We start from the raw sequence: 72,089 nt of genomic DNA, 5'->3' as shown, positions 1-72,089 counted from the left end.
ACACAGTGTAAGTGCACTCTGGGTAAACCTCCGGACTAACGCAATAGCCTGCAAACTACGCTACATAATAGCCTGCAAACTACGCTAGTCAAGTAAACCACACTGAGCAAACCCTATATGCTAGTCCAAGAGTTCAACTCCTCCACCAACTTGGACACCCCTTGAAAGCTCGGGTCAACTTTTTTTTTTTTTTTAATAAAGATAATGAGTGTATTCATTATCAACTTTTAAATACTTTAAATAACTTTTTAAAAGTGATGGACTTTTGTTATACGCTTGTCGACTTTTTTGGAAGATTTTTTGTAGTCTTATGTATACTTTTTTCATATATTTTTCTTGATTTTTTATGCCTAACATTTTTTATATAAAATTTTTATTGTAAATTTTTAAGTTTATAATTTTTTTTAATAATTTCCAAAAATAATTAATCAACCACTGATTTAAATTCATAATTTTTGTCATGTCAATTCCAAATATATAGTGAGTAATATTTGTTCATTAATATATAATAACACTTTTATCAATAATCAATACTAGATAAATAATTTTTTAAAAAAATTGTAGATAAATGATCAATCAAAATATCGAAAAATTATGATATTTAAATTTTAGTAGTCGTTTATTGAAAAAACTCTAATCAACGAATACAAATCCGTGAGACATGACAACACACGTCATCTCCACAATGATTAATAATTATTAAAAATAATCAATTCAACTACAAATTACATCAATGCGAATAATTGCATGCGTCAATGGCTAGTATTCAATGCATCAACGAGAGTAATACACTACGTACAACCTTCAAAAAAAATAAAGACACTATGTACATGAATTTAATTTCACAAATGTCTTATTACTATAGGTTTTCGAGGCTTTTGTTTAGTAAAAGGTTTCAGAGGTAGTTCTGAAGCTTCGATGCTACCCATGGTAGCGTGGAGGATTTTGATTGGCCCAAATCAGTGAGCCTCACATAAAAGCGTGTGGGGCCCATTGATTTGGGTCAATCATGGAGGGTCATGTTGCCCGTGGGGTACTACCCCATAAGCAGCATATACAAAACCAAGGAAAATTTCATCCTACCCCATGAGTTTTATCCCATGTGATAGGTGGAAGCACATAATTGATCAAATTATGCAGGCCCCACATGATTAATATGGGCCCCTCATGATTAGAACTCATGGGGTAGGATCGAAACATCCCAAAACCAGGTAGTTCTCTAGTTGCATTGTGTAAATACTCAACCCACAACATATTTCATAGCCTACATTTAGTAAGATTTTGAATATTTGGGTGATTTGGTTACATATATATGCAAAAATTGATTGGATTTCAATTATTCCACAACTGGATACGATTACATTCGACAATTGGCAGTACAAATACAAGCAACATAAGGCTCACAATTTGGCGAATCTTTTGAGATTTTCAGCAGCAACTGTGGCGGATTCCGGCACCGGTAAGTTACAAAGAAGAGTAACTCTTGATGATGCTATCAATGTTTTAACTTCAGTCTTGGAAGGATCACATTTCCACAAGTTAACCTCCCATACCTGCTCAAAAATACCTCCATAGCTTAGTTACATACATTTATTTACATAACAAATTGTTCTAAGACGCCCACGTATGTACATGTACTCTACCGCGTGACTCTTTGATCAGTGAGATCAAAGGCACAAGATCTCAACAATACTGCTTGGTACCCGAAAGCAAATCTTGACTTAGGTGAAACACAATACCAACAAGAAAGGGGAGTCTACCTGAATGGTTTTACCAACATTCACTGGAGCAGCCTCAGCAATGACAAAGTCGCCTAAGTTTGCGCTTTTTAAATGATTGATGCTAAGATGAAGACCTGCTACTCTTTGAAGTCCCGAGGCGACGTGAGCTCCCATGCTAGCCAGTGACTCTGCTATCAAAGCAGACACCCCTCCATGAAGCACCTTGAATGGCTGCATACCCACATCCCAAATTCTCAATCACAATTCTCAGTTCACCAATCATGTACTTAATGTCATATAAATCAGGGACTACGCCATCTATTACTACATATTACAAAAAAAAAAAAGCATCTTAGATCAGCCATCTCTAGCTTCTTGGCGTGCCATTTTCTGAATTTACAAGAAGACATTTAACTAATGAAGAACAGTCCATTCGAACTTATACTGTCCGCACACTGCTGACTTAAAAAAGACCAAAGCGTAGGATTATCACCTGACAACATTTCGAGTTGATCCGAAGATGGCCTGAGACTTTTTTAGCTGAAATTTCGTCAAGCTCGAAGCCGATTGTATGTAGTGCCATATCCAGAACCTCTGTCTTTGACGACCCCGGTGGCTTAGGCGACTCCATTATATAATTCCTAGACTCTTGATGAATTCTCTTCTTGGCAGGGAGGAATGACTTCTCTCGCTCTTTACCAAGTTAGATCAATCGGTATTCAGTTTCCCACATATATATAATATTATTGAGGTGTGAATTTCTCTGAGATTAAGTGACACGAAAACTTTGTCAAAGTAGGCAACTCGATGAAAATAAAAAAAAAAAAGAATCGAGGTTTGAATTCAATATCATATACAACAGCCAATTTCAATACAACTAAATTTTGCATAGCAACCAGTAAAATTAGGCGGCCAGGTAGTTGGAGAGAAATATATTAAAGATTCCCATTTCCCATTTTGTCAAAACTCTGAAATATACCCATTTGGGAAGAAATCCTTCATCTGATACTTAAAGGCTTCGTTCTATGTCGAGTCTACTGTATCCTATATATATCGGGAACAGATGGATCAGATCCAGACCCAACAACAATGATTTTAGTAATAAAACTTCAATTGGCGAATCAAGAAAGGAAATTTGAACAATCCAGTTGACTAGAAATCCCAAAGCGTCAGAAATTCATCACCCAAATCCAAATCCCAGATCAAATTGTATTGGAAGAGTTGCGATTCAGATACAGTAGGAGTAAGAGTCAAATCAAAGCTCGCCAATGAAGAACTAAAAATGAACAGAAAAGTGAAACCACCTGGCTAGATAAGGCAAACGAAGCTGCGAGAAATCAATCAGAGGCTCCGGGCGGGCATGGCTAGAAGAAAAACTTCAGAGGGGACGGAATCTACTGGTCTCCATTGCACAAAAATTGATCTTTGAGAAGAAGAAAGGATGTTGCAGGCCATTGAATGGAATAGTGGTTGTAGAATTTGTACTTTACAGCTTTGAAAAGTTTGTGTGAATGGCCCACAATTTTTGTTGAAAAATGAATACAATTTGCCATGTTTATCATGTGTATCGCAGCATCAACTCATAATATTATGTTAGCATGTTCAACAATAACAATTAGAAAGTTGTTAGAATTAGAACGTTGTTAGCGTGAAGTTGATAATTCGATCGTATTGATAATTTCATTGTATGTTATAGTGGTGCGGTGATTTTTTTAGTAATAATATTGAAATATTATTTTTTAAAATTTTATTTAACTAATTTTTTAAAAACATAATAATAACAAATTTAAAATACACACAATTAAAATTTATAATTACACATAATTTTAAAAACATAACAAAATTATACAAAAAAACACAAATAAAAAAAGACACATAAAAATCATTTTATGTTTTATAAAAAAAATATACATAAATAAAAAAGATACATAAAATCACACATAATTTTATATTATTTATTATTAATTTTTATTTTACAATTTTTTTTAATTTTTTAAATAAAAATATCAATTTTAAAAATTAAAATAATGGTTGAGATCATCTGACAATTGATTTTAAGGGTTAGATCATCTCAACCCTTTTTTATTTTATTTTTTTAAAAAATAAAAATATAAGTGGATTTCACGGTGCGAAGGATCTCCGCGCGAAGCCCGTCACTTCCTTGCACGTGCGAGATCCTCGCCCTTTGGAGGGGTGGGTGAGGAATTGGGCTGAGGATGTCGGGCTTCCTCGCTCAACATCCTCGACCCCTGTACATGCTTTTAATATTATGGTAAGTTTTCTATTACAAGATTTATCGCTAATGGGAAAAAAAATTCTCATCCTTTCAAACAAATTAAATATTGAGATAGAAAAGAAATAATCAAATAACAAAACAAGTAATCGAACGTGTAATCGCATTCGACATTTGTCGAAGATATTCCACTTTGAGAATTTAGTTATTCTAGCACAGGCTAATAAGATTTTTTAAAAAAAAAATATATATATATATATAGCTTTCTTTTGTTAAAGATTATTCAATATACGATTTCTTTATCATTTTTTCTCATCTCAATAAATTATTATAACTTAGTAGTTAGTAACACTAATTAATTTTTCAAAATAATTAAAATAAACTCATTTCGTTATGCATTATTTATTTTCTTAATAAATATTTGATAATAATAATATGTGTTAGGTAACGTGCATAGTAAGAGTGGTACTGGGATGAATGACCTCATAGGAAGCTTTTGTGCGTCAAACTGCTGACGTTGTGTTGTTTGATCTAGTTGGTTAGTTGAGCTGTAAAAAAGAGACACAAAATCTTAACAGATAATAGTACTGTACCTTTCGGGGACAGGGATATGAGACAACACCAGCAGTAAGACACGCTTCTCCCTGGACTCGTCAGCTTAACAACTCAACTCATCAGCGCTGCACAAATGTAAGAAAATAAAGTTGTGCATTGACTAACAAATATAGTTTTTGGTCTAGTGACAAACACCTGATCCTAACAACTGGAATCATAGCAAAATCGTGTGTTTGAATCTTTCAAGAAGCATATTTTATATGCTTCTTGGGTTATATATGTTGGGTTAAGCATGCAGATCGAAGTGAGAGTTTAGTGTTTGGTTGACTAGGCGTGATGTAAGACGGACAAAAGACGGACACCAGTTATTAACGTGTAATAAATATTGTTAACAACTATAGCTTTTGACCTAATGAAAAACGCGGATCCTAATTATAACATAATATTAATACAAATAATAATGAAAAAATTAATACCATTATTGATAATGAGAATGTCAAAATAGTTGTATTATGCTGAAAACTGAAATAGATAATAATTATATATTTCGTAAAATAAAAAATTAAGAGAACTAAATTTTTAATTAAAAAAATAATTAAAAAATTATATTAAAGAATCTATCGAATAATATGAAATTATAATTAATAAGCTAGTTTTTTTGACAAGAATTAATGAGCATGTTATATAAATATATATATATATATATATACGTATTTACCAATATTGTTAGTAATTTGAAATGAGGGTGTTTAACGTATTTATATCGCAGTCAAATTAGTTAAATATTTTTTTGCTATCATTGTCGGCAACTATCATTAATATTAATTTGTAAAACTTACATGAAAAAAAACCAAAATGATTTCAACAATTTTATTTGTCAAAATACAATAATTACACATGTAGAGAATGCCATTTACTTATTTTTTTTTAAAAAAATAAAAATCTTACACACTAATTCAAATTTAAAATTGATAATTTTTTTTTAAATTTTTAATATTAATATAAATTAAATAAAGAGCAAATAAATATGCATGTAAAATATAATAGAAGGATTTTTTTAAAAAACGGCCTACAATATATAATAAGTATTCAACATAATTAAAGGCTAAATTTTAAAATTAACCCAACTAAATACCAAATTTCACTATAGGCATTTATAAAAGCCATTTTAAAAAATTCTCCCTATAAATGATGGCAGCAACCAAGTGAGTTCATGATTTTTGCCGCAATCACTCCGATATAGCTAAAGTCCTTTTTTGGGCTAGTGATGACTACAGCTTGCACTGCTACAGAGAATTGGTGGCGACTTCTTGTATCTCAATGATAAATGTTTCATCAATTTTTTTCGAATGATAATATATATTTTCGTGTATTTATTCATGTTATTTTTTATTTTTTAATGTTATTATTATTCTTATTATTATTATTCTTATTATTATTATTATTATTATTATTCTTATTATTATTATTACGGATTAAAGTTTTTTTTTATAATAGGCATGAAAAAAAATAATTACGGATTAATGACTAGAATATCTAATTTTTAATGCGTTGACGAAATTTTTTGTATAATCCAAAATTTCCCTCTAATAAACCAAATCCATATATCCTATACTTTTCTTTCATAATTTTTCCTGTCATTTCATTTTCAAAAATATTGTTAGGTTTTGGAACACAAGCAATCCTGATTTTGATAATAAAAAAACTTGTTATTGTGTTTTTAACATATTTACTCTAAGTGTGAAGTTGATAACTCCAGATGGAAGCCAAAACTCAAAGTTAGCAAAACTGAATCTCTGGCGAGCTCTACTATTTTGATGATATCTCATAGATCAGAGATGCAAATGATTATCCGCCAAAACAAATACAAATAAAACTCAATTTGAAACATATTTTATTTCATGTCATTTGAGCAAAAACGGATGTTATCTTGGTCAAACTGATGTAGCAATACCAAACTGAATTGCACCATTTTAGCAGAAAATACACCATCAATTTACCTCGAGCAGTTCTGATATATTAGCCATATCTTGCAGCTCAATTATTCGAATGGAACAATTCACCATGCGTTGGAAATATAAGACAATGATCTACAAGTCATATTCACAAGTCAAAGACTGAATCGGATCCTAAGAAGATGCTAAACTGCGTTGAAGTTACTGGTTTAGAAAATAAATTCTGCAGAGCAGAATTTTTGGCACAGTCTGGTGTATTAAGCATAACGTTCGCATATGAACTCCGAATTGAGTGATTTATGATTCCATGGAAATATAAGAGAAAGGGCTTTACAACTTTCATGTTTATCACGTTGCTAAAAAATCAATGAATCAAGAGATATAACACTAAACTGATCATATGCACTCAACTGATTCTGTGTTAAACTGATTTTGAGCAGCTATGATATTTCGAGCATAACCTTTGCATATGAACTCTGAATTGATTGATTCTGGTGGCGTTGGAAAGCTGAGATCAAGGGATACAATTGTTGTATTCATCATTTACCCAAATATCAATGTATGATGCAGAGATATTTGATCAGTTGATCTTCAAGCTATTTGATCATTCTCGCTCCTATATTGAAGTTTTTCAAGAGTAGTTTACTTAACCAAATTGAAGCTTTCCAAGATCAGTCTATCTACTAAACTGAAGGCGCGCTCAACTGATACCAAACTAATTAAGGTTTGCTCAACTGATACCAAACCAAAGTTTACTCAACTGCTATAGTGCCGAAACTACTACTACAGTACTCCAAGTTCAGTTTAGTTCCTGGAATAGTACAAAATATTCTAACGACTCTATTTATGTGTCTAACGGCTATATTATTCTTGGAGCCTATAAATACAACATCTTGGAGTTAATTCAAACACAAGTCTTGCAAAGAGATTCAAAGCATGAGCAGCCTACTTGAAGAAATCAGCTAGTTGAGAGCAAAGCTAGGGATGACAATTTTCCCCGCGGGTTTGGGTACTCGCGGGAAAAACCCGAAGCGGGACGGGTTTGAGTATTTTCGGGTTTGAGTTCGGGTTCGAGGATTTTTAAAAATCCCCGAAATATATTGGGGCGGGTATGGGGATGTTATCCCCATCCCCGAACCCGCCCCGATAATAATAATAATAGTAATAATAATAATAATAATAATAATAATAATAAATAATATTTTAATTATCAAATTTTATTAAATCTAAAATATTATTAAAAAATTAAAATTAAAAGTATTATTATTTCGTTTATATATGTATTTTTATACATTATATATAATACATCCGTTTATGATAGCGTAGTTTTTTTATAATATAAAAATATTATTTGAATTTTATTCATGTTACATACACATATAAAATATTTATATTAGTCTACATATATATATTATTTATTTTGATAAATTTAGAAACAATATATAATCTTAATAAATTTTTGATACATAGTATTTTATTTAAAATAATAATTTTGATTTATAGAAATATATATATATATATTATAATAAAATTCATTTATAATATATATATATATATATATATATATATATATATATATATATATATTCGGGGATGGGTATGGGGATGAGGAGTTGGTCCTGCGGGGATGGGTATGGGGAATCCCCGATAAGAATTAATGGGAATCGGGGCGGGTATGGGGATCGGTTTTAAATTCGGGGATGGGGATGGGGGAGGCATCCCCGTCCCCGAACCGTCCCGCCCCATTGTCATCCCTAAGCAAAGCCCAAAGGTGTGAAGAACACATCAGAATTCTTGAGCGTAAAAAGTCAAGTTCTTCACACCCAACTCACTCACATATAAAAGAGAGATGTATTTTATTGATTAGTTGAGTGAGAATCTTTACACAAAGACGTTAAAGATTGTGTTTGTAGTCTTGGCATAAAGACGTACGTAAAACTATATGCGAATTGTGAGGTTGCGGCCTACAATCGAGTAGTGGCTGGGAGTTCTAAGATAGGCAGTGGGTAAGTCCTAGTCTTGGAGTGAGTTTGTACAAATGAGTTGTATAAATCAAAGTCTTCTAGTTTTATCCTTCCGGAAAGGAAGATGGGGTGACGTAGGAGTATTTGAAATCTCCGAACATCCATAAACAAATCATTGTCTCTTTATTTCTTGAATTTGTTTATTGCTATTGTTTTAGATTGCATTGTTGAAGCATTTTATGCGTTAAATGTTGAATTCAAAGTGTTTGATAAAATACTTCAATCAAATCGTTTTCATTATTTCAACTTGCATCCTTTTAAAATGATTTATAAAATGTTAAAATAGTTTCTACGAAGGATTATTTCGGGTGTATTCCGCTTGGTTTGAAAACCAAATTCGATTTAATTCATCGGTGCTCAATATTTTAAGAACCGAGCTATTGTAGCTCAAATTGTTTTAAAAGTGTGTATTCACCCCATCTACACACCGTTTTTGATCCTATCAAATACTTTCTTTTTTAAAAAAAAATTCATTCATTTTAAAAGTATTTTTTGAAAAACAACATTGCTATATATTATTGTTTGAATGACCTAAAGTGACATCGGCAAAATACAGATTATTTTTATTTATGTTTTTTTAGAAAAATAAAATTTTTATACGAACTAACTGTTTATTATTAACAAAAAAACTAGATCTTAATTTGTTGGGTTCTCACCACCAGATGATCATTAAACTATTTTGTTACGTACATTCTTGGTTCATGCAGATGGATGAAAATTATTAATATATGATATTTTGATTCTTATAAATCATGTGACTCATGAGTACTTAAAATATTTAAATTAATATGTAGCAAATCAATTCGCATGAAACTCAATTTGTAATCGATCCTCAAGCTTTGGTCATCTGTTGGTATGCTTATAATATTGTTTATTAGAGCAAGTCACACACGTAGGCATCACTACGTATACGTACGTATTATCTTTCTTTTTTTTTTTTTTTATAATTTAAATTTAATATAAATATAGTATAATATTTATCTGGTCTCGATGGCCAATATATATAATATATATTATTACAGGAACCAGTAGTAATACTCAGAGAGTATAATATGGTTCCTCATATAAACAAATAGACAAGACAGAATGACTCCCTTCCTGTGGACTACATAGTGTGTTCCATCCCCATTCTTTTGCGCATCCCACAATATATGACTCTACAAACCTCAACTGGTCTTGTGCTCGATACACACCGTACAACCAGTGTTTCATGGCGTCTTCATTGGGGTAATCCCTTCCCCCCTCACCACAAACTAAATATTGATTCATCCACACATATAAGCCCTTAACAGTGTTAGGTCCATCAAATGGTCTTTGGGACGACGCCGAAATTTCTTTGGCAGCGCTGAGTGCTCTGCTAGCTAGGTCACGATCCCACCTCAACGGGGGAAGATAAAATTTTGCTCGCATTTTGTTGTGTATTTGTAGCCAATCTTGTTTATTCTTTTGGTTCGGAGTTAATTCACGGGAGAATAAGGTGTGGCATGATGCCAAAAATATTAGGGTTATTACTAGTACTACTACTGTTCTTGTCATTTCTAATATTAATTGTGTTACTATATATCCAATGTGTGAATGCATGTCTTATATATATACACATTTTAGATGTACGGTTTCGTCTTCTAAGTTCATAAATAATGCGATCGAATTCATTAATATATTGCTTTAATGAAACAAGCTTAGAGTCGTCACAATAAATGCATTGTGAATTTAATCGATCAGGAGCATGCGATATACATTGCACGTGATTGGAGCATGACACTTTTCAGTGTCATATTTATCAGCACAATGGTACCCGACTTGCGTATTTGTATAGTTGATTAATTATTTATCTAAAATTGAATATTTTTATTATTTTCAAAATTAATGAGTTTCTTATATTTTTTTAATTAAGAGTGATGAAATATCTAACAAAATATAAATATAAAATTTAATTTTAAAATATAAATAAAGATAAAATTGATTAATATTTTTTTTAAAAAAAATTCTATTTTAGGAGAATCAAAAATTTAATCAATAAAGTTTTATAATATGTTATAATTATAATTTCAAATATGACTTCACAAGAGTTGGTTATCACATAGAGTCATAGAGTACTGTCAAGTTTAATTAAATATTAGTAAACATATGCACACGATGCGTACACATAAATTAAATTTTTATTTAAACTATAGTTTTATATTTATGCATAACAAACTTTTATAGAAAATATAATAAACTTTGAGTAATTTATATTTCATGTTATGTTTTTTTTATTAATTTATTTTTATTTAAAAATAATTATTGTAGTTATGGGGTAAGATAATTTTGGAGATAAAACTTTTTATGACATTATTATTATTAATTATTATTAATTAATTAACTATCTAAAGTGTGAATAAAAAGGATAAAGTTTTACAATTGTGAATCTACAACTTTGTCATTTTACTCTACACAAATTTATATGAAAAAAAAATACATATAAAGATATAAATGTAAAATTTAAATATTGGCTAAGACATAAAAGTAATATATTATATTACTTATCTATATCTATACCAATTATAAAATTGTGAATCAATATCAAAGTTTTTCATTTTTGTATTTTCAACTTTGTCCTTAGTAAGTACACACTTGATAAATTCTATGAGAATATTTTTGTAAAAATCAATTATTATGATAAAGTGAAAATTGACAATGTGTGCATATTAGATAAGGTTTCAGTTTTCAAAAAGATTAATGAAATATCAAAATACTTTAGTATATATTTGTTTGTAGATGACATGACATATTTTTTCAACAAAAAATCTTATGTATTTTAATTTGCGTAAGGACCTATTGAACTAAATAATTATATCACGAGTTCATAAATATAGCAAAATATCAAATTTTTAAACATTATATATATATATAGAGTTTCTTTCAGCTGCCCACCTACCATGCCCACCAATGATGTGACACTATTCTATTGGATATGATAAAGATGTGATAAATTGTAGGTCCAATAGAATAATGTCACATAATTGGTGGGCATGGTAGGTAGGCAGCTGAAAGAAACTATATATATATATATATATATATATTAAATTACACATCGATGTTTAAATAAATCAATTCGTGTGGAAGCAAGTTTTAATCGAAAATAATAAATAAAAAACAAACCAACACACAAATATCATATATGTAAAAGTTGAAATTTAAAAAATTGACTACTTTTTCTCCTCAAAAAATCTGAAAACTATAAATAATTATTTTATGAAATGATATTACAATTAACGAAATAATATTTTTACAAGAGTTGGAGATAAATATCTTCAATTGTTTTTACAAAAACTATAAGATTGATATTATTTAAATATTATTGAAGTCTGTAAATATATTGTGGGGACCTCGGGTGCTAAACTCAATTCTTATTGGGCAATCAATCTTAATTACATCCGGACAATGAATTAATCAAGTTACATTTTTTTTTTTCTAAAAGGCCTCTCTCGAGCGCATTATTGTGCCGCTCGAGCGAGATGTGCTCAGGTTCGAGCCATCAATGGCCTCGTTCGAGCGCATAAAGGGCCGCTCGAGCGAGCCCTTTGCTGCTCGAAGATTTGCAGTATGCTCTTGTGATATTGTTTTTTTTTTTTTTAGTACAACGCTTGTGATATTGTTGTAGATAAGTTTGAGAGGAAAATGAAGATTTGAGGGTATTTCTCTAAATTAATTAAAGGTTCACTAATTCTTTTTGGAAATTAGTTACTAAATTAAAATCGAAATACATATAAATAAAATATTTATCTAATAATGATACATTTTTGTCATTTTCAATTTAATTATTATTTTTCATATATATATATATATATATATATATATTACTAAGAGTGATACATTGTCTAATACTAGTATAATTGCACACACGCGTTGCGTGTGTGTAAAATCATATAATATATTTAATATTGTATGTTATGTATAAATATTATTTTTTCGATAATATTAAAATTTATTTTTTTCATTTATAAAATAAAATAAAATAAAATTTAAAATTTATTTATCAATTTATCTTATCTATAATGTTTAGTTGAGAAAAATATGAAAATTTGAAATATCAAAATTTCAAAAAATAAATAAAAATAAAAGTGTAATATTTATATCACATAAGAGGCAAATGAAAAGATGATGTCTAAGGGGGAGATTATTTATATATAGGGTGAAATAAAAATTAAAACATAGATATATATATGATTAAAATTTTAAAATGTAGATAAAGTTAATAATATTTTTTTATTAGGATCGATGTATATATCGATTAAAATGCTCTTTTTTCATATTGTTTTTAGTTTCTTATCAAAATCTCATTATTTTTACACCCTTTATTTTCAAGCATGTGTTGGGATACAATAATTGTCACTATTAGTAGAACGATCAAACTATGACGTTTGAACTGTTGTGTAATTTAAAAGATTTGAGTTGCATCAATACCACAAATTATAACTTTTGATAAAACGACAAACACGTGGTCCTACAATTGGTATCGAGTCACGAGTTGGATTCTCATTGATTGCAAGCAGTGCAATTGCTGGGAGTATAGATTGTTGAGGTGCAATAATTTTTCTTGCTGATAGATCGATTGAATCATAACGTTTGGGCTGATTTTAAAATATTTGAGTTGGACCACTATCACCAGCTATATATAACTTTTGATAAATCGACAAGCGTTTGGTCCTACAATTAATATCAAAACCAATGTCGCGAGTTTGATTCTCATTGATTGCAAATAGTACAATTATTAAGAGAAAGATTGTTATAGTTCAACAATTGTTTTTGCCAAGGTCACGGTTGGACTGGCAGCTGTGCAACTCCTCGAAAGTAAATTCATAAAATTATACAAAAATCTTTTACAACTCTGCGGATTTTATTAAAGTCAATAAGAATTTATCAAATCCACAAAATAAGTCTATTATTTTGGAAAAGCCAATAAATTTCTGTAATGAATACACATATGTTAATTAATTATTTCTCGATACTTGTTTTGTGTTATATCTATTCTATTTTATTAAATTTGGGGGCTGGGGTTTATATGTTAATTTGTACGCAAGGCCAAATCCTATTTATTTTACCCTTTAATATATATTTAATTATCAAAATACTATATTTTTATTTTGTCCATTAATAATTACTCATTTACGAAAATGTCACGTTTATAAAATTAATTTATGTATTTACAAAAACACTTTGTTCACTAATTTTTTGGTTTTTATTTTTATTTTTTAAAATATATTGCATAAGTACTCCCAAGTACCTGTTTTGTCTATGCTGCCCCAAGTGCCTGAATGGGGATCCAACGACCAATTATTATTATTTTATTTCAGATGTTCATGTGAAATTTTAAATGCAAAAAAATGGGTCATTGAATCTAGTACATGAGCAGTGATGTTCAGCTCACGTGCCAGAATAGACAATATTCCCCCAGTACCTATATATATTGTTCTTTCTCCAATTTTTATCTTTTGAAATGTAAAAAATTATAATCCGCCTATTTCGACGTATATATTATAATTAATAAATTAGGTGCAGGTGTCGGGTATGAAAAATCGGGTAAATTGATTGATGGTTTGTTAATTTGTATAGCGTTTTTATAATTTTATTTATTAGTCTGATAATTTTTTTGAATGTGCAGATATCTATAGACATTACCATTAGGATGTACGGAAAAATCAATCAAAATGTTAAATTTAGAAACTCATATTTATGGGTATTTTTTTTTCAAATAATAGAAATAAATTAATAATGTTGTTATCAACATTTTTTGGAGTTTAATATTATAATATATATGTATATCTTATTATGATATATTGGACATATTTTTCTTAAATCCAAATAATATATAACCATATTATGATATATTGGGTATATATTTTGTTAACCCAAAAAATATATGAAATCATTGGAATAGGTATACATAATCATATTATGATATAGTGAATATATATTTTTTAATCCAAAAAAATATGATGATTATTTTCCAATTTAAACCGTCAAATTCTACTATATAAACCTGTACTGCCTGTACCAGCACACACTATTGTGAATAGAGAATATAAAAATGGCTAACTTTAAGATTTTGCAATTACTTCTCATCGTCTTTGTCGCCATGTTTTCAGTAGGTACATTTTTTCCCCCCGATTTTATAAAATTCACACATCATTCTGAATATTTTCATGCAAACTATTTTTCTTAAATTATTCTTTTTTTAAAAAAATTTTACTCAGATGCCTTATAAACACAACAAATTCAATGAACATACAAAACATAATCACAACAATTAATCTTCGATGAGAAAATTTTTGTCCACACAAATTTATATGTATTATTGGGGCACAATTAAATATTGTCCCAGACCAGTCGGGTAGGACAATTGAAACAACATAGTACTTAAATTTTTGTGCATATCAAAACGTTCTATGTATACCTTTAATTTTCATAAAAAAAAAAATCCGTCCTTCTAGGCTCTAGCTAGTCGATCTTCCAAAGTTTTCACAAATGTTTTTTCCCCTATTATATTTATGAGATTTATATGACATTAGCCAAAAATATTGAATAAGATTAGATTTAACTTTAATATTATTTTTATTTGAATTCTTTGTTTGCAGGTGTTGATCATCACATTTACGTAGAAGGGAAGGTTACTCTCTGCAACTTTGGGACTTATTACCTTGGCAGCCCTTGCCATGGAGATGCTTGTTATAATTTATGTCGTCGGATCGATTGTGCAACTGGACATTGCCTTGCCCCCCCGAGTGATCTTTGTGCATGCTCGAATTAATTTGTGATTTAATCATATATAGTTTGAGCTAGGAATTTAATGTTTATAGTACTATAATAATTATGGGGTGCTAGGAGAATATATAACTGAATTTGTATGAAATAATCTCTTTTGAGAAGGCGTGAATGAAAACATTTGACATGCTTGACTAATTTCTATGATTGTGTAATTTAGTCATTATTTCATTATAAATTCGGTAGTTGTAATACCCCAAGATAGATCCAATAGTCAAAAAGGGGTTATCTTATTTTTTTCACGATGCATATATAGTTCACGTGAGAATATAGAAGTGAATAGTGATCACCTCTTTTGAGCCATTGAATCAATACTCGGTCATCGAATAAATCCAGAAATTCAAAGAGATCGTGTACTCATGCGAATATGCGGGGAAAAAAAGTTATTTTCCTCTTATTTTTCATCTAATCCATACATCAAGTACTTAAGGTGAACATTATATAATTAGAAAAATGTTAATTATGTGTAGAGAGTTAAATGTAGGGATACTGAAGAAATACCAAATGAAATAATATCGCATCCAAATATATATATATGACAAAAACTGATCTTATGAGACGATCTCATTGGTTAATTTTGTGAAATAGATCTCCTCTTTGATCCGACACTTGAAACAATATTCTTCTACAACTTGTCGGAACACCATATTTGAAAATTGAAATACTGTCTTCAGGCTTTGGTCATATGCTGAGATGCTTATAATATTTTAATTTTAATAGTTTAGAATATCATATTTCAGCTACCATGAAGATTAATCTTGTGAAAATATTTAGAAATTCTTTCTCAATGGACAATCTAATTTTTTTTTAAAAAAATTCTAGAAATCACAACAATATAACACTATTTGCAAAAGTATCGATCGATCTGATCTCGATGTTAAGATTATCGATTTGGACTAATTAAGTTGACTCAACCCAAAAAATTAGCTCAGAACGAGGAAGATTATATCCAAGTTTCATACATACAAATCCCAATGACTTAATCCAACCGACGACATGTCAAATGAGATATCTAACAGTACTCATAGGGCGGGTTGAACGTGGGTCTGGAATATAATAATATACATTATGCATTAATTATTTTATGACGATATTCCAAATCACAAAAATAATTTGTTTATTTCATACAATCCATGTATGTTTAATTATTAAAACTATATATGTATGATTGCATAGCTATATATACCTTATTATAATTAGATTAAGAATTCCAGAGATAGAGACAAACAGAGACCACAGAATGACTCCCTCTAAATTCACTACACAGTGTGTTCCATCCCCATGCCTTTGCGCATCCCAGGCTAACTGAATACAAGTAAAACAATGGTGTTGTTGTTGATCGCGTGTTTCCGGATAACCAGGCTTTCATGGCATCTTCGTTGGGGTAATCCCTTCCCCCCTCACCACAAACATAATAATGATTAATAAACTTTCTGCTCCCCGGCGGATAACCACCCACGTATGGTGTTTCGCCGGACGCCGAAATTTCTTTCGCGATACTGAGTGCCGAGCTAGCCAGATCACGATCCCAGATCATCGGGGGGACTTTATGTTCTATTCGCACTTTGTTGTGTATTCGTAGCCATTCTCGTTTGCTCTTTTGGTTGGGACCTAATTCGTCGACGTTGGAGAATAAGGTGTGGCATGAGGCCAGTAATATTAATAGGGTTACTAGTGTAGTACTACTTCTTGTCATTTCTATTTCTCTATTTTTTGTGTTTTGATGATTTGCATTTCCAATGTGCATGTGTACGTGTGTGTGTGTATTTTATACTACACTTTTTTAGATGTACGTAGTTTGGTTTCGTCTTCTCGATTCATTATAAACAATTAATTAATGGGAATTAAATATTCATTAATGTTAATTGCGCCTTTAATGAAATTAATTGATCAGTGATATATAATAAATGGTGAACTTTATTAATGGCATGCATGTGATAATATTTATTAATGCATGATGCACGTGTGAGGTGACTGGATTTCATTATCCACAGCCTAGCTCGTATAGATATCTTATTTTCGATTCGAATAAATGTCATATATCACAAGATAATGTGCATTAAATAGTATTTTGTAATTCATATCACAAGATTAAATAAATAAATAATTAATTAATAACACACCTGAAATATTAAAATTATGCTCATTTCAATGCATAGTATCCTATGTTGTTTCTCTCTCCACAGCAGATGATCTTTTTCCCTAATTATATTAGTACCACTATTTTTTTAAAAAAATTTTTTATAATGACTATGATTCTATTAACATGCTTAAACTCTTGGAAGATGTATGTCTGCATGTAATGATATAGTGATATTTACTATATATATATATTTCATAAATAAAAATTTTGGATAACTTGTATGATATATCATATTAAAAGAATGTTAGGCCAAATCATTTAGTGTATATATATCAAAACATAGAAACCAGGGTTAAAGATAATAAATATATCTTTTTTCCTAAAATGACTCATACTATAATTTAACTTTAAACTACTCATCTATTACTATATATTATGTAAAAAACCCTTAGTGCGGTCTCTTGGTATAATGCCCATTAAAATAATACATAAATTAAAAAAAAGACACACACATAACCGCTTTCCTCCACTATCTCAAATTTTTCTCTCAATTATGATTTTTTTTCTTCTTTTTTCCATTTAACAATTTTTTTTTTATTTCTCCACAATTTTTTTTATTTAATATATGATACAATAATTTTATTTCACGGTTTTAATTGAATTAATTTTATTATTAAAACAGACTATTTAGCACACAATGCATGCAACAAGATGCTATTATATTTTATGCATGAAATATAGTCAAAGTTGTTATGTAAGCTTGTCAATTTTGTATTTTGGTCTTGTAAGTATTCACTTTTGAATTTTGTATAAGCTCTGTCATGTTTTCATTTTTAATCCTTTTTTCATGGAGTATTGACGTGGTATTTAAAAATCAAAATACTGATGATGCAACTGAAAATGCTTTCGTGACATTGAAAATTTTTGATGTTTCTAGCACCCAGGGGTGCCTCCAAAAGATTGGAGAATCTAAAAAAATATTCAAGGGAAGGGGCCAATATACTTATTTTAATTTAATATCGATACGATCAATTCATATAATAATCAAATTTTAAATTTTTATAACTAAAAATAATGACATAGATTGAATCGAAAGAGAAACTGAAAATAAAACTAAAACTAAAAAAAACTCGATAGATTCCCAAATCTCACGAATCATAGATCAATTAGTGCATAATATAAATATAAAAAGAATCATCAAATCATAAATAATATATTTTTTTCACAACAAATCTGATAAAAATATAAATTATAATTTAAATAGTGAAATATTCAAGGAATGATTATAATTTAATTAATTAAGAAAAATAATTATCATAATCGAATAAGAAAATTATAAGATTATAGAATCTCGTGACTAAAATCAAATTAATTAAAAAAACATCAATCACAATACACAAATAGACAAAAAAAAAAATCAAATTCAATAAATAAACGAAAATAGTTGATCCAATTTGAATAATCTAACTCACATGAGTGGATCAATTTAATGAAAAAAGAGAGTTTTGTTTAAACAAAAAGAGATTTTTTTTACGCAAAGAAATGATGGAAAAAAAAAACAAAAACATTGACCATAATTTCAAATTTTAAACAAAATAATTAAGAGACTCGTGTAATATTTTAAATAGAAAAACAAAAAAAATACTTAAAAACATTGAGGCCCCTGTCAAGGAAAGAGCTTAGGCCTAGGCCGCCTCCCCTTGGAGCCAGCCAGGTTGGCACCACGTCCACTCAAATGAAAATAGACTAAAAACCAAAGTGTTGAAGTGTGCTTCTGTCATATTGAATGAGAATGGATAAGAGATCAGATCGAAGTGCAGTTATCAGATGAACTCAGTGATCAGATGAGTTCATGGTCAGATCAAGTACTGGAATCAGATCGAAGTAATATGGGCAGATGAGTGCAGGCAGATCGATTGCTCGAATACTGGAACTTGGTTAGAAGTAAGATGGATTGTCCGTAAAGGAGTGAAGCTTGAAGGCAGATCAATGTATAAGAGCAGATCAGACTGATGTTGGAGGGCTTATCTGGTTTGGGCCATATTGACTTAATGAATGGGTCGGAACAACTAGTTGACCTAAAGCCCAAGAAGTAAAGTCGATTATTTTTCTATATAATTAAGCCGATGGAAGTTGGCCGTAACAGTATAACCAACATAACAGATTAATTCTTCAATCTCCAGAAATATATTTCGAGAAAGAAGATAAGAGAGAATTTGGAGAGAGGGAACTGTTGTGCTGATTATGACGGGAAAATTCAAAGTGTTTAATTTTGAATTGTGTTTATATCTAGCGTTGAAGTTTTATGGTCTGGTTCTATAATAAGCTTTGGTTTGAGCTTATATTTTTTCTCTTGTTCGTGATTAATAAAAGTGTTGTGTTGCTTTCTCGTGGACGTGGGCAAATTCCTTGTCCAACCACGTAAATACTTGTGTTGTTAAATTGTTTTCGCGTGAGTTAGTGTTTGATCTGTGTTGTGTGATTTTATTCAAAATCTGGGATTGTGTTCTTGAGTTTGCTGTGTGCATGGTGAATTTTCGGAATATCAAATTTTTTTTGTTTGATTTTCGAACACAAAACATAACCTAATTTAAAGGACCAAAACCCAAAAATATATACTCACATGACCAAAACATAAAATGAGCAAACTTACAGAACTATTGTGGCTATTGTCACTATATTATTATTATTATTATTATTTTGATATTACCTCTATACATATATATATATATATATGTGTGTGTGTGTGTGTGTGTGTGTGTGTGGTCTCATAAAAAAACATATATATTTGAGTTGGTGAAAAAGGTTTTTACAATTTGGTTCGGAGTTAATTCGCGGCAGAATAAGGTGTGGCATATATGACACCAAAAATTTTATTAGGGTTGCAAATATCTTCTTGTCATTGTATTCTCAATATTATTAATTTGTGTTACTAATGTCCAATGTGACGTACTGTATCTATATATATATATATATATATATATATATACTTTTTAGATGTACGTACGGTTTCGTCTTCTCAGTTCATTAGTAATCCTTGCGAGTTCATTTACATCGCTTTAATGAAAGAAGATGAATTAATGGTGAATTACATAATTGATTAGGATCATTTGATCCATGTATATTGCGTGCACGTGCTTGGATTTAATTGTTCAATTTCTCTATCAAGAAATTTAGTTTTGTTGATGACAACCAATAGCAATAGACACTACACTAAACAAGCAAATCAATAGTAATAAAGAACACGTAAAACAAAATCAACAGGCTAAAGTACACAAATTGGAGAATATCAGAAACAGTATGCTATGTCCTAAATCTAAGCTTTATCGCATAATCGATAGCCTTAGTCAAAGATAGTTTCATAAGGCTAAATCGAGTAAAAATAAGTTGACTATTCTTTAGTAGCCACCTCATTTATTAGTCGTTCTGCCTTCATAGTACAATTCATTTAATGTCACGAACTAGCATTAATAACACATTTATTGCACATCCTTTTTTAAAAAGCTCATCAGCTCATTCGTGTAGAGAAAACTGAGAAATTCGCGATCAAGCCAAATACATCATTCTCAAATATTCTACACTCATGCACACTCAACATCGATATGTCAGATCCGTTAGATCTTTTGTGCATTTGATTCATTGTATTATTATCAGAGTATATGCGTTGCAAACTTTTGAAAGAAGTTCTTTCAAAAGTGTGTGAGTTGTAAACATGTCGTGAGTATTAGCCTACTAGGAATTTCAGTAAGCAGTAGATAAGCCCGCTCAAGTGGGTTGATCAAAGTTTGTGTACTAATCAAATCTTCTAGTGATAACTTTTGAAAACAGAAGAAGGAAAAACGTATAAGAATTTATCCTTCGAACTTCCAGAAACAAATTAACCTGTTGTTACTACTTTACTTACTTTGAGCTTTAGAAACATCAGTAGCCTGTTTCCACACATTATCAGTAGACTACTGATTTGCCATCGAGAACGAGATTCGCCTGCAAAGTTGCTAAAACCAGTTTTAGGTCTTGAAAAAAAAATTGAAGTGTTTATCCTAACAGCCTCATTATTATGTTATATTTTCCGTTTTTGAAAAACTAGTAATATTTCATTCTATGTTTTTCATAATTTATTTCATATGTTATGTAGTTTGTTATTGTAACTTTAAAAATCTAATATCATATGAAAAAAGACATGACTACGTACCGATATAATATTTTTTTAAAAAAAACAAAATAAAAACTTTCAAATTTTAAGTTAATATATTTGTATAATAAACATTCTTATGAGAAAAAAGTAAATTATCGATAACACTTTGATGGGTTTAGTATATATATATGATCAATTTATATATATGAAATGAATACAGTTCAACATTTTCTTTATGTCTATGCAATTATTCTCTTAATAATTACTAAAGTATATATGTGTATGCTTGGCAAAAAAAATTTTAAATAATAAAATATATTTTTATTTTAATATTTTTTTAATACACGTAAATTTAAATCTTACCCCAAACATTAACATAATGTTGTAAATCAAAATTTTGTCACCCATAAGTTTAATTATGTATGCGTATTTTATAAAATAAATAATGCTAAAAAGATATGCAACATATATATATATATTAAGGATGTAAACGATCCAAACTGTTCGCGAGCTATTCGGAGCTCGACTCGTAAAAAAACTCGTTTGGGCTCGTTCGTTAAGCTTATCGAGCCGAGCCCGAGCTTAATTTTGAGCTCGGCAATATTCACGAGCCGAGCTTGAGCTTAAGGATATTCGGCTCGTTAGCTCGCGAACATGTTTGTTAATAATCTAGGAAGCTCGAGCTCGGCTCGTTTAGGTGCATGACTCGTTTAGTGTGTTAGCTTTGGATTTATGATTTAATAGTAGGTTCACTCTACATATAGTTTATTAATCGAGTTGAATGAGTTTGATTCATGCAAAATTTTAGTGTGCACTACAAAAAAAACTTGTTATGCTTTGTCTTGTCTTTCATTTGACGTTGGAATAACTTAATTTGATTAACATATATATTATATATTATTTTTCTGCTAAAACATGTCAAAACTATATCCTATATAATTAAGTTCGCGAAGATGTTTATTGTTTTTCGAAATTATGGGCGAGTTAAGATAGGAACTTGAAAATGTGATTAGCATTAATGACAATGTGTTTATTTGAATTTTGGGATAAATCGATTTGGTGTTCAAATATTAGTTATAGAACTTTTTTCTTTAACACCAAAAAGTCACTTTTTGGAGTCTTTTTTTTTTTTTTAAAAAATAAATTATGTTTTTCATTTTTAATTTATTTAAGAAAAATTTAATTTTAGTTTGTAATTAATTTATAGAGATGTATTGTATTGTGTTTAGGCTTCACGAGTTCTAAAACGAGCTCGAGCCCATTTGACGAGTCAGAATACGAACCTGCTAAACGTTTAACGAGCCTGAAAACCAGCTCGTTTAACGAGCCAAACTCGAGCCAGACTCGTTTAATACGATAAATGAGCCGAGTCCGAGCCGACATATGTAGTAAACGAGCTGAGCCGAGTTTTATGATAAAAGCTCGGTTCGAGCTCGGGTACCAAACGAGCCGAGCCTGAGCCCATTACTGTTCGGCTCGGCTCGTTTACATCCTTATCCGAGCCGAGCCCGAGCCTAAGCCTCGACATATACTTAACGAGCCGAGCCCGAGCCTATTACTGTTCGGCTCGGCTCGTTTACATCCCATATATATATATCGTACATCGATATTCATAACAATTATATCGTGAGATTTTATTATAATTATATCATGAAATTTTATACTTAATTCATAACAATTATATCGTGAGATTTTATTATAATTATATCATGAGATTTTATACTTAATTTACCATGATATTAAAAGAAATTTTTGAAATCCATTTTTTTCGTAATGTTGTTCATACGTTGTGCTTGTAGCATTCTCTTATAAAATACATTTTATATAATATGAAAGATATTAACTTATCATTATGATTTAATATTAATTTTTTTTTTTGAATCTATGATTTACTATTACTTAATTGAATATAAAATACCTGGTTTCATCCATATTTAATACTATATCATTACATTAACGTCTATATATATGCAGTATGCTAATGGAGGAAAGTTGGTCGGAATCGATCCCGGCCAAATCATGCCTACTTAAATTTCTGCTAAAAATGTAAAATTACGGGATTATGAAATTTGGATTTGGATTTGGATTTGGATTTGTATTTGGATTTGGATTTGGATTTGGAATGTTATTTGTATTAAATTTTTTGTTTTTATTTTTTTAAAAAAATAATTATTTTTATCAATAAAATTGATATAAATACTCATATATTTTTAACAACAAAAATGGCCATATTGATTTTCCATACCAACATCTTTGGGCGAGCTCGTCTGTTGTGCAAGACTTGTTCAATGCGATTATCTAGCTAACATAGTTTTTAGACTATATTATTAACCATATAATTTACTTAATACACACCGAAAAGCGACGATTGGAATTTTCACATTATCAATGGTGTAATAATTATATATTATATCTCTTCTAAAAACAAAGTTATATACTATGTATGGTCTTCTCAATATGATCTAATTAATATATCATGATAATATTCTGTAATACAATGCCATGTATAAAGTAAAGCTCGGTTAGAACCGTAATCAAATCCCGTGACCGTCTACCTAAATTTTCGCAAAAAAATTAAGGTAAAGTCAAAATATGAAATATTTTAGAAATTGTAAAAATCAGATCACAGTGTAATATATAAAATATAAATTTAGATAGTTTTCATTTTATTGTTTGCCCTAATTCGAAATCACGCTTCCCAAGCCACACCATGAAATGCATCTATTTAGTCGTCCACTAGTCAGTAAATAGCCAAGGCAACATATACACCAAATCAAATTTTCTACACACACAAAAGAAATACAGATACTTCTAACCAAAACATGGCAAACTCGGGGGTTTTCCAGTTGCTTCTCGTCTTTGCTCTCATGTTTTCGATAGGTCATGTGCATTTTTCTTTTTTCGACCTTTCACTTTGTTTCTCGATTCATGTGTATCATCCCGATATAATATTTTTCTTCACGACACATTTAGTTGTCTCACATCTGCTGTATAGAATTTCTGAAAGTTCGATATATGGATTTAGATAATCTCCCTCTTGAACTAACTTTTGTGGTTGAGCTAAGTTCAAATCTAGCTACCATTTCAACATGTCAAAATTTAAGTTTCACCGTTATGTGTTGTACGATCTGTGAATTAATGAGTTCATGAAAGTTCTATATATTGACTTGAACAACCTTCCCTTGATCAACAACGCTCCCAATTCGACGATTACATTTGATTTCCGAATTAATATTGTTGTTATTGTGTTACGATTATATAAATTATAAATATCAAAATCGCATATAATTATTGTGTGCAGATGTGGAAGGGTGGTCCCCTAAATGCGATAAGGACATATACGTAGGTTGTGAGTATAGAATTGCAGCGGACGTGGAAAGATGCAACCGAAAATGTATGAAGGCCACTTGCAGACGTGGAGGATATTGCGTCACCTACTTACGCAAGCCCCCAAATACTGCTTGCCATTGCGATTTCATGTAGAAATTTAATCATGATGTTGGCTAATTTAATGATATTTTTGTGAAATTAAATAAGGTTTTGATCTTCGAAAAAAGTGTGTTTGGATTTACATAAAAGAGTATGTCAATCGTGAGACGATCTTCTCATCTATTTTTTCAGTAAAATCAATATTCATTCATAGGTAATTTAAATAAGATATATCTCTCACCAAATTGACTAGTAAAATTATCTTGGATTAGAGGGTTTGAAAAAAATTAAGGCATAATTTGAAATTTGATTTGAGAATTAAATGTATTAATAATGTCATTAATTATTTTTTTTTTCCTTCAAACCTTGATTTACTTTTTTCGTTTTTTACTAAATATTTTTATTTTAAAATTTAATTACAAACTTTATGAAATAAAAATAAATTAAAACCAAAATCATTGTTGTCAGTTTATGCACTCTAAAGACAAACGTTACAAGTTTTTTATAATCAAGCCTCAAAATTGACGAGTAAATTATATAAATTTAATAATAATAATAACTTTATGGTTTTTGGGACTCAAATCCATGAAATGGTGAAAATTCTATGAAATCACACTTTGTATTCCAAACATTAACCACAAAAAATACTGAAACGGCGCAATTTATGGATTTGTTTGTCGCTAGTATGACGATCAACTATTAGCCGATGATTTTTTTTTGGGGTGTTAAATCGTTATTTGTAGTTTGCATTGTTTTCAAAAGATCATGGCTTTGTTGACGATTGTTGAAGAGAAATTAATATTTTAACTCACTCAACTTTCAAAGAGGGAAATTGTTGTTTGTTGTTGCTAACCATGCCATTGGGAATTAATGCGCATTTTATGATAATTGAATGAAATTTTGGTCTTGTTGAGTTATTCTGTTCTGTTTGTGTTTAATCTAACATTGTTTTCCTGTATGTATGGGTGGATGATGGCTCGAGTTATTTAGTTTGTTTTCGGGTAGAATCTAATTAAGGGCCCTTATTATTATTATTTTTTTTCTTGTACTTGTACTTGTACTCGAGTTATTTGAAGTTGAACAGTAGAAATGCTTTTCGTTGATCTGTTTCACTATGCCTCGAGTATGTTTGTCAACTGATTTGTAGTATCCTTGTTTATTCTTGAAGTTTAGCATTTGTATTCGTATAATTCACATTGGCATACAGCTAGCTAACATTGGGTAATCATATATTGAGATTTCTGTTGCTTGTGTTGTTACACACACGACTGACATCTGAAAGGAATTAATGATTTCTTGATATCTTTTCATTTTTGAAAGATTATAATATTGTGTTTTGCTTTTTTAGGATTGATAGTTAATATTGTGTTTCTTATCTATATGCTTGATATATTTTAAACTAGGAATAGTTTTGATTTGAATTGAGATAATATAATATTCCTAGATTTAAAATATGGTTGATTGGATTATAGAATGATATTTCCTATATTTGAAAGAGTTTAAATATTTATATATTTACTTGATTATTTTGTAGGAGATATTATTCACTTATCATAATATATCTGTATCTCCTAACTTATTTTTATTTTCTTATCTTTGTAGATTGGTTCGAGTTTGAAAGGAAAGAAGATCAAGGTTTATTGGAGATAAGATTATTCAAGCTTAATTGAGTGTCCTTCACGTTGAATAAATAGGAGAGCAGATCGAGCAGAACTGAGTGCAGAATAGAGAGCGCGAGAGCAGAAAAACACGTATACTGCACAAAAAAGAGTTTCACATATAAAATTGAGAGACATTCAGAGACACATTAATGAGAAATCAAGAGCTCTGAATTAAAGAAGAAGATCGAAGATTGCACAACTGTGGTTGCTGTTTTTTTGTATTGCCGTGAAGCTTTTCGAGAACACTTGAAGTTTACACTTGCAAGAGTGTTGGTCGAAAGACGTTTTGTTATTCTCAGATTTCGGCAATCAAGATCGACTCCCTTTGATTTTATTATTCTGCCTTGAGTTGATTTTTAGGGAGTTGTTTTTATTTATTCTTTATTTTCTCACATGCTTTGAGAAAATTGATTTTTACAATAATTCACTAGTTTTAGGGTGGTTTGTAAAACTCTTTGATTATTTTCTAGTGAAAGTTTTGCCCTGAGGCGCCTCTTGCTTAAATATTTGAGTATGATTTGTTTGGTTGCTTATCTATTTTATTCATTGATTTCAAAAATTCTGATGCATGATAATCAAGGTGTTATTGAAGATGTTGTCAACACCTAGTGACAACATCTGAATCTGTTTTATGTGCAACCTTTTATTACTTTAGTACTTGTGCATATTTACTCTTGATTATTTTTATTGTTGTTTTACTGTTAGTTTGCTATTACTATTTACGTTTTAATATTTTCGCTGCATGTTGAGTAGGATGTTGTCAACATCTAGTGACAACATCTGATTCTGATAAATTTTATATACCATGATATCCCTTACAGCATCCTATTCATTTTGTTCCCTCGTGCACAGAGTGTCCTACTCCTATGGATAATTAGTCCAACCCTTTATGAATTTGATACCATCTTGTCTTTAAAAGGGAATTAGATTGCCACTAGTCTTGCTTCATCCTTATTCCACCTTGGATTTTCATTGGTATTTGAGTTTCATTTACTTCTGGAAATTGTCCATTAGGCTCACTATGATGTAGAGCGCATGGCTTTTACCAATGAATGGGCTTTGAGTAATATTTTGTAGAACGTTTTTCTCATGATTCTGCCCCCACACAAACAGGCATAGACTTGTTGAAGCATAACAGGTGAAAATAATCGCGGTATGTTCAGCATACTTCTTATGATCTGATTTTGGTTGCGCCTGCAGGCCGATAACGGTTGCATTTTTTTTTTCCTTTTAATTGGAGGTAGGCTTTTGAAGGGATTCTTTGGTTTTTATTCTACTTTTCACATGATGATGAAAACATATGCTATGCTACACCGATTATTTCATTCTATTCAATGTCTCAAACTACATGAAGTACTGTAGCTTAGAATCTCCTGTTGGCTCCAGATGTTCCACGATGTTATTGGATTTACCATGAGGATAATATCTCTAAAGTAGGTTAAACTAAATCGGTGTATCACATCATTTTGTGCCAAGTTTGTGTCGATTCTGGAGCCGCAATGCCTGAGCCTTATGTCCCTCTGAAATACAAATTTTGATATAATTTTTACAAATCGATAATTTTTCTAACTGAATAATACGATCGAATATTTTTTTATGTAATGAAATCTATAAAAATGTTAATCGATTTTTTGCAGGGAAAAATTTATGAATGATCAGCCCAAGTCTTATGCAGTACTGTTTTTTATACACTGATATTGCCGGAACAAACCTATATAAGACAGCTCAAAATTAATCTTTTATGATCTAATAAGTAATAAACAACATCAATCCGTCGTTCTGTTTCGTGTGAAGTTATCGATTTATGTTCGTGAGATGAATTGATATATATATTCGGCATATATATTTACAATCAAATACAATATTTTTCATGGTTTAGATAATAAAAAAAATTATCTCGTAAAATTGACACGCGAGATTGTCTCAAATGAGTTTTTATATAATATTAGTATAGTCAAAGTTTGCCGATAAATTTGCTTATTAACAACACAAAATGGTTAAAACCAGTTTCTTTTTTCTGTTTCTCTTTATTTTATGAAATTAAATTTAATTTTTATTGTAGGTGCTTCACCTTTCATGCATGTGAAATAACTCCCATATTTTAAAATTACTTCTTGTGATGTATATAAATATATGGTGGTTGGTCTCGTGGCTTTGATTGATTGACACAATTCAATGTGTGTACACGTTTCTGGTTATGAACTGGGGGGCCTTTATTGTTGCCTTTGTCTCCCTCGTGTGAGATATTCAAGAAAAAAAAAAACTAATTTTTTTTTTATAAAAATAATGAAGCGAATAAAGTTATATTTTTAATATATATATATATATATATATTAGATTTTTTTTGAAACTATATTATATTGTAGATTGCAATTCAAAATTTTGTACAAATTTTCATATTCTTCATTAATTGAAGGGAGTGGCTCGGTTTTCTTATTTTGGATCAGCCACCCGATTCCACACAAAAAGGAGTAGGTACTCGGGTTCATCGATACATGTTCGATCTCGATAATGTCTCCCAAAACACATGCTCCTCTCCTAATATATAAATAGTAAAAAAATCTTATAACTATTGAAAATCAATAATCAAATTAACAATTATCGTGGTTATAATACAGTTATCTATTAATAAATTAAAACTTATGAAAGATAGGAAGATTGTAACTTAAATAAATGATATTTTTATATCAATATACAACAAAAATAATCACATATACGTGTCATCGCTATTTATAACGAGATGAAGTCGATTTCAAGGGAATAAATTGCGAACACCCAAAATAACTTCCTTGCATCTTATCTTTCATTTTAGGTCGATTAATTAATTGATTGATTTATTTGTTTTGCACTCATATAAAAGTGGTTTTTATGATTTAATTTAAATGTCACATATGTTGTTAATTATTTCAAAATGACGTGTGACTGATATATATTGTGGGAAATTAAAAAAAAAAACGATTCGCTGGAAAATAAACGAGGAATAATTGAATGTTGATTTGAGAAAGACACGTGCGTTGAATCTCTTACAATTTATTAAAGCTAAGCACTATATAAAAATTGTTTGACGTCATTGTCTGTTTTTTTTTATTTACCAGAAATACCTTTCTACCACTTCTTCTCACGTTTTTATCTCTGCAAACACATTAGTTTCTCAATAAGAATGTTTCTTCTTCTTCTTCCACCTTCAAAATAAACAAACATAATAAATATTAATTTTTTGTTACATACACAACACGTAAAAGAGATATAGAAAATGGTGAAATTGTTATCTGTATTCTCATCTCAATAATGTAATTATATACACAAGATTACAAACAAACTCCTAAACTAATTCCTCTGTACAAAGAAGACGTTAGACTAAGTCACAGAATTGGTCAAGGAGTTTTGAAATTTAAAAACTAAAGCTGACTCCTTTTATTAGGCCCCCTCAAGATGGATCTCGATGACAAAGTCCAATCTTGTCCCGTAGAGATAAAAATCGAGCCGGAGGTAGTGGCTTTATTAAGATATCAGCTAGTTGATCAACTGAGGAGACATGCGCAACCCGTAAAGTTCCATTTTGCACCTGATCCCGAATGAAATGAAAGTCGATAGCCACATGTTTCATCCGTGAGTGAAATACAGGGTTTTGAGCATAACTGATTTGTTCCAATGTTGTCACAATATATCACTGGGCATGTAGAGAGTTGAAGACCAAGATCATTTACCAAAGAGCAAATCCAATTTATTTTTGCAGTAGTATTAGCAATAGATCGATATTCGACTTCCGTAGACGAGCGAGCAACAGTTCGTTGCTTTTTAGAACTCCAAGATATAGCATTTCGACCCAAGTAAACAATATAAGCGCTGGTGGAAGAAAAGTCATCGATGTTCCCTGCCCAATCCGCGTCAGAGAATGCATGCAATGAGATCGGAGAGTCACGATATAGCTGGAGACCATGGTGAAGTGTGCCGCAAAGATATCTTAGTAATCGTTTCGCAAGAGTCAAATGTTCAATAGTTGGCTTGTGCATGCATTGAGATAATTTAATCACAACAAATGCAATATCTAGACGCGTAAGCAGCAAATATTGTAGACTTCCAACTACTGCTCAAAATTCCGTGGGATCAGATAAATTGGCTCCAGAGTGTAGAGATAATGATGAATTTGTTGGCATTGGTGTTTGTACTGGTTTTGCCTCCAACATTTTCACACGAGCCAGAAGATTTAAAAGGTAGCGCCTTTGAGACAGGAAAAGACCATGCTTATTTGGAAGCACTTCCACTCCAAGAAAATAAGACAACATTTCCAAATCCTTAAGAGAGAATCGACTTGATAATGATTGAACAAACTGATTCACCATTATATCATTGCCCCCCAGTAACGATTAGATCATCAACATAAACAAGTAAATATAGTGTGTGACCATCAGACTTGAGAACAAATAGAGATGTATCAGAATAAGAATTCTTAAATCCAGATTGAAGAAGGAAGGAGCATAATTCTTGGTACCATGCTCGAGGAGCTTGCTTCAGCCCATATATAGCTTTTCGGAGCTTACAAACATATGAGGAAAAATCACGATCAATGAAGCCTGGAGGTTGACTCATGTAAACATTTTCAGTGAGATGGCCTTGTAAAAATGCATTGTTGATGTCTAGCTGTCGAAGAGACCAGCCATGGCTTACTGCAAGACTGAGAACAACACGGATGGTAGTGGGCTTGATTACTGGACTAAAGGTATCATGATAATCTACTCCTGGACGTTGATGAAATCCCTTTGCAACCAATCGAGCTTTATACCTGCCAATGGAACCATCAGAGTTATGTTTAATTCGAAAAATCCACTTACAACCAACAACATTTTGATTAGGATCAGATGGAACTAATTCCCACGTCCCATTCTGAACAAGAGCATCATATTCTTCAGACATCGCCTTACGCCATTTGGGTTCTTTCAAGGCTTGGGTTGGGGAGTTCGGTTCAAGTTCAGGTGATTTGGATAATTGGGTAAGAAGGTTTAATTTTTGAATACGTTTCTGAATGTTATCTTTGGCACAAGTTCTCATTGGGTGAGTTGGTTATGGATTGGTTTGTGTATGTTGTATTGGGTTTGGGGAGGTGTTGGTGGTGGAATTTGCTGGAAGGGATTGGTTTTGGGTATTTTGGTTAGTTAGGGTCGTAGATTCTAGTGGATCTTCACACTGGGGCTGTTGAATGACAACTTCAGATGGTGATATGGTTGGAGGTGGAATATTGACCTTTATTGGTGGTGGTATCCAAGTGGAAAGAGTAGTTGATTTTGGGCGTGCATTTTGCAGACATAATGAAGTAAAAGGAAATACTGACTCAGTAAACCGGACATGCCTAGAAACATAGATTTTGTTTGTGGATGGGTCATAGCAAGAATATGCACTTTGAGTAAGAGAATATCCAAGAAAGACGCATGGTTTTGAATGTGATTCAAGTTTGTGAGAGGAATATGGTCGAAGTCAAAGATAACACAAACAACCAAAAATTTTTAACTTTGAATAATTGGGTGCTATACCAAATTTTTTTTCATAAGGAGACTGATATTTTAAGGTAGGAGTTGACATGCGATTGATCAAATAAACAGCAGTAGAAAGGGCATGAGGCCAAAATGTTAATGGTATGGAGGCATGAGATAGTAAGGTAAAACCTGTTTCGACAATGTGAAGATGACGCCGTTCGGAGAAACCGTTGTGCTCGGGTGTGTGAGGCGGAGTAGTGAGATGAGATATACCATTGAGAGCTAGAAAACTAGTGAGTGCAATATATTCACCACCATTGTCTGAATAGAAGGTATTGATGTTGTGGTTAAAAAACTTTTCCACGATTGCTTTAAATCTTATGAAAACATCTTTGACTTTTTATTTTTGTTTGAGAGGATAAAAACCAGATATACTTCGTAAAATGATCGACAAAGATGACATAATATTTAAAGCTATCGTGAGAAATTATTGGTGAGGTCCAAACATCAGAGAAGATTATTTGAAGAGGTCGATTGGAAACTAAGGTAGAGTTCGAGAAAGAAAGTTTGTGACTCTTATTGCAACGACATGCATTACATGAAAAGTTTGAATTGACAGAGGATGATAAATCTAACTTGAACCTAGAAACAATATGCTGCAGGATGGGCAGAGCAGGATGTCCTAATCTGCTATGCCATGTGGATGAGGTGGTCTTGACACTCGAGAATGCAGAAGGCTGAGAGGATGGAAAGGTTGTTGGCCACTCATATACACCATCTTTAGTTTGACCTTTCAATATTGTTACCCCTGTGCGAAGATCCTTCATAATAAAAGAATGAGGTAAGAATTCAATGGAAACATTGTTAGAGATGCAAAATTTGGAAATGGAAATCAGATTCTTTTTCATGTCTGGAACATAAAGGACATTATCTAAGGTAAATTGAGCATTGTGGGGTTTTTAGAGATGTTGAACCAGTATGAGTGATTGAAAGATTAGTGTCATCTTCAATCATAATATCATCAGAGCCCGTGTACGATGAATGAAGAGATAGATTGCTCAGGTCAGAAGTGACATGGTGTGAAGCACCACTGTCCAATAGCCATGTTGGAGTTGCAATTTTGCTGGCAAAATGAACCTTTGGTTGCCATGGAGTGGGGGATGTTTGAGTGTTGTAGTTGTTGGTTGGCTCAATTGGTACTAGTCGGAATGACGAGCAATATTTCGCAGTGTGTCCTTGATATCGGCAAATTTGGCAGTAGCCGAGATAAGGGCGTGAAGAAGGACGTTCTGACCGTGGTGTGGTAGGACCAGTTGAGGCATCGGGGCGAGTAAATGAACTAGGCGATGTTCGAGAGCCCATACTGTTAGTTCCAGGTTTTGAAGATAATTGCCAGTTGTTGCTAAAGTTTTTCGAGTTAGCTCCAGAATATGAGTAGTTGCGGCTTGTTGGATTGGCCGAAGAGGGAAAATATGAAGGCTCGTTTTTGGTACTGTGGAGAGAGGCTTCAAAATTCAAAAAAAATTCATGTAATTCTTCAAAAGAAATTGGGTTATCTCTCGCTTGGACAGCACGAACAAGTTCTTTGTATTCTTCGCCAAGATTGTCCAGAATTTTGTCGATGAGGTCTTCATCGTCAATCGATGCACCAAGAATAGCAAGTTCGATGAGGTCTTCATCGTCATTATGAGTTAGTTGTTGGATTATAACATTTCACTGCTAATATAATCATATTTAGGACGTTATTAAAAAAAATTGTTTTAACAAATATATATCACCATCAACAATTAACTTGGCCTTAAAAGAACAAGACTTATTTTCTATAACGTGTAAATATAACGTGACCTTTATATCTATATCTATGTATATAGGTAGAAATTATTATATTAGTCATATATATATATGAATTTTTTTTTTTGCAAATATATATATATGAATTTATCATCTATATATCATATATCATTATGTGCTTCGAATCAAATAGAACTACCTCTAGCTCTAATTGAATGACGTCTCTATAAAGTTTGTCAATACACATATATTAATATTAACCTTGAGAAAGTGCCAATGATTAAGCATTAGGGGTTTTTAAATATATATATATTTTTAAACGAAATGTTCCATTTGGTTCAACACACAAGACCATAAATGATATATAATATATGAATGATAAATACATATATAAGGATAATATAATAATTAATAACTCCATAAACTTGTAAAATGGAGACAAATATTAGATAAAACGAAAATACATAATAAATATCAATGAATACTTACCATTTTCATCAATTTTTTCCAAAAAATAAATATCAAATCAAGAAACTCGTGACAAGTAAAAAGCAAACACGAAGTAGAAATAAAATAAATTTTATTTTATTAAAAAAAACTCGAAAATCATACAAATAAAATTAAATGAAAACAGAAATTATGACAGATATATTGTGAGACAGTACAATGGAGCAATTATTGATTTCCCTTTTTCTCTTGTAATAATTTTTTGCCTTTGCCCAACTTTTTTGTATTAGCCAGCTCTGCAGACTGTTCGCTCCTCCCTTTAAACCTTTTTCCCTTTTTCCTTGAAATCTCTCTTTTCAAGGAAACCAATCTTCTTCTCTGCTTTTCATAAATTTTTCAAGAAAGAAAGGATTTTGGAGATCTTGCAAAGGTTTGTCAATTGATATTTCTTACGCGGTTGCCTTATCGATCTTCTTCATTCGTTTATTTGATATATTTATTTTATGTTGTGGTGTGATCATTTGATTTATTTCTCGTGATCTGAACTGTTATGTTTGGTTGTTTGGAAGATTGCTTTGCTCTAGCATTCGTTAAACTATTCTTGATTAATCTGATTTGATAAATATGTACATTTCTATGATCCTTAGTATGATGCTGAAAAACTCAAGAAAGGGATGATCTTTGCTTTGTCCAATGCTTTCGTGTTCTCTTAATGTCGAAAAGAGAGCGATTGAAAAATGGACTCCAATGATGTATTCAAGTTTCCATTTTTAGCGTTTGAAGTATGGAAATTTTGATTTTTGAGTAATTTGGTCATCTAGCTGCGAAGGTTTATGAATCATCACACGTGTGTTCCAAGAGCTGGTTTTGATGATCAGATTTGTTTTGATTCTCATGTTGTGGCTCTTTAATGGACTGAAAGTTGGAATTTGCGACATTTAAGATTCATCGTTTGGAGGCACCCACAGTCGCAAAAGCTGAAATGCATATGAGTAGGATAGGAGATATGAAGCCTTTTTGAGATTAGAATTTGAGGGGGAGAGAGAGGAGCTCAGTGTTAGGAAGGTTGCACCCTAGGAGAGTTAAAATACAGAGAGAGGCATATTGATCTGCCGATTCTTATCGCCCATAAATCCCCAAGAAGGTAGCATAAGGATTTCAGGTTTCTTATTATTTTTGTAATATTCTTGCCCATCAATGAATCTTATGATATTAAGCAGTTCCTATGGGGTCTTGAACTTTCTGGTAAGTGATGCTTCTTTTTTCTTCACGATCAGAGGTGTTATTTGATAACTTGAAAATGAGTGAAATTGGTCTCCAAGACTGCAATAGTAGAAAATCGAAGAATATCTGGTCATCAGTTATTTTGGGAACCTTGGTCTGTTCCAGATGATGTGTTTCAAGGGCTTCTATTACATATACATAAGAGATTATATTCAAGTTAATTTGGGTAAAAGAATATGTTCAAACTATGGTTGAAATTTTGCCACGCTATTTCACCCCATGTAGCATAGAAAAATCCTCAAAATGGTTCAAAACAGATATTTGTGGTTCTGCATCGGAATCTTGCCTCATATTCATACCTATAATTTCTTCTGAAGAGAGAGAATAAAACCTTGTGGAAATGACTAGCCAAAAGGATTACATGAAAGAAACAAGTATTTCATGCATGCAATGATGGGTGGTTGAGGATTACTCCAGTCGGAACACTTTTGTCTCAGAATACAAAAGATACCTGCTACTGTTGATTTTTTCTTCACAAAGGATTAATTCAGATTTTATGGGTTGTGATTTGAACAGTCCTTTCTTGTTTGATTTCCTATTCTTGTGGATGGTAGCATTTTGTCATAATATTCTCCTCCATGGAGCTGTTATAATATTGATGCAACAATCACTGTGGAGTACGCATTTTTGAAACCATTCTTGCTAATAAGTTATAACTTTCTTGTTATTGTTTTATTCCAGCAATTTATTTTGGGGAAGTGAAATACATATCTGGAAAAATCTTTTCTCTGCATCACAATCTTTAGCAGTGGGCAGGATAAACCAAAATGTCTAGCTCAGCAAAAGCTCTGGAACCTGCATTTCAGGGAGCGGGTCAGAGAATGTATCCACTAACCGATTATATTGTTGCACCTTATGATTTCTGTAGAAATACATATTTCATCACATTTATTTATTTGCACGTGTTTTTTCAGCTTGAAGTTTTCTACTATTTTTGTTAGACTTAATTTGTTTCAGAGGGACTGAGATCTGGAGGATTGAGAACTTCCAACCTGTTCCTTGGCCTAAATCTAATTTTGGTAAATTCTACTCGGGCGATTCTTATATTGTTCTACAGGTGCTCGGTTGTTTCTCTGCTCTGTAGTTATGAGTTGAATTTTCCAAATTTCCATTTGGCTGTACTTGATTTAGAAGTAGAGAAACTTAGGCTCCATGTGTCAGATTTATGTTAAATTAATTGTTTTCCTCTGTCTTACATATAGACAAGCGCTGGTAAAGGAGGTGCTTTTCTTTATGACATACATTTCTGGCTTGGAAAGGATACTAGCCAGGTTCAAACTCATTCTTCTTGGTAGTAGGAGCACTTTAATGGAGTCAATCATGTAACTCGAAGTTCCATGTTTATTTTTAGGATGAAGCTGGAACTGCAGCTATCAAAACTGTTGAACTTGATGCTGTTCTGGGTGGTCGGGCTGTGCAATACAGAGAAATACAAGGGCATGAGTCTGATAAATTCTTGTCATATTTCAAGCCATGCATCATACCGTTGGAGGGTGGTGTTGCATCTGGATTTAAAAAACCAGAAGAAGAAGAGTTTGAAACGCGGTTGTATATTTGTAGAGGAAAAAGAGTTGTGAGATTGAAGCAGGTGGAGTAACATCCAATGTACCATAGAATTGATAATATCAACAGGAAGTAAAATAATGTTGTTCCTATAACATGTAGGTTCCCTTCTCCCGGTCCTCCCTGAATCATGACGATGTCTTTATTCTTGACACGGAAAGCAAGATATATCAATTCAATGGTGCAAACTCCAATATTCAGGAGAGAGCCAAAGCGTTGGAAGTGATTCAGTTTTTGAAGGACAAATATCATGAAGGGAAGTGTGATGTTGCCATCATCGGTACAAACACTCCTTTCACGGTTTTTATTTGGTGTTTTATGTTACTTTGTTGTGTTTTGACGTGGTGTTGCATTAAATCGTCTCTAAATGTGATTCTCCACTCCAGATGATGGAAAATTACAAGCTGAATCAGATTCTGGTGAATTCTGGGTTCTCTTTGGCGGGTTTGCTCCAATTGCTAAAAAGGTTGCTACTGAAGACGATATTATTCCTGAGAAAACTTCTGCCAAGCTTTTTAGGTTGTTATTTTTCTACATCTGATCATTTTCTCTCTGAATTAGGCAATTAGCCATCGGTCATTATAGGTTTCTATGGTGATTGCTAAATCTGTTAGCAATGGATAGCATAAAAAGTCAAGTTTTTGATGACGTGAAATTGAGCATTTTTTTTACAATTTTGATGGATCAATCGGATTTATAAAGTAAGAGGCAACAACATTTATGTGACCGTAATTAACTCGTGCTTTCGTTGCCTTTCTTAACAGCATTATTTCTGGTCAACTCAAGACAGTTGATGGTGAACTTTCAAAGTCAGTTCTAGAAAACAATAATTGCTATTTGTTGGATTGTGGTTCTGAAGTATTTATTTGGGTTGGCCGGTTGACTCAAGTTGATGAGAGGAAAGCTGCTATTCAAGCTGCAGAGGTAAAGATGATGAATTTTTATCTGTACACTACATAATATATGGATTTTCAAAGCCAAATGATGTTCCAGGATTTTTTGGCTAGCCAAAATAGACCGAAAGCAACTCATATATATCGGCTTATCCAAGGCCATGAGACACTTGCATTCAAATCCAACTTTGATTCATGGCCTCTGGGATCAGCACCTTCTGTGGCTGAGGAGGGAAGAGGAAAAGTAGCAGGTGTGTCTTTTTCCCTTTTTTTTTTTTGCAGATATATTTGCTCTACATGTCTTTTAAGTAATGAAATATTTTACCATTTTTTCAGCTTTGTTGAAGCAACAAGGTGCCTCCACAAAGGGAACAAGCAAAAGTACTCCAGTCAATGAGGAAGTCCCTCCACTGCTTGAAGGAGGTGGAAAGATAGAGGTCCATTCCCTTCTTTTCTTTTATAGTTCATCTGGAATTGACTAAGATATAGATGCTATTATATAGGTTTACTTGGAGTTTTAACTTTTGTTTATTTTTAGGTTTGGCACATAAATGGAGGGGTCAAAAATCTTTTGCCCAACGAAGACATTGGTAAATTTTACAGTGGGGATTGCTATATTGTGCTCTATACGTACCATTCTTCTGAAAGAAAGGAAGATTACTACTTGTGTTCTTGGATTGGAAAAGACAGCACTGAGGTACCATAAAGTGTTGTGTGTTAAATAGTTTAGACAATCTATCCCTAATTGTAAGAAAGTTATTTGCTTATGTTTGATGGGTTTGGTTCTGTCTCTATGAAATCAAATAGTGCACATCAGGTTTTATGTTATATGTGCTCTCCGCTTTTGGCTATGAGATTTTTATCTTTATCTTTATCCCTTTCCCGATGATTGGATATTCATCACCATTGACCTTTACACTTCATATACACCTGTGACCTGTTTATTATTATTAGTTTGTGTGGGGCGGGTTGTTGTATCTTGCGATTTCACTGAGCCTGTATGAGCTTAAAACATGCCTGCTGCTTGTACTTTTCTGACATCTGGAGGCTAAGAACTTTGAATTTTGTATAGTTTCCATTTGCAATCATTTTGTCATTTAGTCACTATTAAAAACTGGTCCCCTATATACAGGGGGATCAAAAGCTCGTTGATAGATTGTCCAGCACAATGTATAACTCCCTGAAAGGAAGACCGGTGCAGGGTCAGATATTTCAAGGGAAAGAGCCGCCTCAGTTTGTTGCCATTTTCCAGCCTATGGTGGTCCTCAAGGTATGCCTTTGGATATTGAGAATAAAAGGGAGAAAAAGAAGTAACTTGTAATCACATGATAGTGAATCAATGAATTTTTCTCTAATAATCGCAACTTGTTTTATTAGGGTGGGATAAGCTCAGGTTACAAGAACTATATTGCTGACAAAGGTTTGAACGATGAAACATACACTGCTGATGGTGTTGCGCTCATGCGTATATCAAGAACTTCTTTGCATAATAACCAAGTCATTCAAGTTGAAGCTGTATGTCCATTGACATGTTTATACTTGATGCTTTGTACTTTTGAGGCTTTTCTGTTTCAAAGAGTTTGCTCATAGGATTTAGGTTTTGGGACATCCAAGTTGAGAAGCTTATTATCCTAGTTATTTTATTTTAGGTGTATGAAATCGGAACTGTTGTATATTTGGGTTATATCTATGATGCTATAAATCTCATTTGGTTATTTTCTCAGGTGGCAACATCATTGAACTCAAATGAATGTTTTCTGCTGCAATCTGGATCTTCTTTTTTTAGTTGGCATGGCAATCAAAGCACTTTTGAACAGCAAAACCTAGCAGCCAAAGTCGCAGAATTTCTGAAGGTATGAAGTTTGTGAAGAAAACTTCATCCTATCTCATGTATCTTGTTAAAAATGATCTATATATACATTGAATTATCATCAAGCTTGTTGGTGTTGACACCAACTGAAATAAGAAGAGTGACTTCCATGCACGTGATCCAGGAAAATTGAGAAGAGAATGGGGAATGTAGGATAAAGTAAGAGTGTTAGGAAGAAGAATGAGGAGGATATGAGGAGAGATGAGAGAAAAGGGAAAGCAAAAAAGACGGTGGGTGGGGTGGGGCGGGGTGTCGCACAGAAGAGGAGGAAGAGAGAAAAGCGGGTCGCAGAGAAGAGGAGGAAGATAAATTCTCAGCAATACTATTAATCAAAATCTGTCATATATTTGTTTCAAAGGCCAATGTATAGGAGTTTTCGTCAATTAACAACCACCAAAACAAATATAAGATTATGATTATCACATTTATTAAATTTCAAATCTCTCTGTATTTATGTTCTGCATCAGAAATCCTGGCTTGTTTCCATTTATTCTTTTATGTACAATCTCTCTCCAGAATGCATTTATGCTAAACATGTATTTCAATAGTTGAGGCAACTAGATGATAAGTATCCTGGAACAGACTCAGTTCCATCGAGTACTATGTGTTGGATGGTTGGTAAAAAACAAGTTGTATTACAATGTCTTTGAATGAAGTGCAGGCATAAAGATCTCGATTTGTTGATTAATTTGAGCAAAAAGTTCTTGATTCCATGGATGATTTCAATTGTGGATGTCGCAACTTCTTGTCATATGTATAATGTCGTGCTGTGGGCAACGAAATTATCCGTGAAGTGCAAACATCAAATATGTGATAATAGGACTACAATATCCGATTTTTCACAGCTATTATTTGAACCAGTTTCTTAATTCTCCATATTTGTGAGATGAACTCAATTTGCAAGAAGATGTCATTACTAAGGGTCCTTTTTTAGACATGTAAAAGTATCTATGGAATCTTACATTGCAATTGACAACTGCATTACCTTGATTAACTCAGCCTGGTTCAGTCACCAAACACGCTAAAGAAGGAACTGAAAACTCATCCTTTTGGTTTGCTCTTGGAGGAAAACAAAGTTACACTAGCAAGAAGCTATCCTCGGAGGTTGTCAGAGATCCCCATTTATTTGGGTTCTCCATCAATAAAGGTAGCAATTTTCTTTGATGTGATGATTTTTCTCTCCTTGCTTGATCTGTTTCTTTATGTCAATATCTAGAATGTAGAAATAACAACTCTTGGCTTGTTGTGACATTTTTTTCTCATGCACATGCTGCTGTGTGGACACACAGGAAAGTTTGAGGTATATACCGTTAACAAAAATTGGCTAAGAAGTTCCATTAAGCTATAAATACTTGGCTTTCTAAATTATTATTGTTATCTAGGTTGAAGAAATATACAACTTCTCTCAAGATGACCTCTTAACCGAGGATATATTAATACTCGACACACATGCCGAAGTCTTTGTATGGATTGGTCAGTCCGTGGACCCAAAAGAGAGGCAAAATGCTTTTGAAATCGGACAGGTACTGGACGCCATGATTTTAAACTAGTAAAGTTGCATCTCCTATCTGTGCTTTATTGACTACTTGAAGCATGCCGCAGAAATATCTTGACATGGCTTCTACCTTGGAGGGGTTGTCTCCAAATGTTCCATTGTACAAAGTAACAGAAGGAAACGAGCCATGCTTCTTTACCTCGTATTTTTCTTGGGATCCTGCAAAAGCTAGCGTATGTCATAGATGGCTATTTTCAGTTGGATGTTTTCGTGATGTTATTCTGGTTTTGATTAATTTCTTGTTAAGCTTCCACAGACGTGGGGATGTGTCTCAAATCCTAACCCAAAATTTTACCTTTTGATATCTTCTCTGAAATTTGTTAATTGGCTTGCTTCATCTCAATCATTTCCGTTGGTATAAACCCTTCTCCTAATGTTATATGTCTGTATTGACAAACGATACATGTGCATTTGCCTACAGGTGCATGGAAACTCATTCCAAAAGAAGGTCATGTTACTCTTTGGTGCTGGCCATGCTGTGGAGGTAAAACTTTGATCCGAGGAATTTTTTTGACATATATTTGTTTCCTATTGTCATTTGCTTTTTTTTGTTTTTTCCATGCATATCAGGAGAAGGCCAATGGTTCAAATCAGGGGGGACCAACTCAAAGAGCTTCAGCATTAGCTGCTTTGAACTCGGCATTTAAATCCACTCCATCTCCGAAAGCTGGTTTGGTCTCAAAGCCCAGGGGAGCAAGTGGGGGTTCACAGAGAGCAGCTGCAGTGGCTGCTTTATCATCTGTTTTGACTGCTGAAAAGAAAGAAGACGTTTCTCCTTCCCGCTCGAATAGAAGTCCAGCTGCAGAGACTAGTCCTCATGGTTTTATATCCGGCCCTTCTAATGCGTAAATAGACTTTATCATTAGCCAACTTTAGTTCTTTGACCAAAATAGCATCATTCTTGCAGCTGCAGCAACGCTTGAAGATTCTCCTCAGATTGAAGATTCCAAAGAAGTTGTGGAAGTCAAGGAATCTGAAACATTTGAACCTATCACGGAGACAAATGGGGAGGATTCAGGATCAAAGCCTGAGATTGACCAGGAAAAAACCAACACTGAAACCAGTCAGAGCACATTTAGTTACGAACAGCTCAAAGCTAAATCCGACAACCCTGTGACTGGAATTGATTATAAGAGGAGAGAGGTTTGTAGCTTGCTATCATGTTATCTATCCCACGTCAGAATAATTCACTCTGATTGTAATGATTCATTTCAGGCTTATCTCTCTGACAAAGAATTCCAATTCATACTGGAAATGACGAAAGACGCATTCTATAAGTTACCTAAATGGAAGCAGGACATGTACAAAAGAAAAGTCGATCTCTTCTAGAACTTCATTGCTCCCCAAGTACTTTCTCTCTACCATTTGCAGATCTTGTTTCCTTTCTTTCCATACTTCCAGCGCAACCTGATTTTATGAGGTCACATTACGCCTGGATTCCGATTCTTATATTTTGGTATCTGCCTTTGAAACATTTGTAATGGTTTGTCATCTGTTGATTTCTTCGAGTCGCCTTCAACTTCGTGGGTACTTGCAGCATATTTTGAAGATTGTAGTTCAAGGGCAAGAGACAGATTAAATTCTTTGATTTGGTTGTCATGCCAGATGAGTTTGTGATTATTGAAGTTTATTATGGTTTGGTGTTAAATTATTATCTGTGTAAATGCTTGCATTGGCAAGAAATATAGATGAAGTTGCTAAAAAAAACCAGGTGGATCGATTAAATTGTGGATGTTTTTGGGTTTGGTGAGCTTCTTGAGACAAATTTGAGTGAGTGTACTGGTTTGATCCTGAAATATAAAATTGATTGTTATACTGAGTTCGACTTGCATATTGATTTTCTTGATCTTAAATACTCGCAATACATACTACTTGTCACTTTTGCAAAACGTTAAGCTGATTAATCAAAATAATTATAACACCTCACATTTTCTGCAACCAACTTCACATGGTCATGTATTTAAATAACTAGCTGGCCTTATTTTATTTTATTTTTTTGAAAAAAAAAATAAACTAAACAAAAAGAGAAGAAATTGGAAATTGTTTGAATAGAAAAGTACCATAGATTTTGATTATTAATTAATATCAGAAAATATATTTTTGTTGGCATATCATGAATTCGTTATAATATTTAAACAAATATCATGCACCTGTTACATATAAATGTATAAATTAAACAGTAAAGAGACAAGAAAATTTGAATTTTTGAAAAATTTAAGAGAGCTAAATACATAGTTATTTGAACTGTGTGATCTGAAAATCATACAAACGCCTGAATTCTAAAATATGTAGAATCTTGATTTTTATTTTAAATGATTCAAACTTAAGTTTTAGTTAATTCTAAAATCTTATTTGAATTTACAATAACTCACACTTAATTAGTCAAATTAGATTACTGTTGATTATTACATTTTTATATAATGTACTTAAAATTTGACTGAGATTATCAAAATTGATAATCACTTCGCCTAGCTAGACCATGTTAAAGAGCTTTAGAGTAAATCGTAGTTCGCATGGCGTTGATTATTGGTGAGAAAACAACATGAGTGGCAAGAACAATATAATATATTTATATACTTCAAAAAAATAAATTATATAATTTTTAATATTTTCAGTGAGTGAAGCACTGGATGTACCCAAGTGCATGGTCAAGCTTAATGATGTGTCCAATTAAATAGCCACAGATTTTTAATTTTTTTTTTCGTTATCACTCCTTTGAAATCGAGCAATTAGCTTGCCGTAAAAATAGATGTTGCGTAAATGTTGCGAAAATGTATTTAATTTCTTAATATTTGATTAATTAATGTATATTTCTTTCATTGCTATTATTTACAAGATATTTCAGTTTGATTTTAAAAAAAGAATAAAAAATTTGGCTCCATCAACATACATGTAAATCGAACATATATAACTGAATACATAGGTCGAACATAGATCTCTATGATCTTTATCCATTGACAAAAGTCACAAAACAACCTAGAAAATCCAAATCAACCCATATATTATTATTATTATTTATTTTATTACTTACATAAATTTTTTTTATTTTACAATATTTACGATCAAATTCTGAGCAAAAATATGCTAAGTTCAGGTCCTCCGTTTCCATCGGGATTCAGCATGTAGAAAGCTTCGGAGTCGCGCGTCCCTACCACTCGCTCGAAACGAGCCCTCATGTACAGCAACTCCCCTTCCGACGCTCCGCCGCTCTTCAGCCCATCCTCCACCACCGGAATCACCCCAGCTCCCACCGACACACTCCTCACTTTGCTCAGCACGTGCCAGTCCGACTGCCCGCACACCCTCGACGCCGCGTACCCGCAGTTCCTCCCATTACAATACATCGTCCACACCGGCTCCGCCACCAGCGTCCGCCTCTTCTGCGGCGGCAGCCCGTGGGTTTTCTCGCACTCGAGCGCAATCCGCACGACCCCAGAAGACATTTTCTTCACCAGGGCCGAAGTCGAAACCCCGAGCTCGAGCAGGAGAAAGGGTTCGGACGTGAGATCTGCCTGGACGGCGAAGCTGACGTTGCCGCGGCGGTTCCCGAAGAGGGTCCCCGTGACTTTCCGGCCGAGTGCGGGGGTGACGGAATGGTATTGAATCGGGAGACTGAGCCATCGGCATGAAGGAAGAATGGAGCTGGGGAACGATATGATGGAGAAAAGTGATTTGAAGAAGGTGGTGATGGAGGCGGAGGAACGGCGGAAGTGGCGGTGGTAATCATCGTCGGAAGCTGATTCTAAGAGGTGGGTGGGTGGGATAATCTTTACGGTACTCTTGGTTGTTGGAAGAGTGAGGAATCTTTGCTCATACTGTGTAATGGTTGACATTTTTGTGTTGTGTTGTTTTGTTCATTGATTTATCATTAATTTCATCAGACCCTTCTCTATTTATATGCAAACCAGTTAGAATGCACCTTATAGGTCACCAATCAAAATATTTTATTGTCACACACATGTATATTATAAGTTTGTATCGAATTTCACACCATAGAGTATATATATAAAGTGATTATTATGCAGTGTTGTTCCATATTAATAATATAATAGATGCAAAATATATGAAATATATAATGTTGAATATGTTTGATTTGATTGATATTTGTTAAGAAATTAGATTTTGACATAATTCATTCCAAGCTAACTCAAAAAGAGAGGTTTGTCCAAGTCTATATATTAGACTATCAGAATATCTATTCAATCGATTTGGGACACAACTAATACACCAACATACCCCGAAGGCTTGAACCTAACTCACCAAAAAGCTAGTTCAAGGGGAGAGGTTACCCAAGCCTATATATTGGACTCTCAGGATATTTACTCAACTGATGTGAGAGTAAGACACAACTAATACACCAACAATATGTTTGAAATAAGATATTAAATTGTTGTTTTGTTATTTTCAATAATTTATGAATATAAGTAAAAGATATATATATATATATATCATGATAATGTTGTAATGTTAATTTAATGATTTGATTGATGTGCGAAAAATAATAAATATACAAATTAAAATATATAAGATATTTGATTTGATTTGATCCCTAATATTTCTATCAAGTCAGCCAAACACAAGCTGAAGATATGAAAAATTAATGCATAATATAAAAATGAGAAACGAAACAATCACAACAAGGAATGACCAATCATGCATGTAATATGGAGATAAGAGTGTGTGAATTGTGATTAGATTTAATTAATTAAGATATTTTTTATGTTTTATTTTTATCACTTAGCGGTGAGCTCAAAATCAAACCGCCTCCTTATATCTTAAGAATTTTTTAGGAAGAAAATGGTCGTAGTTTTGTAGATTAGACAACATATAATATTTGTATATATAATTAATTATATTTAAAGCCACTTGTCAATATAATAGATTTGAATAGTGTATGGTTCACGAATAATGAATTCAGAAATATCTTACAAATTTACACGACCCTTATGCTGTCTTCCGATCGATAAATATAATACTAAATATAAAATGTGGCCGAAATAAAATACGAGATTCCGGTAGCCAACTTGCCATAGTAATTATTTTTATGGCATGGTTTAAAATGATATGTGTTGTAATTATTGTTATTTTTTTTTATTATATCATGATTTGATCACAAGATAATATGTGTATGTATGCATAATTAAGATTGTGACTCACTCAGGTGTCGCACAAGCCTACATATATACGTAAAAATAATTTAATGTAAATGGGTCAATGAAATCATATTGATTTCACTTCTATTATAATTTATAGTAATGAATGATTGAATGATTGACATTACATATATATATACTTACTTAAAAAAAAACCTGCATGCATGGGAACATTTGTCAACGAGAAATAGTGGTACGTACATTATATATAAATCATTAAAATGTGGGGTAAGTTAGATTTTACATATACAAATATTGTCTTGACTAGGGGTGGTTTTTCGGTATACCTTATTACAAATATTGGTATGAAAATTTTTTTCGAAACATTGGTACAAAAAAAATCCATATTGATACCGTATAGATACCGAAAAAAATTCGGTATACCGAAAAAATTTCTATATATTAAAAAAAATTCGGTACGGTATGCCAAAATTCCGGTATTTCGGTACGGTATGCCAGCCAGAGTCTTGACATAGATCTAACGGTGTACATTTACCAATAAATATGAGGTTAATTATCTTTTAGTGGACCCCATATGTATTGATAAATGAGGACCCTTAGATCTATCATTTGGGTAATGCCTGTAAAGATATGTTGAAATAAACCAAAATGTGGACTGTGGTCACTGATGACGTGTCCCCGTTCATTTGGAATTGAACGTCACACACATACATAATATTATTTTATTTTATATATAAATATATAAGTATAGTCCTTTTAAAAAAAAATTCGTTGGATTTTAATGAATTTTATCACAATTAATTTGATTTATATTATATGCTATAAAACAGTGATATAGTTGGGAAATAATGATGATTTTTTTTGGGTAAAATAATGATATTTTTTTTCTTAAATCTTTATTTGTTTTTTATCAGTAAAATAAGGTTATTAGAAATGAGTAGAAATTTGATTAAAAAAAGAAAAGAAATTATTATAAATAAATTTATAATTGCGATTAAATTTTTTGTTATACCAACATAAGCATACAGTTATTATCATGATAATATATCTTAATAATAATAGTGTTGCGGTATACGCGTTTCATGTTTATATAGTCTATTTTGTAATTAATTTGGTTTATTGGAAATATTATAATTATAAAAACTTAATGAGGGACCTTGTCTCAAATTATGAACTTAGTCATAACAATTTTACTAAATTTTTGTTCCTATTAGGTAAATCTTTTATAAATAACAATTTAAGGACACGGATATTTTCGAAAAAATTAATTGGCGTCAGGCGTCAGCAAGTCGGATTACTAAGTAGTAAGGTCTCATCAGTTAACACATGACATTTAGATATAGAGCGCACACACATATATATAATATCTTAAAAATCAATCTACTTTAGATCAGGTTGATGTAGTAAAAAATTACTTGTATCCAACACGTTGTTTCCGTAAAATCTGGAGTATCAACATTTATTTGTATGCTCTCTGTCGAGATTTTCAATGGGTTGTTCTTACGTCACAAAAAAAGTCAGAGGTGCCGGGAGGGTTTTCTGCGAAGGTACTTCGACGCTCAAATGAGTGATTAATCAAGAAATAATAATCGAGAGTAGAGCATTATAGTGCTAGAAAAAATGTGTATCTTAATTAGGAGTGATTTTTTGGTATACCTTACTACAAATATTGGTATGAAAAAAATCATACAGATATCGATAGTAAAATTCCGAAACTTTGGTACGAAAAAAAATCCATATTGATACTGTATAGATACAGAAAAAAATTCGATATACCGAAAAAATGTCTGTATATCAAAAAAATTTCGGTACGGTATACCAAAATTCCGGTATTTCTCTACGGTATGTCAGCCCTAATCTTAATAATGAGGTGACTTGAGTTATTTATAGATATTCGGAGAGTTTCACGAGCTTGAGCTTATGTGTTTTTATAGAATTTAGTGTTTATTTGAATTAAATATAAATAATACTTAAATAAGTTTGGGCTTAAAAAATATTTGGAGTTGACATTTATTATTATTATTTTTTTTTGTGACGTGGGAACCCGCAGCTGCTACCTTTCGGTGCGCTTTGAGTAAACCCCCGAACTAACGCAATAGCCTGCAAACTACGCCAGTCAGGTAAACCACACTAGGCAAGCCCTGTGTGACAGGCTAATTCAAGAAGGTGTTGTCAAGAGTTCACCTACTTCACCAACTTGAACACCCCATTGGGGGCAGTTGACATTTATTATTGGATCTATACCTAGTGGAATTTTAGATGTAATCCATCATAGTATTGGAATATATTCCAATACATAGGCCCCCACTCTCGGACGTGTCGTGTATGTCGAGAAAACCGAGAGTAGGAAATTTTGTTAGAATATGTTCAAAAATTTAGTTATCTGACAACGATTATACGGAGATTGTTCTCAAAACGTGGGCTGGATGGTGTCATACCGTTTGCCCCACTCAAGGTTATTTTGTTTAAAACGGCCCAGTCAAGGTTTAAGTAGGAGAACTTTTTTGTTTTTTCCCTTTTGAATATTGGAAGAAAAAAAAAACCACACACACATCCGATCTTCAATCCTAACATATAGAGTGTGGGTGGGATATGGAAATCATGTAAAGTAGGACCCAATGGGATTTTTTTCATCACGAAATGACCCCAAAAATACAGGCTTTTGAAATAATGTCTCACGAATTATAAGACAAGTTAATCATGTTCATATTTATAATAAAAAAATAATAATTTTTATTGATGATTTAAATAAAAACTCCACCTCACAAAATTAATCCATGAGACGATTTCACAGAAGTTTTGTGATATGAGAATAGTGTAAAAAAAACTGATTGATTTAAAAGTAGATAGAAATTAAAATATAAGTTTGATTTCTCAGAAACTTATGACTAAAAAATATATGTTTTCTAATAACCACAGTTTAATAGTAAATTTTTTTTAACAAAAAGTTTAATAATTAAATTAAAAGTTGATATTGATATATTAATTCACTTTTTCAGAAAGGGAAAAAAATAAAATAAAATGAAAATGACCGAAATGGTCACGAGAACTATGGACCATGCTTTGCTAGGCAATTATTAATTTAAAAAAAGTCAAAACTTCTGCTAGCGACTATTTTAAAAAATAATCGTCCTCTTTATTTATGGACCTTTTATGTGCAAAAATCATTATATATATTTTGGTTGGATTATGTTTCTTGTGAAACAATTTTATAGATTTATATGAAAAAAAAATTGATATAAAAAATAATACTTATTCATTAATTGAAATCGACGATCTTTTTTTATAAAATTAATTTATAAGACGATTTCGACGATCTCATAACAAGCGATTAAAATTTTAATTTAATTTATTAAACTTTTTGCTTCGTCGATTTATGAGATTCCTCGTGGCATTGGAGAAATCGATACGCTTCAACTCATTCGGTTACACGGCTGCAGAGAATCAGTAGTGAATTCAGCAGAGCGAATAAAGGAGCAACAACATGAAAATGGGAACAACGCTTTCAAAGTTAGTGTCTTTGTTTCTGATGCAAAGAGAAAAGTCAACCGTTTGATGTAATAGGAAGAAATTGTTAACTTAATGGCAATTTTTTTTTTAAATTATTGATTGATATTTAACATAATTCCAAATTCGTGACATTTAACATTTAATTTATTCTGAGTGTAATTACCAACATAAGATTTTAATCTTTAACGTAGAAGCAAATGTATCTTAATCTTAAGATACGATCTATTAATTTAATTTAATGAATGGGACAGCTTTGTGGTATTTCGCAATTTAAAACACCGAATTCCCGTCTATGCATATCGCTTCTATATAAATGAAATGCTAAAAGATACATTTAAGTGACTCATTACATTTCATAATGGAGACATTCAAAGATCCAAATATAATCACATTAACTTTTTTTTTAATGACATGAGAACCGCAATCGCTATTTTTTTATGCGCATTGAGTAAACCTCTTGACTAACGCAATAACTTGCAAACCATACTAATCATGTAAATTACATTGGAGATGTGGCGTGCCTCCGCACACACGTGACATTAATTAATGATAATATACAAGAATTTTAAATAGATGGAAATCATATATGGACCAATATTGATTTTGCAAGGATATAAGGTTCCCCCAAGCCATCCCCTCTAACCCACACAAAATATTTCGTGAATCCACTCATGAAAATGGCGGAAAGCTTCCTCCATGAAAACGACGAAGCAGGTCAAGTTGCAGTGGTAATGGTGCCATTTCCAGCTCAAGGGCATCTCAATCAGCTCGTGCAACTCTCTTGTTTGGTTTCCAATTATGGCCTTCAAGTACACTACATCGGATCTTCCGTCCACAATCGCCAGGCCAGAGTTCGTGTCAATGGATTAAATCTTCACCATGTATCCAAGATCCATTTTCATGACATCCCCATTCAAGCTTTTGAATCTCCTTCTCCAAATCCCGATTCTTCCAGCAAGTTCCCTGTGCAGCTCCAGCCGGCCTGGGATGCCTCGTTGAGCCAAAGACAACCTATTTTCGAATTCCTGCGGGAAATCGCCGAGAAATCTAAGAGGGTTGTGGTTATACATGACCATCTAATGGCTGCTGTAGTGCAGGATGTTGTCTCCATACCCAATGCAGAATCCTACGTTTTCAACTGTTTATCCGCCTTTACTCAGGTAGCTTTTATGTGGGAAGGGATAGGGAAAAAGTTCCCGTTCGAGCTTTCGAAAGAATTACCATCTATAGAAGGATGTATAACAGAGGAGGTCGGAAAATTTGCAGCTCTGCATTCGGAGCCATTGAAATATAGAGCTGGAGATTTATTCAACACCTGCAGATTGATAGAAGAGCCTTACTTGGAACTGTTAACAGGTGAAGAGATTATCGGTGATAGAAAAAGTTGGGCCATTGGACCGATAATTCCACCCGTGTTGCCTTCACGTGACAGCCCACCGAAATGTTTACAGTGGCTCGATCGACAGGAGACAAATTCTGTCATCTTTGTATCCTTCGGGACCACAACTTCGCTTTCCGACGAAGAGATAAAGGAATTGGCATCGGGATTGGAACAAAGCGGGCAGAAGTTTATCTGGGTTCTAAGAGATGCGGACAAAGGAGACATATTTGCTGGAGAAGCGAGGCGAGCAGAGTTGCCAAAAGGGTTCGAAGAGAGGGTGGAAGGGGTTGGGATCGTGGTGCGAGATTGGGCACCGCAGCCGGAGATCCTCGCGCATCCGGCGACCGGCGGATTCATGAGCCATTGCGGCTGGAATTCGTGCATTGAAAGTGTTACAATGGGTGTGCCAATAGCCGCATGGCCCATGCATTCGGACCAACCAAGAAATGGTTTCCTTGTAAGTGAGATATTGAAAGTGGGGATTGTTGTTAGGGAATGGGATCAACGAGGAGAAGTGGTGAAGGCTTCAACTATTGAGAATGTTGTGAAGAGATTGATGGCATCGGAAGATGGTGAGGGGATTAGGAAGAGGGCTGAGGAACTGGGTGTCGCCATGCGACGCGCGACGGAGGACGGTGGTGTTTCTCGGGTCGAGCTTGGTTCGTTTGTTGCTCATATCACCAGATAGAGTACTAATTATAAGCCAATAAATAAGTGTTGTTCATGTTTGAGAATGATGTTGCAGTGAATGGATTATATGTTACATCGGATGAACATTTTCACATCATGTTACGTACATAGGGTGAAATTCACCCAATGTTGTTTATATCATTTGCCATCAATATTGTAAATGTAGTGGTAGAAAGTAAAAAATAAACTGTACATAAAACTCAACCGGTCTCTAGTGTTGGGTTGGCAGAACATAGATCAAAGCGACGATATATAAGTATTCAACATGATATATATTTTTTGGGTTAAAGTTCATTAACATGTCAAATATTGGTCATCATAGATAGTGCTAGATGATAAAAAATACTAGTATATTTTATATGTTGAGACAATCTCCATTAATTTATTTGAATTTTTTATTTTCACTCGTAACTATGACATCGGTATTTTAAAATTAAAACCTAAAAAGAATTAAATGTATACGATAAATTAACTTGATGATTAATATAAAATTAAATAATTAATCTGATTGAGTTAAAATTCTATGCAGTTGAATTATGTCGTAATCGGTAATTATAAAAGACAAAAATTGAAATTGATGAGATAATTTATCGAACTGAAAAATCAAACTTATGTGTTTGAATTTTGTTATTGAGCTCGTGCCTTATATATAATATACCGTGAAAAGGCTTAATTATGTCCCCTCTAATATTTCTTTTCTTTTTCTTTGTAGAGAGGTCCCCGCCGACCCTTTCAATTTTCCGTTATCGGAAACCAGTTACTTTCAAATCTTCTTACAATTTGTGCAAAAAAGTGTGGTGAGCATCATGGGCCTTCTCCACTGTATAAGCATCATCTTCACTGTATATTCGGCAACCAGTTCCAAAGTTTTTCTTCTCCAAAATTTTCAAACTCTTGTAATGGCTTCCCTTAAAATCTTAGTGTTCATTATTTTTCTTTTTTTTTTTTCCAACTATCGCGTCCAACCGAATTGAAATATGGTGCAACGTCGAGGAATCTCTTTCTGAGTCGGTCATGCAATCTCTCCTCGATGAAGAATGTTACTCCACAGTCGATTGTTTCTCGATCCGACCAGGTGGTAAGTGTTTTATTCCAAACACTTTGAGAAGCAACGTATAATTTGTACTTTCGTCTCTTCTTCATCAAAGTGGCTCGTTGGAAGCCTGTACCTCGAAAGGTATAGGTGTAATAATCACGATCGACCCATGTTTAGGCGACCATATATTTCCCTCAAGTCTTTCAGTGGAAGCGGACTATTTGAATCTCTTGTTCGGCGATATGGGACGTGAAAACAAATCTTTGGATCCATTCGCCTTCTATGATTGGGCAGGAAATAACAGTATTAACACGGCCACTTCCACATCTCATGCAGAAACCAAAAGGGATTGATCCACTTCAACTATACACTGATATCACTCGCCACAACGTACGTGAGTGCGAATTTTAATTATTTGGAGAGTTTTTTTTTTCTTTTTCGTTTTCTATCATTTTTTCTTTTTCGTTTTACTTTAATGAAATAATTTAAAAAGAAAAAAAAAATCAAGCTACTGCTAGCTGGTCTCCGAGAAATTAAAATTATTATTCACATGCAATATGGTAAAACAAATCTTTGGTAAAATCAAAAAAGATTCCTCGACGTTGCACCATATTTCAATTCGGTTGCACGCGATAGTTGAAAAAAAAAAAGAAAAATAATGAAAACTAAGATTTTAAGGGAAGCCATTACAGAAGTTTGAAAAATTTGGAGAAGAAAAACTTTGGAAACTGGTTGCCGAATATACAGTGGAGATGATGCTTATATAGTGAAGGAGAGAAAAAAAAAACTTTGGAAACTGGTTGTCGAATATACAGTGCATATGATGCTTATACAGTGGATAAGACCCATGACGCTCACCACACTTTTTTGCAAAAATGGAAAGAAGATTTGAAAGTAATTGGTTTCCGAGAGTTTTTTTATTTTTAATTTTAAAAAAATTTAATTTCAAAAATAACATGAAATTGGAAAAATTTCAAAATTATGATAAAACACTATTCAAAACAGTGGAAGCTCGATTATTTTAATTGAGCGAGCGTCCGCTCTTACTAGGAGCGGACATGGTAGCGTCCGCTCTTATAAAATATATAAATATACGATATATACATACATATTTTATAAAATTTAAATATATATATTTATTAATATATATATTTTATAAAATTTAAATATATATATCGTTTTTTCATAAAATATATAAATATACGATATATACATATATATATTTTATGAAATTTAAATATATATTTATATATATATATATATATATCGTATATATATATATATCGGTTTTTTTATAAAATATATAAATATACGATATATAAATACATATATTTTATAAAATTTAAATATATATTTATAGATATATATATATCGTAAATATATATCTAAATTTTATAAAATATATATTTATATATCGTATATTTATATATTTACGGTAAATATATATCTCCTGCCGACCTTTTCAATTTTCCGTTATCGAAAACCAATTACTTTTAAACTTCTTACCATTTGTGCAAAAAAGTGTGGTGAACGTCATGGGTCTTCTCCACTGTATAAGAATCATCACCAGTACTGTATATTCGGCAACCAGTTTCCAAAGTTTTTTTTATCTCTTCTCCACTGTATAAGCATCATCTCCACTGTATATTCGTCAACCAATTTCCAAAGTTTTTCTTCTCAATTTTCAAACTTCTGTAATAGCTTCCCTTAAAATCTTAGTTTTCAATAATTTTTTTTTTCCAACTATCGCGTGCAACCGAATTGAAATATCGTGCAACGTTGAGGAATCCCTTTCTGAGTCGGCCATGCAATCTCTCCTCGATGAAGCATGTTACTCCACAGTCAATTGTTTCTCGATCCGACCAGGTGGTACGTGTTTTATTCCAAACACTTTGAGAAGCCACGTATCATTTGTACTTTCGTCTCTTCTTCATCAAAAAAGCTCGTTGGAAGCCTGCAGCTTGAAAGGTGTAGATGTAATAACCACGATCGACCCAAATTTTGGCGATTGTATATTTCCCTCAAGTCTTTGAGTGGAGGCGGAACCTTTGAATCTCTTGTTCGGCGATATGGGACGTGAAAACATATCTTTGGATCCATTCGCCTTCTATGATTGGGCAGGAAATAGCAGTATTAACACGACCACATCCACATCTCATGCAGAAACCAAAAGGGATTGATCCACTTCAACTATATGCCGATATCACCAGCCACAACGTACGTGAGTGCGAATTTTAATTATTTGGAGAGCTGTTTTTTCGTTGTTGTTTTCTATCCTTTTTTTTTCTTTTTTCTTTTTTTACTTTAATGAAATAATTTAAAAAGAAAAAAAATCAAGCCAGTGATAGCTGGTCTTCGAGAAATTAAAATTATTATTCACATGCAATATGGTAAACAAAGAAAAAACAAGAGGAAGAAAAGGTGAAGTATGGGAAAATAAAGTGACGATGGGACAGAAAGCCGAGGAACAGAAGATTAGAACAATTGAATAAAAGTACATTCACCAAACATGACAGGAGACTTCAAGTCTTTGAGTTGGAAATATACGGTCGCCGAAACTTGGGTTGACCGTGATTATTACACCTACACTTTTCGAGGTGCAGGCTTCCAACGAGCCACTTTGAAGAAGAAGAGACGAAAGTACAAAAGATACGTGACTTCTCAAAGTGTTTGGAATAAAACACTTACCACCTGGTCGGATCGAGAAACAATCGACTGTGGAGTAACATGCTTCATCGAGGAGAGATTGCATGGCCGACTCAGAAAGGGATTCCTCGACGTTGCATCATTTTTCAATTCGGTTGGACGCATAGTTGGAAAAAAAATCAAAATAAAGAACACTAAGATTTTAAGGGAAGTCATTACAGAAGTTTGAAAAATTTGGAGAAGAAAAACTTTGGAAAGTGGTTGCCGAATATACAGTGAAAATGATGCATATACAGTGGAGAAGAGAAGAAAAACTTTGAAAACTGGTTGCCGAATATATAGTGGAGATGATGCTTATACAGTGGAGAAGACCCATGACGCTCACCACACGTTTTTGCTCAAATGATAAGAAGATTTGAAAGTAATTGGTTTTCGATAACGGAAAATTAAAAGGGTCGGCGGGGGACCTCTCTACAAAGTAAAAAAAAATAAAAATACTAGATGAGACATAATTATGCCTTTTCACGATATATTATATATTAGGCACGAGCTCAATAACAAAATTCAAACACATAAGTTTGATTTTTCAATTCGATAAATTATCTCATCAATTTCAATCTTCTCCTTTTATAACTACCGATTACGACATAATTCGACTGCATAGAATTTTAACCCGATCAGATTAATTATTTAATTTTATATTAATCATCAAGTTAATTTATCGTATAAATTTAATTTTTTTTAGATTTTAATTTTAAAATACCGATGCCATAGTTACGAGTGGAAATATAAAATTCAAATAAATTCATGGAGATTGTTTAAACACATAAAATATACTAGCATTAATGTGTGTAAGGGAAAGTAGGTTACACTTAACTTATTGCTATTTTCATCACATTGTTGACATAATGTTGAAAATATAAGTATATTATTATGTTATATCGGTAATTTCTTATTATGTTATCGGCATTTTCTAATGTCAAATAATCATTAATTTATAATGAAATATGACTTAAAAAAAAAAAATAAAAATAATTACACTAAAACTAAAATTTGAATATTCATATGACCAAAATTTTAAAAAAAAAATGTGGGATAAAAAAATGGACCAAAATCAAAAAAGAGACAAATGTTTAGGATAGAAGGAGTTAGCTTAAGTTGTGGTTGTCGATCGAGTGACTACTTATCTTGTTTATTAAATAATCATTTAATTAGCTTCGAGTTAACATGGTTTTCGAATTTTGGATTAATTAATATTTAATTTAATAGCTATATATTCAATTTTAAATGTGAAATGTGAAATTATATTGAATATCAATTCAAATTTTCAAACATAAATAAATAAACCGGGTCATTAATTAATCCTGAACCACAAAGATCACATGCGCGATCAGAGCCACCCATGAATAGGGATGAAAATGGGGAGGGTTGGCATCCCCGTCCCCGAATTCAAGCCCGATCCCCATATGCTCCCAGCCCCAATCCCCATTAATTCTTATCGGGGATTCCCCATACCCATCCCCGCGGGGATCAAGTCCCAATCTCCATACTCATAACCGAATATATATATATATATATATATATATATATATATATATTTATCTATATTATAAATAAATTTTATTATAATATATATGAATCAATAAATTTTTTTATATAAGAATATAAAAATTATTATTCAATTTTATAATAAAATACCTAAAATATTTTGGGTCAATTTTTATTATAATATTAACTTTTAAAAATAATAAAAATATTTTAAATACAAAATATTTCTATAAATCAAAATTAATATTTTAACGAAAATAATATATATAAAAAATTTATTAAGATTATATATTGTTTTCAAATTTATCAAAATAATATATATATATATATATATATTTATATATATAGAGTTTTGCTATACTGCCCACCTTCATGCCCACTTATGAGGTGGCACTCATCCATTGGATGAACCATTTGTATATGATTTATATCATCCATTGGATGATTGTCATCTCATAGGTAGGCATGGAGGTGGGCAGCATAGCAAAACTCTATATATATATATATATATATATTTAGACTAATATAAATACTTTATAATTGTACGTAACATAAATGTAATTCAAATAATATATTTATGTTATAAAAAACTACGCTATCATAAACGAATGCATTATATATAATTTATAAAAATATATATAAACGAAATAATAATAATAATAATACTTTTAATTTTAATTTTTTAATAATATTTTAGATTTAATAAAATTTAATAAAAAAATATTATTATTATTATTATTATTATTATTATTATTATTATTATTATTATTATTATTATTATTATTATTATTATTATTATTATTATTATTATTATTATTATTATTATTATTATTATTATTATTATTATCGGGGCGGGTTCGGGAATGGGAATAACATCCCCATACCCGTCCCAATATGTTTTGAGTATTTTTAAAATCCCCGAACCCGAACCCATACCCGAAAATACTCCCCAAAATCCGTGCCGTTTCGGGTTTTTAAAACTTTTATCAAACTAAGCTAATCCGGGACAATCAGATCTCTGCTGAATCTGGGATAATTTATCGAATTGAAAAATCAAACTTATGTGTTTGAATTTTGTTATTGAGCTCGTGCCTAATATATAATATACCGTGAAAAGGCTTAATTATGTCCCCTCTACTATTTCTTTTCTTTTACTTCGTAGAGAGGTCCCACGCTGGGATGAGTCGATGCTGGCATCAGGGTAATACCCCTGATGCCAGATCAATGGCCCGGATGTTGTTTGCAGGTCAAATCATTTGACCTGCAACAACATCTGGGCCGTTGCTACCCTTCCCGGGCACTACCCGGGTTGGGTAGCATCGACTCTTCCCCCGCGCCGACCCTTTCAATTTTTTGTTATCGGAAACCAATTACTTTCAAATCTTCTTACCATTTGTGCAAAAAAGTGTGGTGAGCGTCATAGATTTTCTCAACTGTATAAGCATCATCTCCACTGTATATTCGGCAAACAGTTTCCAAATCTTTTCTTCTCTTCTCAACTGTATAAGCATCATCTCCACTGTATATTCGGAAACCAGTTTCCAAAGTTTTTCTCCTCCAAATTTTTCAAACTTCTGTAATGGCTTCCCTTAAAATCTTAGTGTTCATTATTTTTCTTTTTTTTTTCCAACCATCGCGTCCAACCGAATTGAAATATTGTGCAACGTCGAGGAATTTTTTCTGAGTCGGCCATACAATCTCTCCTCGATGAAGCATGTTACTCCACAGTAGATTGTTTCTCGATCCGACCAGGTTGTAAGTGTTCTATTCCAAACACTTTGAGAAGTCACGTATCATTTGTACTTTCGTCTCTTCTTCATCAAAGTGGATCGTTGGAAGCCTGCAACTTGAAAGGTGTAGGTGTAATAACCACGGTCGACCCAAGTTTCGGAGATTGTATATTTCCCTCAAGTCTTTTAGTGGAAGCGGACTATTTGAATCTCTTGTTCGGCGATATGGGACGTGAAAACAAATCTTTGGATTCATTCGCCTTCTATGATAGGGCACGAAATAACAGTATTAACACGGCCACTTCCACATCTTATGCAGAAACCAAAAGGGATTGATCCACTTCAACTATACACTGATATCACCCGCCACAACGTACGTGAGTGCGAATTTTAATTATTTGGAGAGCTGTTTTTTCGTTGTCGTTTTCTATCCTTTTTTCTTTTTCTTTTTACTTTAATGAAATAATTTAAAAAGAAAAAAAAATCAAGCCACTGCTAGCTGGTCTCCGAGAAATTAAAATTATTATTCACATGCAATATGGTAAAACAAATCTTTGGTAAAATCAGAAAAGATTCCTCGACGTTGCACCATATTTCAATTCGGTTGCACGCGATAGTAGGAAAAAAAAAAGAAAAATAACGAACACTAAGATTTTAAGGGAAGCCATTAAAAAAGTTTGAAAAATTTTGAGAAGAAAAACTTTGAAAACTGGTTGCCGAATATACAGTGGAGATGATGCTTATACAGTGGAGAAGAGAAAAAAAAAACTTTGGAAACTGGTTGCCGAATATACAGTGGAGATGATGCTTATACAGTGGAGAAGACCCATGACACTCACCACACTTTTTTTCAAAAATGGTAAGAAGATTTGAAAGTAATTGGTTTCCGAGAGTTTTTTTTTATTTTTAATTTTAAAAAAAAATTAATTTCAAAAATAACGTGAAAATTGAAAAAATTTCAAAATTATGATAAAACGTTGTTCAAAACAGTGGAAGCTCAATTATTTTAATTGAGCGAGCGTCCGCTCTTACTAGGAGCGGACATGGTAGCGTCTGCTCTTATAAAATATATTAATATACGATATATAAATATATATTTTATAAAATTTAAATATATATCGTAAATATATAAATATATATATTTTATAAAATTTAAAAATATATATATCGGTTTTTTCATAAAATATATAAATATACGATATATACAAATATATATTTTATGAAATTTAAATATATATTTATATATATATATATCGTATATATATATTCGTTTTTTTATAAAATATATAAATATATATATATATATCTATAAATATATATTTAAATTTTATAAAATATATATATTTATATATCGTATATTTATATATTTACGGTATATATATATATATATATATATATATATATATATATATATATATATATATCTCCCGCCGACCCTTTCAATTTTCCGTTATCGAAAACCAATTACTTTCAAATCTTCTTACCATTTGTGCAAAAAAGTGTGGTGAACGTCATGTGTCTTCTCCACTGTATAAGAATCATCTCCAGTATTATATATTGGGCAACCAGTTTCCAAAGTTTTTTTTTATCTCTTCTCTACTGTATAAGCATCATCTCCACTGTATATTCGTCGACCCGTTTCCAAAGTTTTTCTTCTCCAAATTTTTCAAACTTCTGTAATGGCTTCCATTAAAATCTTAGTGTTCATTATTTTTCTTTTTTTTTTCCAACTATCGCGTCCAACCGAACTGAAATATGGTGCAACGTCGAGGAATCCCTTTCTGAGTCGGCCAAGCAATTTCTCCTCGATGAAGCATGTTACTCCACAGTCGATTGTTTCTCGATCCGACCAGATTGTAAGTGTTTTATTCCAAACACTTTGAGAAGTCACGTATCATTTGTACTTTCGTCTCTTCTTCATCCAAGTGGCTCGTTGGAAGCCTGCAACTCGAAAGGTCTAGGTGTAATAACCACGGTCGAACCATGTTTCGGCGACCGTATATTTCCCTCAAGTCTTTCAGTGGAAGCGGACTATTTGAATCTCTTGTTCGGCGATATGGGACGTGAAAACATATCTTTGGATCCATTCACCTTCTATGATTGGGCAGGAAATAGCAGTATTAACACGACCACATCCACATCTCATGCAGAAACCAAAAGGGATTGATCCACTTCAACTATACACTGATATCACCCGCCACAACGTACGTGAGTGCAAATTTTAATTATTTGGAGAGCTGTTTTTTTGTTGTCGTTTTTTATCCTTTTTTTTCTTTTTACTTTAATGAAATAATTTAAAAAGAAAAAAAAATCAAGCCACTGCTAGGTGGTCTCCGATAAATTAAAATTATTATTCACTTGCAATATGGTAAAACAAATTTTTGGTAAAATCAGAAAAGATTCCTCGACATTGCACCATATTTAAATTCGGTTGCACGCTATAGTTGGCAAAAAAAAAAATAAAATAATGAACACTAAGATTTTAAGGGAAGCCATTACAGAAGTTTGAAAAATTTGGAGAAGAAAAACTTTGAAAACTGGTTGCCGAATATACAGTGGAGATGATACTTATACAGAGGAGAAGAGAAAAAAAAACTTTGGAAACTGGTTGCCGAATATACTGAAGAGATGATGCTTATACAGTGGAGAAGACTCATAACGCTCACCACACTTTTTTGCAAAAATGGTAAGAAGATTTGAAAGTAATTGGCTTCCGAGGGTTTTTTTTTATTTTAAATTTAAAAAAAAAATTAATTTCAAAAATAACTTAAAATTGAAAAAAATTCAAAATTATGATAAAACGCTGTTCAAAACAGTGGAAGCTCGATTATTTTAATTGAGCGAGCGTCCGCTCTTACTAGGAACGGACATGGTTGCGTCCGCTCTTATAAAACATATAAATATACGATATATAAATTTATATTTTATAAATTTTAAATATATATATTTATTAATATATATCGTAAATATATAAATATATATTTTATAAAATTTAAATATATATATATATCGGTTTTTTCATAAAATATATAAATATACGATATATACATATATATATTTTATGAAATTTAAATATATATTTATAGATATATATATATATATCGTTTATATATATCGGTTTTTTATAAAATATATAAATATACGATATATATAAATATATATATAAATATATATTTTATAAAAAAACCTATATATGTATTTAAATTTTATAAAATATATATTTATAATTATTTATCGCAAATATATAAATATATAGTTTATAAAATATAAATATAAATATATATATATATATCGGTTTTTTATAAAATATATAAATATACGATATATAAATATATATTTTATAAAATTTAAATATATATTTATAGATATATATATCGTAAATATATAAATTTACAATATATGAATATATATTTTATAAATTTTAAATATATATAGATATATGTATATATTTTATAAAAAAAATCGATAGCTCTAATTTAGATGAAATATTATCTAATGTGCTACACCAAATATTATCTAGTGTGCAGGAGACGACGACCCCATAATTGAGAGGTTTTTTATTTTTAATTTCAAAAATAACGTGAAATGGGGAAAATTGCACAATTACGATAAAACGCTGTTTGAAACATAGAATGCTCAATTATGGGGCCGTCGTCTTTTCCACACTAGTTAATATTTGGTGTAGCACATTAGATAATATTTCCTCTAAATTAGAGCTATCGATTTTTTTTTATAAAATATATATATGTATAGTGTTTTTATATATTTAAATTTTATAAAATATAAATATAGTGTGCAAGATACTACGACCCCATAATTGAGCATCCGATATTTCAAATAGCGTTTTATCGTAATTGTGCGATTTTTCCCATTTCACGTTATTTTTTAAATTAAATTTTTTTAAAATAAAAAAACCCCTCAATTATGAGGTCGTCGTCTCCTGCACACTAGATAATATTTGGTGTAGCACATTAGATAGGGAGAAATACAATTTTGGTCCTGTAACTTGTCTTTTTTCACTTTTAGTTTTGTTATATCAAAATTTTCAATAGGCATACACTAATTTGCAATATTTTTTCGATTTCGGTCTTTTTTTTTATTAATCCTAGTAGACCTCCGAAAAATGCTTAGGTGTCCACGGGATATGTTGACATGAAATTTAAAATTGAGGATGTTGTTGATTTGGAATCAGTGTGAAATTCCAACTAGATTTAAAATATTAAAATTCTATATCATTAAACCCACAAAAATAATAAAATTCATATAACTAATTTCTCTCACCAAACCCATCAAACCCATCGAAAAAATTTAATCATTTCTCCTTCTGAACGTGAGATCTGAAGCCAACTCAAGAAATATTCAAATTTGGTCTTTTGGATCTAGAGCTTCTTTAAAGAAGAAAGGGTATTCGTAGCATCCTGATCGATGTCATGCTTCTTTAGAAGATTTGCGGCAAAGGGATTGGTCCAAATGTGTGAAAAAAAAATTGATTAAGCCCTTGTAATGAAAAGGTCTCTGCTTTTTTCTTCCTTGGTGGCTGCTCTTTCCTATTTTATTTCTTTCTTGTGAATTTTTTTTTGTTAATTATTTTTCTTCTTTTTCTTCACGTAGGGATAGCTGTGATTTTTTCTTTTTGAATGATCCAAAAATGTGCTATAGAGCTATAGTTATGTCCATTATTCCAAAGGAAGACTGATGGGCTAGAAGAAAAAATTGGACGACAAGGGAGGACAAAATTTAATTTTGTTTGCTAGTGTCTTGTCGCATATGTTCATATTCTGGATTCTCTAAGCATGCTGATGAAGGCTTCGAGCCTATTTTGTACTCGTTCGTGTTCCATTGGTGTTGCTGCTTTATTTTGTCCACGACAAGCTTTCTTATTGTGACCCTCGACACCACATATGCTACATTTAACTGTTCTTTTCTGCCTTCCCATTTCATATTTGTTTCTGATCACTTTCACTTTGCTTCTTCGTTTTTTCATCATTGTTTCAGCAGCTTTATCTCTTTCAATTCTCCTCGCTTTTTTGGGCCTTCCAACTAACCTTCCAAAGTTTGGTGGCAATGGAGGAATAACTCCTAACGAACACCATTCACTTCTACCATTCATTGGCATCACTGCAGGAGCATAAACTTGTTTATATGCGCTTAACCTATAACACTTATGCACATATCGAAAATCTTCCAATCCTTAGGTTGTAATGGCCGCCAATGCATGCTTGCATGGGATTCCACTGAGATCCCATTTCCTACAACCACATGTCCACTCTCTCAAATTTACACAGTATTGACTTCCTTCATAACAGGAAACTTGGTAATGCAAATTATCAGATTTAATTGGAATGCAATCTCCAATCTTGGCGGAGTTCTTCTCAATTAGTTTCTGTATTTTCGGGCAAAATATCCCTTCCCATTTTTTTTCAGCTCGATCCCGGTTTCTTTGCATCCTTATCATGAAATACTCGACTAACCATTCTAGCATAGAGAGTATGGCCTTCTCCCTCGCTTCTAGAATATTACTGTTAAATGATTCACACATATTATTGAGCAACATGTCACATTTACTTGTGGCTGTGAAGTGTGATCTACTCCATTGGGAAGGTGGCTTGTCAATAAACCACATTGCTGCACTTGCATCAATATCATTCATTTTTGACATTTCTATACTGAATTTGTTCAAAGTTGTAGCTGTAGCACAATTTCATAATGCATTTTTAAATGCTTCACCTCTAAACCCTGCTGTTTTAAAGTTCCCATGTAAATGTCTTGCACAATACTTATGCTCTGCCCTCGGAAAAACTTCATTGAATGCTTGGATCAACCCTTTCTGTTTGTCGGACATGAATGTCCACTCATTCTCTTTTTCAATATTCAAATCTAATTTTAGTAAACTAAGAAACCATCCCCATGTCTCCCCTGACTCGTTATTGACTATGGCGATAACAATTGGAAAGTTATTATTATTTGGATCAACTCCCACGGCAGACAGTAGCATCCCGCCATGCGGTACCTTCAAATGACATCCATCCACCCCAATAAAAGGCCTACATCCTGATAAAAAACCAACTTTCATTGCATACAAACACATATACAACCTATCAAATCTATTATCACCAGTTGAATCATCAGTGCCAATCACAATAGTACTCCCAGGATTCGATCTCTTCACTTCATTTGCAAAATCCCAAATTAATGCATATTGTTCAGCAGCTTGCCCTTCAACTAATTCATTTGCTCTTGCTTTTGCCCTGTAAGCTTGAGATTTCGAAACTTTGCATTTAATGTCACGCATAACATCAATTCTAAAGCCTTTGACATTTCTCTTTGGGTCTGATCTGAATTTGCTCAAATACTTCTTAGACAACCAAGTTGATTTTAGATTTTTTCACATTAAAAGTCATCGTACAAGTGTGCTCGGGAACATACTTCCTAATCTGATAAGTATATTCCCCTTCAAGCTTCAATGAGTGCAGCTTCCACTCACACTTCTCACCTGCGCATTTAGCATAGACGCGAATCTTGTCGTTTTTTGTGATGTTAATGCTCCTTTTATTTTTTATAGCATACGAGTGTATTGCTTCTCTCAACTCTTTCTTGTTGCTAAACACCATCCCCAATTCAAAGGTTAGATCAAATTTTTCCACATAGTTAAAAGCAAGAAACCTTGGTGCATTATTCTCTAAATCTATATCTGACCCATCTATGCTTTTTCTGAATTCATCTTCACTGTCGAGCAAGCTTTCCTCAGCAGAATCTTCGACCATAAATTTATTTTCCACATCTTTTGATTGATAAGTTTCCATATGTTATAAATGATCAACCAAAGTCCCATATTGGAAATTTAAGAGAAAGATCATGGATTAATATATGGAATGATATCTCCATTGATATGAGGCCTTTTGGGTGGGTTCCCAAAAACAAAACCATGAGGGTTTATACCCAAAGTGGACAATATCATACCATTGTGGAGATATCCGGATTCCATTGATCTAACAACTGGTATCAGAGCCATGGTCTGATGGAACCAATGTGGGTGGAATCCTCGGAGACTCAAGGAGAAGAAGTTTGAGGCCTCGATTAAAGATCCGTGAAAAAGCTCTCGATGGACGCTCCCGAAAATTCATGTAAGGCATGTGCTGCAATGCATTGAAGGTGAGTAGGCTCGATTGGAGGGACGGATTGAGGGGAGGCCTGGTGGGACTTCATTTGAGGGGAGGATTGTTAGGGATGATCAACCAAAGTCCCACATTGGAAATTTAAGAGAAAGATAATGGATTAATATATGGAATGATATCTCCATTGGTATGAGGCCTTTTGGATGGGTTCCCAAAAACAAAACCATGAGGGTTTATACCCAAAGTAGACAATATCATACCATTGTGAAGATATCCGGATTCCATTGATCTAACACCATAGACCAATCGTTTTCATTAGGTGCATGCTCTATGCCCTTAACACCATCTTTATTAGACCCGTGTTCCATCACAGCCTCATTCATCACCTCTTCACCCGAGTCCTCATGCCTTTGAGCTGCATTAGGTACATATGGAAAAAATTTGCTTTCTACCTCAATGTATATATTGAAATCTCTTAGATTTTTTCATTTTTTCAGCACACATAAGCAATAAATCATTATCATCTCGTATTAATTTAAAAACCAAGAGGAATGAGTCGAGTTATTGGTGAATACTCTCATTGGTTCCTTCACGCCACCCATTTCAACCATATTTTTCAAAAGCTCAATGCGTTACATGTCGACCTCAAAGTAATCAAACTTCGTTATGCAACCACCATTGTAAACATGCGTATCACCATCCGCAGTATGAAACTTACCCCATATTATTGAAAAAAAACATGAGATTTTAGCACGTATGACATGATTTGAATATAATATTATAATTAAATAGAATTATTCACACAGAAAACATAAGAAATTGAGGAATGTCACTGCATCGAAATCAATAATTTTATCATATTTAATTCTCGCGTAAGTCATGACCACAACAAACACTGGTGGACCACTATCCTATTTTATTTTTAAAAATTGCATCCAAAATTCAAACAACAAACACTCTTGGACCACTATCTCTTTTTTTTTTTTTTTTTTTTAAAAAGAAACCCAAAATACAGAACAACACACGTGACCACCTTTTTTTTTTAAAAAAAATAAAATGTACCGAAAAAACACAACAACAAACTACAAATACCACCTCATAACTTTCAAAGCCTTTCTTTTCTAGGCTAACAGAGCATTTTTTTCAAAAAGAAAAAAGTATCCCATATAAATTAAGAAAATGCGTACCATATTCCGGTTGAGGTAGCTTAATTGCATCCAACTCTCGAACCTTCATTGTAATAAAATGAACTGAAATCACTCAAAGGTGACAACGTGAAAAAGTGATATAGTGGATTTTGGAGATTTGCTTCAATAGAATTGACTAGGGTTTGTGGGCCTTGAGATGAAATGGAGATTGTAACCTTTCAGCGGGAGTGGTGAGAGAAACATGTGGTGTAAGTTTAATTATATTATTTTTTGTAGGTGTAATTATGTGGAATTTTTAAGGTTTGTTTTAGATTTTTCTTTTGTCTATTTGGAAGACACGTGGATTCCATAAAATAAAAATCATATTTTAAATTTCATGTCAACAAATTTGGAGAACAGCTAAGCAATTCCGGTAGCCGAGTAGAATTTTGACCAAAAAAAGACTAAAATCGAAAACTATTGCAAGTTAATGTATGTATTTTGAAAATTTTGACTTAACAAGACTAAAAATGGAAAAAGTGTAACTTACATGACCAAAATTGTTTTTTTTTTTATATTAGATAATATTTCATCTAAATTAGAGCTATGGATTTTTTTAATAAAATATATACATATATCTATATATATTTAAATTTATAAAATATATATTCGTATATTGTATATTTATATATTTACGAGATATATATATATATCTATAAATATATATTTAAATTTTATAAAATATATATATTTATATATTTTATAAAAAAACCGATATATGTATATATATTTAAATTTTTTAGATATATATATTTATATATTTACGATATATATGTCTATAAAGATATATATTTAAATTTTATAAAATATATATTTATATATCGTATATTCATATAATTTATAAAAAAGGTGCAGCATCCACTGCTTATGGAAGCGGATGCTCGATTAAAATAATCGAGCTTCCGCTGTTTCAACCAGCGTTTTACTCTAATTTTGAAATTTCTACAATTTCACGTTATTTTTGAAATTAATTTTTTTCTAAAATTAAAAATAAAAAAAACCCTGGTTTCCGATAACGGAAAATTGAAAGGGTCGGCGGGGGACCTCTCTACAAAGGAAAAGAAAAGAAATACTAGAGGGGACATAATTAAGCCTTTTCACGGTATATTATATATTAGGCATGAGCTCAATAACAAAATTCTAACACATAAGTTTGATTTTTCAATTCGATAAATAATCTTATCAATTTCAATCTTTTCCATTTATAACTACCAATTACGCATAGAATTTTAACTCGATCAGATTAATTATTTAATTTTATATTAATCATCAAGTTAATTTATCGTATACATTTAATTCTTTTAAGATTTTAATTTTAAAATACCGATGCCATAGTTACGAGTGGAAATAGAAAATTCAAATAAATTCATGGAGATTGTCTCAACACATAAAATATACTAGCGTTAATGGGTGTAAGGAAAAGTAGGTTACACTTAACTTATAGCTATTTTCATCACATTGTTGACATAATGTTGAAAATATAAGTATATTATGATGTTATATCGGTAATTTCTTATCATTTTATCAGCATTTTTTAATGTCAAATAATCATTAATTTATAATGAAATATGACTTAAAAAAACAAAAATAAAAATAATTACGCTAAAACTAAAATTTGAATATTCAGATGACCACAATTTAAAAAAAATGTGGGATAAAATAATGGACCAAAATCCGAAAGGAGACAAAAGTTTTGGATAGAGGAGTTAGCTTAAGTTGTGGAGGTCGATCGAGTGATTACTTATCTTGTTTATTAAATAACCATTTAATTAGCTTCGACTTAACATGGTTTTCGAATTCTGGATTAATTAATATTTAATTTAATAGCTATATATTCAATTGTAAATGTGAAATTATATTGAATATCAATTCAATTATTTTCAAACATAAATAAATAAATTGAGTCATTAGTTAATCCTGAACCACAGAGGTCACATGCGCGATGGATCCTGCTGTGCTAAGAGAACAAAAATCCAAACTTTAGTTGCTTCGCAGTAGAAGATGATCAGAGCCACACATGCATGGATTTGTTGCTTCCACATAAACATAAACAAACAAAAATATTGCAATGCAAAATTCCATTTTCTCTTCTAGAAACTGAAGACCATCTCAAATTATATTAAATTAATATGGACTAAAAAGCACAACATATGTCATTATTTTAATTGCTTCATTCAAAAATGTCTGCAAAATAAATTATTAAAGTATACAGAGCCTAGAAACAATCACAATTAGAGTTTGAATCGACCACGACTACTAATAAATATAAATAACTAATGCACGTTTATGACTTTTCTATCGTGAGAGAGTATTTCTATTTGTGACACTAACCTAGTGTTCTAGGTTGGGAAAGTTTCGTTAATAAAAATTTAAAATTTTGTGAAATTTTATAATAAAAAACTGAGAAACGCTTTTAAGAATTTCTTCCGAACATTATCTAATTAATTTCTATCAGATTTAAAATATAAATCAATGTGTTTTTTTTTATGTGACCCAAATAATTAAGATTTAAGAGATATATATAATCATAAGATCGTCTCCAAGAGTTTTTGTGTATAATTTTAATAATAAACAATAATAAAGAAAAGGAAAGAATTGAAAATAGAGAATTTTGAATTTCTCAATGATATAAACTCCCAATCAACACTTGTGAGTGGCAGAAAATATTTCGTTTGACAAGAAAACTAGTCTCTTCGTCTTTGTTCCAATATTGCAGATGGGAATCTTGCTGCTCAATCAAAACGATGACGAAGCAGCTCGTGAAGTTGCAGTGGTAATGGTGCCATTTCCAGCTCAAGGGCATCTCAATCAGCTCATGCAACTCTCTTGCTTGGTATCCAATTATGGCCTTCAAGTACACTACATCGGATCTTCCGTCCACATTCGCCAGGCCCGAGTTCGTGCCAATGGATTAAATCCCCAGGATTTATCGAAGATTCTTTTTCATGACATCCCAACTCCAAGTTTTGAATCCCCTTCTCCAAATCCCGATTCTTCCAACAAATTCCCAGGGCAGCTGCAGCCGGCGTGGGACGCCTCTTTGAGCCAACGCCAACCAGTTTCCGAATTCCTTCGGGAAATCGCCAAGAAATCCAAGAGGGTTGTAGTTATACACGACCCTTTGATGGCTTTTGTAGTCCAGGATGTTGTCTCCATACCCAACGCAGAATCCTACGTTTACAACTGTGTATCTGCCTTATATAAGGCATCTTTTATCTATGACAGAATGGGGAAACGGTTCCCGCTTGAGGTACCTCCTTTTGAAACGTGTGTATCAGAGGAGATCATTTCTTTTGCAGCTCTGCAGCAGGAGCCTTCCAAGTACAGAGCTGGAGATTTATACAACACCTCCAGATTGATAGAAGGCCCATTTTTGGACCTTTTGGCGGATAAAGACATAGTGGGTGATAGGAAAAGTTGGGCCATTGGACCAATAATCCCTCCCGATATACCTTCACGTGAAAACCCACCAAAATGTTTGCAGTGGCTGGATCAACAGGAGCCCAATTCTGTCATCTATGTATCATTTGGGACTACAACTTCTCTTTCGGACGAAGAGATAAAGGAGCTGGCGTTGGGGTTAGAACAAAGCCGACAGAAGTTTATCTGGGTTTTAAGAGATGCGGATAAAGCAGACATTTTTACTGGAGAAGAGAGGCGAGCGGTGCTGCCGCAAGGGTTCGAAGAGAGGGTGGAAGGGGTGGGAATCGTTGTGCGAGATTGGGCGCCGCAGCCGGAAATTCTTTGTCATCCAGCGACAGGTGGATTCATGAGCCACTGCGGATGGAATTCGTGCATGGAAAGTTTGATGATGGGAGTGGCGATAGCAGCTTGGCCAATGCATTCAGACCAACCAAGAAATGCTTTGCTGATAAGCGAGATACTCAAAGTGGGGATTGTTGTGAGGGAATGGGGTTCGGCCAGTGGAGAAATGGTGAAGGCTTCGAGTATTGAGAATGCTGTGAAGAGATTGATGGAATCAGAGGAAGGGGAAGAGATAAGGAAGAGGGCGGAGAAATTGGGTGCTGCCATTCGTCTCACTACTGAAGAAGGTGGGGACTCTCGACTCGCGCTGGATTCGTTTATTGCTCATATCTCTAGATAGATTAATTAATTGCATGGGAAACTTGCCGACTTGTAATATCTAATACTTTTTTCTGAAAAAAAACATATCTACCATTTGTTTTAAATCTCAATATGTATCTACAAACTCAAGTACATAATTTTTTTTATTTATTTTTTTTTTTGCAAACAGTTTCACACAAATATCAAACCATTTCTATAGGATTTGGATCCTCTACACGCACATGCAGTGTCGTGTATAGTAGAACTATTGGATCATCGAGTTTTGAATATAGATCATATGGGTCTTCGAGCCTCACTTTTGACCACTAAGTCAAGAGATCACCAACCACACATATTTTTGTTAATATGTAGGAGGAAAAAGAGCAATAGTCTACTAATCCGAATATGATCTTAATTTAAAATTTATTTTATATTATTTTAATATGATAACAAAATTTTATATACGATTATGCTTCAGGTTTAGCAAGTATATTGTCCAACGTTTTAAAAAGAATAAATAGGTTAATGGAACAAAAAAAAATCATTTTCCCTAGTAGTAACAAAGGCTCATATTTTTGTATTTGTTATTATTA

General features: G+C 32.3%; 7 protein-coding genes across 10 annotated transcripts; 3 read left to right on the top strand and 4 right to left on the bottom strand.

Annotated features, from left to right (window-relative positions):
- Positions 1–1,237: 1,237 nt before the first annotated feature.
- LOC140873205 (1,4-dihydroxy-2-naphthoyl-CoA thioesterase 1-like) lies at positions 1,238–3,223 on the bottom strand. 4 transcript variants are annotated; one of them, XM_073276238.1, is made up of 5 exons: positions 3,026–3,223; positions 2,701–2,765; positions 2,215–2,484; positions 1,761–1,952; positions 1,238–1,553 (listed from the first exon to the last, which is right to left on the bottom strand). In XM_073276238.1, exons 3-5 carry the CDS (start codon positions 2,350–2,352, stop codon positions 1,401–1,403), a joined length of 483 nt encoding a protein of 160 aa, XP_073132339.1. In that variant the 5' UTR covers positions 2,353–2,484; positions 2,701–2,765; positions 3,026–3,223; the 3' UTR covers positions 1,238–1,400. The 4 variants fall into 4 exon arrangements, with proteins under 4 accessions (XP_073132339.1, XP_073132340.1, XP_073132338.1 ...); XM_073276239.1 differs by lacking the exon at positions 2,701–2,765 and having other exon boundaries at positions 2,215–2,414; XM_073276237.1 differs by lacking the exon at positions 2,701–2,765 and having other exon boundaries at positions 2,215–2,482; positions 3,023–3,222.
- A 13,270-nt stretch (positions 3,224–16,493) lies between these two features.
- LOC140873292 (uncharacterized) lies at positions 16,494–16,988 on the bottom strand. Its single transcript, XM_073276379.1, has one exon. The coding sequence runs from the start codon at positions 16,986–16,988 to the stop codon at positions 16,494–16,496; it is 495 nt and encodes a 164-aa protein (XP_073132480.1).
- Positions 16,989–34,575: 17,587 nt separating this feature from the next.
- LOC140873023 (villin-3-like) lies at positions 34,576–43,305 on the top strand. The gene is made up of 22 exons (XM_073275986.1): positions 34,576–34,739; positions 36,275–36,416; positions 36,551–36,650; positions 36,796–36,864; positions 36,945–37,181; positions 37,259–37,436; positions 37,543–37,675; positions 37,921–38,080; positions 38,150–38,300; positions 38,386–38,486; positions 38,588–38,746; positions 39,182–39,319; positions 39,427–39,564; positions 39,774–39,902; positions 40,919–41,066; positions 41,209–41,219; positions 41,302–41,442; positions 41,522–41,647; positions 41,896–41,958; positions 42,045–42,294; positions 42,382–42,617; positions 42,690–43,305. Exons 2-22 carry the CDS (start codon positions 36,361–36,363, stop codon positions 42,801–42,803), a joined length of 2,838 nt encoding a protein of 945 aa, XP_073132087.1. The 5' UTR covers positions 34,576–34,739; positions 36,275–36,360; the 3' UTR covers positions 42,804–43,305.
- A 1,157-nt stretch (positions 43,306–44,462) lies between these two features.
- LOC140873138 (protein MIZU-KUSSEI 1-like) lies at positions 44,463–45,307 on the bottom strand. Its single transcript, XM_073276119.1, has one exon. The coding sequence runs from the start codon at positions 45,305–45,307 to the stop codon at positions 44,537–44,539; it is 771 nt and encodes a 256-aa protein (XP_073132220.1). The 3' UTR covers positions 44,463–44,536.
- A 5,458-nt stretch (positions 45,308–50,765) lies between these two features.
- On the top strand, positions 50,766–52,181 carry LOC140873322 (zeatin O-glucosyltransferase-like). The gene has a single exon (XM_073276416.1). It carries the CDS (start codon positions 50,770–50,772, stop codon positions 52,165–52,167), a length of 1,398 nt encoding a protein of 465 aa, XP_073132517.1. The 5' UTR covers positions 50,766–50,769; the 3' UTR covers positions 52,168–52,181.
- Positions 52,182–64,830: 12,649 nt separating this feature from the next.
- Positions 64,831–65,932, bottom strand: LOC140873137 (uncharacterized). Its single transcript, XM_073276118.1, has 2 exons — positions 65,556–65,932; positions 64,831–65,464 (listed from the first exon to the last, which is right to left on the bottom strand). Exons 1-2 carry the CDS (start codon positions 65,930–65,932, stop codon positions 64,831–64,833), a joined length of 1,011 nt encoding a protein of 336 aa, XP_073132219.1.
- Positions 65,933–70,063: 4,131 nt separating this feature from the next.
- Positions 70,064–71,603, top strand: LOC140873287 (zeatin O-xylosyltransferase-like). Its single transcript, XM_073276375.1, has one exon. It carries the CDS (start codon positions 70,148–70,150, stop codon positions 71,534–71,536), a length of 1,389 nt encoding a protein of 462 aa, XP_073132476.1. The 5' UTR covers positions 70,064–70,147; the 3' UTR covers positions 71,537–71,603.
- The last annotated feature ends 486 nt before the right edge of the window (positions 71,604–72,089 follow it).

The sequence above is a fragment of the Henckelia pumila genome, unplaced genomic scaffold, assembly GCF_033568475.1.
Source record: "Henckelia pumila isolate YLH828 unplaced genomic scaffold, ASM3356847v2 CTG_525:::fragment_3, whole genome shotgun sequence".
Lineage (NCBI taxonomy): Eukaryota > Viridiplantae > Streptophyta > Magnoliopsida > Lamiales > Gesneriaceae > Henckelia > Henckelia pumila.
The sequence above is the reverse complement of the archived record's forward strand: the minus strand, read 5'-3'. Positions and strand labels throughout refer to the sequence as shown.

Coding starts and splice junctions, on each gene's coding strand:
- LOC140873205 (XM_073276238.1), bottom strand. CDS start 2,352: ATGGAGTCGCCTAAGCCACCGGGGTCGTCAAAGACAGAGGTTCTGGAT. Junction 1,953..2,214: donor TCAACTCGAAATGTTGTCAG/GTGATAATCCTA, acceptor GTGGGTATGCAG/CCATTCAAGGTGCTTCATGG. Junction 1,554..1,760: donor ATGTTGGTAAAACCATTCAG/GTAGACTCCCCT, acceptor ATTTTTGAGCAG/GTATGGGAGGTTAACTTGTG.
- LOC140873292 (XM_073276379.1), bottom strand. CDS start 16,988: ATGACAAGAAGTAGTACTACACTAGTAACCCTATTAATATTACTGGCC.
- LOC140873023 (XM_073275986.1), top strand. CDS start 36,361: ATGTCTAGCTCAGCAAAAGCTCTGGAACCTGCATTTCAGGGAGCGGGT. Junction 37,676..37,920: donor ACTTCTGCCAAGCTTTTTAG/GTTGTTATTTTT, acceptor CTTTCTTAACAG/CATTATTTCTGGTCAACTCA. Junction 38,747..39,181: donor TTGGAAAAGACAGCACTGAG/GTACCATAAAGT, acceptor CCCTATATACAG/GGGGATCAAAAGCTCGTTGA.
- LOC140873138 (XM_073276119.1), bottom strand. CDS start 45,307: ATGTCAACCATTACACAGTATGAGCAAAGATTCCTCACTCTTCCAACA.
- LOC140873322 (XM_073276416.1), top strand. CDS start 50,770: ATGAAAATGGCGGAAAGCTTCCTCCATGAAAACGACGAAGCAGGTCAA.
- LOC140873137 (XM_073276118.1), bottom strand. CDS start 65,932: ATGGAAACTTATCAATCAAAAGATGTGGAAAATAAATTTATGGTCGAA. Junction 65,465..65,555: donor TATACTTATCAGATTAGGAA/GTATGTTCCCGA, acceptor GAGCAAATTCAG/ATCAGACCCAAAGAGAAATG.
- LOC140873287 (XM_073276375.1), top strand. CDS start 70,148: ATGGGAATCTTGCTGCTCAATCAAAACGATGACGAAGCAGCTCGTGAA.